Source organism: Peromyscus leucopus, chromosome 20 (assembly GCF_004664715.2).
Source record: "Peromyscus leucopus breed LL Stock chromosome 20, UCI_PerLeu_2.1, whole genome shotgun sequence".
NCBI lineage: Eukaryota > Metazoa > Chordata > Mammalia > Rodentia > Cricetidae > Peromyscus > Peromyscus leucopus.
In genome coordinates this window covers 7715263-7781358 of record NC_051080.1, presented here as the reverse complement: position 1 = coordinate 7781358, position 66096 = coordinate 7715263, and the positions used below count along the sequence as shown (strand labels likewise).

At 40.3% G+C, this 66096-nt stretch overlaps 2 protein-coding genes across 3 annotated transcripts in view; one reads left to right on the top strand and one right to left on the bottom strand.

Moving 5' to 3' along the window:
* The window catches only part of Arid2 (AT-rich interaction domain 2), a 145559-nt gene extending 145497 nt beyond the window's left edge, over nucleotides 1–62 (top strand). Inside the window, exon 21 of the mRNA XM_028869302.2 lies at nucleotides 1–62. This exon is cut by the window's left edge and continues 3004 nt beyond it. The gene's annotated coding sequence lies outside the window, so the exon portion shown is untranslated.
* Nucleotides 63–6484: 6422 nt separating this feature from the next.
* Scaf11 (SR-related CTD associated factor 11) lies at nucleotides 6485–57720 on the bottom strand. Of its 2 annotated transcripts, none has more exons than XM_028869303.2 (15): nucleotides 57638–57720; nucleotides 43105–43186; nucleotides 40797–40954; nucleotides 31268–31345; nucleotides 28479–28579; nucleotides 27651–27715; nucleotides 20135–20193; nucleotides 19899–20005; nucleotides 18864–18965; nucleotides 16655–16761; nucleotides 12822–15476; nucleotides 11598–11938; nucleotides 10141–10359; nucleotides 9688–9807; nucleotides 6485–9475 (listed from the first exon to the last, which is right to left on the bottom strand). In XM_028869303.2, the coding sequence occupies exons 2-15, from the start codon at nucleotides 43163–43165 to the stop codon at nucleotides 9329–9331; spliced, it is 4320 nt and encodes a 1439-aa protein (XP_028725136.1). In that variant the 5' UTR covers nucleotides 43166–43186; nucleotides 57638–57720; the 3' UTR covers nucleotides 6485–9328. The 2 variants fall into 2 exon arrangements, with proteins under 2 accessions (XP_028725136.1, XP_028725137.1); XM_028869304.2 differs by having other exon boundaries at nucleotides 10189–10359.
* Nucleotides 57721–66096: the final 8376 nt, after the last annotated feature.

The following is a 66096-nucleotide window of genomic DNA, read 5'->3' as shown; positions in this document are numbered from 1 at the left end:
ATAGCCATGCCATGTTATGTTTTTTAAACCATAAAATGACAATAAAATGATTTTTGAAATGAGTGATTTGGATAAGTGACTTCTGTCCTGATCTCACACATTATTAAAGTGCTGATGGCCAAAGAAAACAGGAGGCTCTCCCAAGGGAACAGCTGCTCAGAAGAGTGGAGCTTCAGATCGGCCACACAGGGCACCTCACACTTCGTCCTTGGTTCAGTCTTACAATGCAGCAAACGAAAAGAGACGGTGGCATTTACCTCCAGCTGATGTTAGTTAGTCACTCTCATACTGTACAACTCTTGTCTGAACAACGGGCTTCCAAGGCCAAGAACAGAGGGGACATCATCACTGGCTGGTACCATTACAGCCAGTGAACTTTCTAGCAAAGATCCCTTGACCCATCCCCTGCACTGCTTTGAAAAAAAAAAAAAAAAAAAACCGCTGAGGGACAGTACTGTGTAAGTGGTGAGATAGCTCAGTCTGAAAATGTAACACAAGCACAAAGATCTGAATTAGATGCCCAGGACTAACAAACACCCAAGACTTTACACACACACAAAATTAAATAAGTATGGGTTTATAGCTAAAATCAATACTTTAATTGAACTAGGGCACAAACACCATAAAACGCAGTGCCACTATTTTACAGCACACCTTAATCCAAGCAAGAGGGCACGAAACTGGATTGGGTCCTCCGCAGAGGCACTGAACAGCAGCCTGCCTGCCGTCTACAGAAGCAGCAACACACCTGCTAGCTGGGACATACATTTAACCAAGTTCTCATCTCGAGAATTATCTGGGTGTAGACACCCCACCCCCATCCCACTAAGCACTTAAAAATGCTGGTGAAAAGATGGTGGCAAACTTTTTGCAGGGATTTGAACAATTGGTGCAAATGAACTGCTGTAGAAACCCAGTTAGGGTTTGTATACTAACTGAAATTTTTGTTTGTATAAAGGAGTTTTACCTTCTAAAATCATTGCAATGTTGTTGCTTTTAAAATTATACCCAGAACACTTTTTCTTCCTTACACATCAAGGCATGTGTCCCAGGTGGACCTGGAGTTTGATATGCAGCTGAGGATGGCCTTGAATTTCTGATTGCTCTGCTTCCACCTCCTGAGTGCGGGACTCCAGGCCTTTGACCCACCCCGCACTCCAGTGTACTGACATCTTTAATAGCCACAGCTCCTTAGCTCTCAGGTAGTTCTACTGGTCACAGCAGCAATGTGTGTCACAGAGTGCTCACTGCCTCTATGCTGAGAAGTATCCTTGTAATCTCCATCTCCCTAAGCTCCCTGAAGAGGTTCCACTTCCTAACATCACAGGAGTGAAAACCTGCAGGAGGTTCCTTCCCAGTCACATGCAGCCAGACCCCACAGCCTCAAAGCACACAGCTGTCACTGGTTTAGCCAGTGAGATTGCCTTGGGTTGTGAAGCAGGGCATTCACAAGGTTCCCTTGACTTACTGTTTTTGTCCTCCCCAGAGCAAGTGGAATGCCCATTACTTAACTAGTCAGAGTCCTCAGGCTGCTGCCCGACTAGTCTGCTAAAGCTGTCATTTGGTTCTATTACTGTTGCGTCCTGAGACACCAGGGCCTGCCTACCCTCCTTTTTTTGACATGGGATCTATATGTAGTCGTGGCTGTCCTGGAACTCACTCTGTAGACCAGGTTAGCCTCAAACTCAAGAAATCCGCCTGCCTCTGCCTCCTGAGTGCTGGGATCAAAGGTGTGTGCCACCACACCTGACTGACTCCAGTGCCATTACAAGCTTCCCAATGGAACTTTAACATTTTAACTATGAAATGGGTCTGCTCAGGAACTTTATATTTTTAACTATGAAATGGGTCTGCTCAGGAGAGGAAGGAGTGTTCTACCATTAGCTATTGTAACCCTAGAAGCCAATTTGGACTCTTGATTTGTAAATTATCAGAAACTGATCCTGGCGGTAATTGACTAGACAATAACCACAAACCCAGTCCTAAGTAACTACACAACAGAAACATGCCCCAAGGCACCAGGAAAGTGTTCACAGGATCATTTATAATAGGCAAATTCTTACTAGTGTAGGTGAACTATTCATCTGTATAAATATTACTTCAGCAGTAGTGGTGAGTCACACTACTGTCTTTAAACTCAAAAATTAATCAAGAAAACCATAGTATTTAGAGATGAATACTTCATTGCCAAGTGATTGCCTCAGGGCAATTCTTTCTGATGGGTTGGTGGTACTCAGGCAATGATGGGATCCAAAGCCCTTTTTGCTCCTTGGCTGCACCCTGGGTTTGGGTCTGGGGAAGCTATAACATCCCACCCCACAGGCAGACTGGTCTGGTGTGGGCTTAAGAACTGCATTCTTTAAAATAATCTCTAAATGACCCTAAATATGTACCTAGATTGCAAACCACTGGACAAGTTACACTTCCATGTTTGTGCAAAGAAGGTGAAAACTAGCAGTGATTACACAGGCTGGAGTTTTCCAAGGAAATTTTAAGACAGAGCACTCGATCCTGACAGCAACTCTGTACATCAGGTAGGCGGCTCAGAGACAACACACTGCACTCACTGGACCTTAGCTTCTGAGTTCTAAAGCCAAGACTCCCCATGTGCCTTCACTTACAGATCGTCTTCTCTAATACTCATAGGGCTGAGAATAAACTCAACTGTTTATGACTTGGGACCACTACTTGACTACTAACAGGTTTCTCAGCCACAAACCTATTGAGAGTCACAACCATCAGCTGCCAGGTCCACCAGCAAGTCATAGGCACTTAAGGGAAGGAGCTGAAGGCCAAGTTGGGGTGGGGGTGGGGGTGTCCTGAGTGCCTCAGTCCCTTCTCACCTGCCAAAGTACAATATAGCTTGTACTTTGGGAGGGGGGATTATATTTTGATCATACTTTTTATTCCCACTATGGTAAAAAAAAAAAAAAAAAGAAAAAGAAAAAGAAAAAAAAGAAGAAAAAGAAAAAGCATACAGGGTACAATCAAATGGTACCCCAGAAGCAAGTTCTATTTATGGTTTGTAACGGGGAGTCTTTTAGGTAGTTTACACCTCTAATCTAAGATGTGAGACTAAGGCAGGAAGATTGTAAAAGCCAGCCTGAGAGACAGCAGTCCTGTCTCAAGCAAGAGTATTGTATATGATTTGTACCCTTTCTCCAGTGAATGTTACAAAAGCACCAATTTCTGCCTTTTCTGCACACATTTAAAACAGTCCCAAAATAGCTTAATACAAATAATCATCGTTTATCTTTGTCCTAACCCCCAATTTCCCACTAGCTAGAAAGGGATAACATGTAGACGAGGATATTTTAATCACGGAAAGAATCCACCACCTCTGTAAGGCTTGTATTTTCTGATTGCCCTTCAGGACACTGTACAGCCCTACACCCCACCATGGTTATGGTGCTGTTGCTAGAATTAAACCAAGCTGGATAAAATTTAAGTATTGCCTTGGAAAGTTGAACACTTTGACTTAACCACTTTTACTGAGCTAAGAGACAATTATTTGTGGTGCTTTAACCCGACCCTCAGTGCTGGGAACCAAACCCAGGATGCCTTCATGAATGCAGGGAACACCCTACCAAGGAGCTAAACCTCAGGCCTACTGACTTTGTGTGCTTACCCTCAAAAGGAAGATCTACTGCTTAGCTTTAAAATCTCTATCAATCTCCAGTGCAGCCATCCTAGGCTTGGTTTTTATGCTAATTTTGGCTAGAAACACTGCATCTGCTACTCCGGCTCCTTCATTCTCACAGCTTCACTGTCTATTGGTTAGCTGAAGTGCCATCACGTGCAGGGACTTGCCCTGTCTTGTCCACTCTTAGGTCTATTAACCCATCAGGTCCTTGGAGCCCCTCACATTAATATGCACGCACGCACGCACGCACGCACCAGTTATAGACTATGTATCTAATTCCCTCCCAACACACCATCTAGCTTCTTGCTCAGTCTCCTCCACGGTTTAATAAACACACAAACAACTATTCCAGTTGCCTAAGATGAACTGACTATTCCAGTGCCTAAGATGAACTGGATCATCAAAAGGCAACACATAGAAATACCATGTATGTAATGATTCTGGAAATTAAAGGGGCAGGGTTGATACAGAAGAAAAGACAGCTACTTTGAGAGAACTCAAACACTTCAATCACTTAAACCAAGAGGCCACTCCACAGTCAAGGCCTGCACTGCCTGTGACCAAGAAACTGGCCCTTACGTAGAGGGATTTCCACAGCAGCCATGGAAAGTGGCTGAGCAGATGCAAACAAAGCAATCTTGCCCTGGGTCAAGCCTAAGGGGAAAGTGGCTTTAGGAATCTGGAGGAAGAGGCACAAAGGACACCTCAGCCACAAAGAAAGAAGTTTCTGTAGTTCTGTCCCTGTCTTTCTTTCCTTTGAACTGGTCAGTAACAGAGGCTTAGAGGGTTACAAGGCAGCCCACAGTAATGGAGTCCTCTTGGAGTCAAATTCCATTCTGCTGACTGCAGGGAAGCAGCTTGTTAGTTTTGACTCATAGTCATATAAAGTTGCCTTAAAAATACACTTCATTTTTAATTATGTGTTTCTGAGGTGGGTATGTGCACATGACTGCAGATACCCTGAGACCAGAGGTGTTGGATCCCCTGGAGCATGAGTTACAAGCTGTGAACTACATGATGTGCGTGCTGGGATCTGAACTCAGGTCGTATGGAAGAACAGTTAAGAGTGCCCATCTATCTTACCTGCTGGAGCCATCCCTCATATAAACTTTTTAAGGAAATGATACAGCTTTTTAAAACAACAACAAACCCATGGCTGTAAGATTGAATGTTTCATGTTTCCAAAAGATTTAAAAAGTTAAAAAAATAAAGAAAAGAAAAAAGGCCTGGATGTGGCTTGTTGGTAAAGGACAACCTAGCACATATGTTCAAAGCTCTGGACTAAAGGGAAGGGGCAGTTAGACATGACAGGAGCACTCGACACTCACCTGTGCAGAGCTGTGTCCTCCTCTACCACATTCCTGGCTTCACCTCAGCTAGTCCTCCTGTCCCTTACATTCTCAGTCAGGCAGACTTCGATGTCTACAAATCTGAGCTCTAGCACTAAGTGACCATGAAATTACATAATGGCTCATCTTTATACACCTCAATTCTCATCAAAAGACCAGAATTGGCTTTATAAGTTAAATGAGGTACATAAATGTTGCAGGCTGACATAGTATAAGTCAATAAATATGCTGTTACTCTTTCAGAACGTGCCAAGATCAAATCTGACAACAAGCGAAGCAGCAAGGGAATCCTGACACATGGGAGGTGGCTGTGCGGTGATGATCAGGACTGGAGAGACAGCTCAGCAGTTAGGAGCACTGGCTCCCTTCAGAGGACCTGAGTTGGGTTCCCAGCACCCATCATCTGTAATTCCAGTTGGGGGGGGGGGTCTGATTGACCTCTTCTGGTCTCCACTGAGCATCAGGCATACACATGGTAAACAAAAAGAAAAGAACGTAAATACGGACACAGGTTAAATAAACTAAACTCCTCTCAGAGGATGTATTATCCAAATTTAAGATTGGAATATCCCGAAAGTCAATGCACCTGAGAACACAAGAACAGAAGGGCCAGTGGTCAGTCACAGCTGCTCCCTAGACAGTTGGAAACCAACCCTGTAAAACCTCCCCTGCTTTAACAGAGAGTACACTGGATGCACATACTGACTGAGGGATACATCTCTGCCCTGTGAGGAGGCAGACACGGAGCAATTCAGCTCACACCAGGGGAGAGACATGAGACGTACTTTGCCTTACAAAACTAGTTTGACAATGGGAAGAAGTATTTTTTTCTGGTGGCTCTCTACAGACAGAACAATCACTTTTAAGTGAACAAGTTTGACATACTAGTGGTAATTAAATTTTCAAAAGTTATACAAATTTATAATTTTTGAATCTTTAGCAAAAATGACTGAATACTAATCTTTAAGAAATTATTCATATGTAACGATGCCAAGATTTCGGTGTAAATATTTATTTATAAAAACATTTTTTTATTAACATCTTTGGGGTTTCTGTGTCTTACATGCTTTTGAGAGTGTCTTGTCACCCAGGCTAGCCTCAAACTCAGCTGCTGATCTTGAGTTCCTAATCATCCTTCCTCTGCCTCCCAAATTCTAGAATCAAAGCTACATGCCCTACACCTGGATAAAAACATCTTTCAGTTAGTTAAACTTTGCACTCCACTAATTTACTTCTCTATACTTGTAAAAAAAACAACTTAAGCTGGGCACACTAGCACACACCTTTAATCCTAGAACTCAGGAGGAAGAGGCAGGACCTGTCCGTGTGAGGCCAGCCTGATCTACAGAAGTGAGTTCAAGGCTAGCCAGGACTACATGCTGAAACCCTGTCTCAAAAAGCAAAACAGAACATCAAGCAAACAAATATACAATAGTAAGGGACTGTTTTAAGAGTACATCTGTGTAATAGAATACTATACAGTCACCAAAAATCATGCTGTCAAATTAATTTTTATTAAAATGGAATATTCTCAATACATGAATTGAAAAGAATGGGTTATAACATAGCAATGTGCATTGTAGCCAGCCTTGAAAGAAATTAACTTTGGCAGAATTACAGATGATTTTTTCCTTTGTTTCCCAATCTCTTCTATCTTTAGAAATTATTAAATGTTTTAAATTTCCTAAAGTGGTTATATAATTAGGAAACTACTATTAAAATATATGCTTATAGCTAACTCTGACTTTATTGCCTGGATATTAATGTAATCATGATACTCATTACTTTGGTAAAAATCCAAGAAATAATTCAACACATTTGGAAATGGTTTAAATGATATAAAAGTCATCATTTCCCAGAAAACTTAATAAAATTTTAAAGACACTACTTTGTTTAGCAAAAGAATGTATTAGGATCTATTGCAGACCACAACCTGGCTGGTTAGTGTTGTCCCAGCAGACAGTTCTGCAGCTCACCCCGCCCGTCTCCAGACTCAGCGCCCCACTGTGCTGATGCCTGTGAACAGTCTGACTGGGTGAACAGTCTGACTGGGTCAACAGTCAGCAGTGCACACCATGGCCATGTAAAGGCAGATTGTGGAGATGTGGTGGTCGTTACCAGAAGAGCAACAAACAAATACAAAACTTTTGGAATGTTAAAATAACGAGTAACGACTACTGGGCCTTTCTACAGCCCGAAACATGGATCAATGTGAACAGCAAGTTGAAGGGCCCGAGGCTCCAAAGGTCAAGTCAATACTGAGTCATGATCAAGAGGAACCCGCAACTCCATAAACTGTGTTAAATTCATATACATGCAAAACTAATGTGAATTTAAGAAAAAAAAGAAAAGAAAAAACAAGAATGTAAAAACAATGCTATTTCTTAACGCAAAGCATGCATTTTCTAACTCATTCTTTAAAAGTTTATATTTTAATCCAGTTAGAATATATTCTAGTATTAGAATATATTAGAATAGTTAACATTCATTAACTATTCTGAAGCACTCTAATCAGTGCCCTACCAGATATGAAACACACCCATCTGCTAATTTCAAGAATAGTGGAGTTCTCCCAAAGACATAAGACACCTACTTTTTCTTCTAAATTTTAAAACTTGTTTGTGGGAGCTAAACTGTATAAAACAAATTTTAAATGTCATTTACTTTCCAGGTGTCAGTGAAAACAATGCAGGGAAAGGACAGGATGCATTAACTCATCAGCACAGGAAGCAATCTGCCACAGAATGTCAGAGGAGCAGAATTTCACACCACTGTTCGTGGATCCTCAACTGAAATGAATCTGGTGTGCTACTGGTATTTGAAACGATCTCCAAAGCTCCTCTGCCATCAAAGTCTAACACAAGCTTTAATTAAAAATACCTATAAAATATTGCATCAGAAATGTAGAACTGAAGATCAAAACTGTCTGGAAATATTTTAGGACGGTAATCATAACCTAACAAAGCTTAGTACCTCCCTAGTGCAATCACTAGGGGACCAAGCTCTCAGTACTCTCCTGCCCATCAAAACTCTGCAGAACTGAGAGCCAGGGAGCCTGCACTCACAGGGTGCCACCCCCGTTAGTGGGAGGGAGTGGGAGGACTCACCTGGATCATCACCACGCTACTGGACATCTTTTCAGCTATTTCATGTCCTGAAAACTCTAACTGGAATCAAAGTTTAAAATGGAATTCATGTTTCCTTCTAGATGCCAATGAAAATAGCAGTGCCAGAAGCACTCTGAACTTCCCTTTCATAAACACTAACATCCCAATGCTCTAAAAACAAAAAACAAAAAAACCTCTAGTCCCTGATAACCTAAGCAAAAATATCCTTACTTAAGCTTTCTCTCCTCAGTCAGACACAAGTTATAATTCTGCAGCATGGCTACTGATCACCAAATTAACACTTCCTTCACTGTAAGCATTAGGGAAATTCTGAAGTGTGAGAAGAACTTCATTATGACTGGACAATTGACAACTTGAAGCCAGAGAAGTAGGTCATGTATTCTTAATCCCAGAAAAGAAAGGTCACTACCTAGCAGCAATTCTCCAGCTGACATCAATAATTGACCATCACAGATAGACAGAAGGTATATGAAGAAACATGGTTTTTAAAAAGCTAGCTTTCTCCCAAATTGGTCTTCTAAACTCAACAAAGCTTTGATCTGGCAAAGCTGTAATCTAGCAAATCCAACTGCTATTGTTTTTCTAGGTGGGGAGAGAAGAGGGCAAAAGCCACACACAGTGGCCAGCTCTGGTGACAGCAGGCGAGGGGCACCTGCAGGCTTGCGGCTAAGTCTCACTTGTGATGATCTGCTTTCTATCTAAGCAATGGACTCAGACATGTGCTTCAAAAATACATTAGGGACCTGTAATTGGTATGTTAATCTATTCATATCAGAAATATTAGTGGCAATACATTGTTTAAATTTCTACAGTTAGATGGGGTCATAAAGATCAGACTTCACTTTTCAGCTTGACAGAATAAATGTATTATACATAGATATATAGATATGTCTTCCCAAACCAGCGCCTCTACAAGTTTCTGATGCACGTACTCCACTTAAAAAGCTGTACATCTTTCAGTATCCACATTAGAACACATTCCTGATAAAAACGCACATTCCATTACACCCTTGATTTTCCCTTGAATTTGTTTTATTGGGGTTGGGGGTTAGATATAGAAGTTGCAGTGCACAGCTATATTTAGAACAAAACATTATATCCTACAATAAAAAAAATAATTTTATCAAAACCAGATTTCGATCACAGTTGCGTACACGTTGAATTGCACTTGGCAGATATCGACAGTGTCCTTTACAGCGCTCTCCATGTCAGCCTATGTTTTTCTCGGTAGACATGGGTTCTTCCAGAGCTTTCTTCTGGCTCCCCTTCCGTGAGTATTTGTACTTGTCTACATAGGCTTTAACCAGATTTGCCACTTTAGTAGAATTGACTTCTCCACTCTTACTATGGCAAACCTAAAAGAAAGGGGAAATTTTCACACTCAATCCAAATGGACAGCACTGTGAGAACACACGAGAGAGCACCCTGTCTCCATGTGCACACCCATGTGACCCTTCAAAGGGAAGGAGCCAAGGAGAACTCTCGGGCTCCAGCATTTATTAACTAGACCTGAGCGTTCTTTACTACAGCAGGAGGTTAACACAGTCCACGCTGCAGCCGCACTTACTTTGTCCACGGCTTTCCGCACGATCTCCTTGTACTCTTCCTTGGTGATGTCTTTATTTTGGTAAAACGGCTTAATAGCCAATTTCACCTCCTGTGCCGCTTTCTCTTGAATTTGCAATTTCTGATGAGAAGAAAATGTGTAATTATTACCTGCCAACTTACTCTGAAAAACTGTCTAGAAATTTATGAAATTGAAAACAGTACATACACTTTAACATTGTAACTTTTCAAATGTAAGTATGACATAAAATACATATTTACTAACATATATGAAACATCTCTAAAAATGATTATGCAGTTATTACCAGTAATTCACCAAGCATCAACATCATCTAGACAGATCCTTCAGATAATATAAGAATTTGTAACTCCCAATATAAATCCCCTCCCTCTCATGAAATCATCTTTATTATACACAGAATCGCATACAGGTTGCTCTCAACCTTGAACTTGCCTTGTCTGTCTTCGAGCTATCTGCGCTGGCTTCCACTGGAACACTTACTTTGCTTTCTGCCAATTTTACAGCAGCATTAGAGGCTTGGACGTGACTTGATGACGAAGTATTACCAGAACTTGGTCCCTGAACTGATCCTGTGTTTCCTGGGGCTGCTGATGGAGCAGGCAAGACTTGTGTAGCCATGTTATTACTTACATGAGAAGCACTGGGTAGGCCCTGTTTTAAAGAGTTAGCATCTGTCAATGGAGTACTGTACTCAAAAGAAATATTTATGCCACGTATCAGGAACATTAAAAAACAAAGTAGCTAGGCCTAGTGGCACCCCCCACCCCTCCAATCCCAGCACTCGGGAGGCAGAGGGATCTCTGTGAGTTCAAGGCCAGTCTGGTCTACAGAGTGAGTTCCAAGACAGCCAGAGCTATACAAAGAAACCTTGTCTCGAAGAAACAAAAGCAAAACCTGACAAAGTGATTCAACCTTATTCTTTTTTTTTTTGGTTTTTCAAGACAGGGCTTCTCTGTGGAGCTTTGCGCTTTTCCTGGATCTCTCTCTGTAGACCAGGCTGGCCTCAAACTCACAGAGATCTGCCTGCCTCTGCCTCCCGAGTGCTGGGATTAAAGGCAAGCGCCACCACCGCCCAGCTCAACCTTATTCTTAAGAGAAGTACTTATTTTAGGAAATGTATACATAAAGGGCCAGCTGAAGAAAGTGAATATATTCTTAGACAGAGCTTTTATTTAAGCATGTCAAATGTCTTTTAAATGATGTCCATAGAGATGGCTCAGCGAGTGACGGTGCTTGCCACCCAAGTCTGATGACCAGAGTCCAACCCCGGGAGCCCTGGAACAGGATCCTGACACCCACAGACTGCGCTGGCAGGATCCTACCTACACTCACACACACAACAGTAAGATAGAGTCAGTAAGAACAGGGGCGACAAGCACCACAATGTCTGCATGGATCTGCGCCTTTGTCTCTTAGGGCGGTAACCTCAAAATCAAAGGGAAGCACATAGTAACAGATAACGTCTTGGTCCAAGGTTTACCCAGCAGGACGGCAAGCACAAGCCTTACCAAAAGTGTTCACTAGGTCCCAACTACCTTGCTCCCAAAAGTCTTTAAAATTTTAGGGGATTTTTTTTAAGTGAATTCAAACCTGATCCTAATTTGAATTCACTAATTTGACCAAGCCAAACAACAAAAAGAAATGTTTGGATGTAAATAATGGCATGCATATAGCTTGCACTTTATAATGTATGTTCCTGGCCAAGTTTACCGTCTGGGAATAGGAATGGGAATTAACAAAGGATATTGAAAAGAAATTAGGATGAATAATTAAAAAATAAATTAAAAATATAACCAAATATAGCACTGTTCCTAACTGCCAGGAAGCCTTTCTTACCCAATTTGCTAAGTGTTTGAATGTTGATTTAACTCAAGCTACTAAGAACATACCTGTACTTGTTTTCCATCTGGTTGTGAAGCCACATAGCTGACCTGCTGGGATGGTGGAGGAGGGGGTGGTGGTGGCAGTCCCTGAGGTACACTGGCAGGGGCAGCTACCTGCATGAGAGGCACTCCTGTGTGGAGATGCAGGGGCAGCTGAGGGTGCATGGTGAATGGATTACGCTGCATATTCATTAAAGGGGCATGAACACCCACTGGGTACGGGAAGATATTCATAGGCTGATGCTGTGCATTCACTGGGGGTGGAATTACGTTCATGTGTGGCTGCATCATATTTACAGGTAGCTGAGAACCATCAACTTGGTTTGTTTGGTCTTTTAAGTTAGCATCTGTCAAAAGAAAAAAGGCTTTGTAAAAAAAAAATGTTACACTTATAAACACAGAAGCAAACAGCAATAGGCTCGGTACAACAAAACTACAAGGTACGTAATTTATCCTGTCATTTTAAATAATATACGATCACTTTCTAACAAAAGAAAATGCTCACAATTACTAGTGAAAATTCACATAACATGTATCAAAGTTAGTAAAGAAAGCCAGGGGTGGTAGCTCACACTTTTCAATGTCAGCATGCAAGCTCTCTGAGTTTTGAGATCACCCTGTGATACTTACCAAATTTCAGCCAGGGATACATAATAAGACACTATCTTTAAAAAAAGGAATAACTAATTCAAACAACTAGTTTAAAAAAAAAAATCACATAAATTATAGAAGTTACAACAACTGAATATCTACTTTTTATTTTTGGAAATAAATGAAATACCAGTTAAATTTTGTATAGTAACATTCCAAACTCCTCTAATGTAGCCAACAACACATAAAACATTTCAAAAAATAAATAAATAAAATATTTCAGCCTTTAGTGAAATTTGGTGCTAAAGAAATACTGATTTAGCCAGGCATGGTGGCACATGGCTTTAATTCCAGCACAGGAGGCAGAGGCAGGTGGATCTCTGTGAGACCAGCCTGATCTCTTACAGTCAGTTCCAGGTCAGCCAAGGCTACACAGTGAAACCCTGTCTTTAAAAATAATAATAAAATAAAAAATGTTGATTTGCTATGTATTTATATAATTAAAAGTAACTTATAATAACTTTGGCTTAACAGTATAATTTTAGTATCTACTGCGTTAAGGATCATTTCAACTCAAGCTATTATTCTCATAGCCTCTTTCTTCAAGTTAAACATTAAGAACAAGCAGAGACTGTTTACCCGGTTCAGGCGTTTCCTCCTCTTGTCTCATCCACCCAGACTGTGGACCTGCAGAATTCCTCCCACGCCGAGAGTAATAGTTCTGTACATCTGCTGGCAGAGTCTTTCTTACTGCCCAACTGGACGCAGACGTCCACCCCGACCTGTCTGCAGGCGTACCAAAAGAGACATCTTGCTCACTTTTCCGCTTAGATGGCTGCTGCTCCACAGACTTGAAGGAGTCACTCCCTGAGAGGGGTGTACGGCTTTGCCACCTGTTCTCGTTCTGGTCACTATAGGCAAAATTACCTCTGTAGGTACCTTTCCCTCGGCCACCTCGACCACGGCTGGACATCCAGCCTGGGCCAAAGTTTTTACTCCAAGAATTCCCTGAATTTTCGTTCCTATTTTCTTCCCAGTGGGAATCTTTTAACTTTTCAGGATTTCTGGTCCTTGGATCTGGCCCAGAGTTTATTTTTTCCGTTACCCAACTGGGACAGTCATTTCTATGCTTATCTGTGGAATTTGGATCATTAGCATCTGCAATGATGTCATTTTTTTCTTTTCTTGTATTTTCATTCTGTTTCTCTGAGTCATTCCTTCGGTAGCGGTCATTTCCTCGAGGACACCTCCAACCATCATTTGTCCATCTTTCCTTCCACCGAGGAGAGTAACTGTCTCTTTCATTTCTTCCAAATGATGAACTCTTACTTTTTGTTCTCAATCTTGATGGTGATCGAGAGCGAGATCTGGACCTTGACCATCTTCTGGCTCTCCTCTCTCTATCTCGATCTCTCCTCTGCCCATCTCTATCACTTTCTCTTTCTCTGCTCCGGGACCTAGATTTTTCTCTTGAGGAAGAATCTTTTGCTCTGGATTGGGATCTCTGGTTCTCTCTAGGAGCATCTCTTCTCGGGGACACTGACTCCGATCTTTTGGCTTCCCGAGCACTCTCTCTCTTTGGAGACCGAGACTGCCCCCGCTCTCTTGTCACATCCTTTTTTGGTGAGAGAGAACGAGATTTTCTCCGTCCTCTAGCAGACTCTCTCTTGGGTGATGGTGACTGAGAAGTCTTGCTTTCTACTGCAGTCTCTCTTTTTGGAGATGGAGACTGAGCCCGCCTCTTTTCTTGTGCAGTGTCTTTGTTAGGAGACCAAGTTGTAGATGGAGAATGAAATCTAGATCTCCGAGTACGAGGCTTTGGGGCTGTATCCACTAGGCTTTCAGGTGGTTGAGCTACGGTTTCAACCTTCTCAACTGTAGGATCAGAAGACAGCTTATTTTCAGAACTGGGGGTCACAGAATTTTCATTCAATTGTTTAGAATCAGTATTTACAGTTGATTCCATTTCAGACTCATTCTGGTCACTACAAAATGAATCGCACTCCATAGGTACTGTTTCATTATTATCTTCACTAAAATGTTTCTCACTCTGTTCAACTTCTGTGTTAGGTAACTCTATAGGTAGGGGATGTTCAATCAGAGATTCTGTCTTTTCCTCTAAAGATTTGTCCAATTGGGTGTCATCAAGATTATGCTTCAATAAATTATCTTCACAATCTTGAATAGCACCGGAACTTTCATTTTCTGAACTGTCACGTATTGGAATTATTTCTGTATTTTCAGTTTGAACATGCTCAGGCAATTCGGTGTCTGAGCTGGCAACACAGTGTCTGTCCAGTGTGTGCGCAATTTCACCCTCAGAAGATTCCAATTTGGGGCTCTCTACAGACGCTTCTATGTTTACTGAAGGATCTTTCAAATCGTTGCTTTCTACTAGAAGACTCTTCTCTATTTTTTCATCATTAACCACTGACTCTGAATTTTCAGATACTTCACCCAGAGGACTGGACACTGGCTGAGGTCCTTCAATGTCAGAGGCTGGACACGTACAAACACCATCAGGAGGACTCTCTGTACACACAGGTGCCAGGACCTCTGACTCTGAACTTCCAGGCGCCTGCTCTTGATGTTCTATCGGATCACTTCCTTTTACAGGAGTATCTGTAGCAATCTCATGGTCTACACACAACTCCTTAGCCTCTACACCTGTATCCTCTCCAACAAGCACAGGAGGATCCTGACTGCAAGATTCAGAACATAAAAATTCTACTTCTTCCTCTAGCTCATGATTCGTGGTTTGTTCATTTTCTTCTGTTTCTTCACTGCAGCTTTTCAAGCAATTAACCAAATGATTCTCCCCATCTGTCAGAACAGAAGAAATGCTACTACTTTCTACTCCTGATTGCTGCTCTTTCTCCACCATGGGCGGTGTGTCCGAGTCCACTGTTTCTTCCTCTACGGAATCACTAGATGTTGTTTTTTCAGGGGGAGGGACAGACTTCCGAAGTTTCTTTTTCAATGAAGGTGGCCTTCGTCCTCTCCTTATGGCCTTCCGTTTTGGAGCCTGTCTTGTTTGCTTTTCTGATTCAGCTGGAGGGGAAATACTTAGAGAGGAATTACTGTTCCCGGGGGCATCCCACTCAGAATTATTTGACACTGGGGACTTCTGGGGCTGGCTGACTGTCTCTGCTCTTGTGTTTCGTGTGGACCTCCTTGTAGGAACAGATGTTGCAGGTTTTCGTCTTGATGCTCTGGTAGTGGATGTGCCCGAAGTTTGCTTCTTTTCTCCTCCTCCTTGGGTGTGTGCTAATGCACATCCCTTATGAGAAGTACCTGACAACGTGGAAAAATAAGAGGATTTTAATGTGTTTCAAGAAAGAATTTGACAATAGTTTCAGATAATAATAATAAGTGCCTGTAATACAATAAAATAGTATATCTGTGAATCAAACTGTTCAGTGTATCTCTACTAACAAATGAGTAATAGTTGGTTTCATCAGTATTGGGTGAATAGGAGACTAAGACCGTCTCTTGTATCCCAGGTTAGCCTTAAACTCACTATGTAGTCAAGGATTACCCTGAACTCCTGAATCCTCCAACCTCTAACTCCCAAGAGCTGGCATGTGCCACATCACATCCAGCTGGTCATCAGTACTTTCGTAATGCTACTAAAATAAGGGTACAGCCAGATTTGAGGTAGAAAACTTTATAGAGGAAAGGAAGGTGTGCTCTAGGTACAAACCATTTATGAACTGACTTTCTAGGCAAGGAAATGCTACCCATGAATGAATATGAAGACTACTTGTTCATAATGAATTCACAGATGTTATTTCTAAAGAGCCATGATTTAGACACTAGAACCCTAAACAAAGAGTTTCTCCATGTCTTAAAAATGTAGGACAGATTTTCTAGTTCAAAAATTAAATTAATTCATGTAGCTGTATGTATTTGCCAGTACATGATAAAGTACGTACTGTGAAATGATAAAATCCAGCTAATTAACATAACACACCATCCCCATAGTTATCTTTGTGTGTGTAGTGTGGACATTTCACATTCACTCAGCATTTTCCAAGCTGATACTATAATCACTGTTTACACACTAGACCCATTGCCCTTATTCCTTATTCAAATTTTATATTCTTTGACCACTCCCAATCCCACTCTCAACCTCAAGCCACCCCACTTCATGTTAATCTCAATTGCACAGGAGTATCATTACGTCTACTGTCGTTTTGTGCCTGGATTCGATCACTCAGCATAATGCCCTCCAGCAGGTTTACCCACTGCACTAGATGGGATTCCTTCCTTCTGAATGGCTGCATGACAATCCGTTGTCCACTTCCACTCTCGTAATGATTTCAAACCAGACACTGCCCAAATATTTATCAAAATAGCCAAGAATTACTCTAATCAACTAATTATTCTAAATCATGAACCCTCACATGTTTGTGGAGGCAAAAGCAGCTAATAATTACTTTTAAAACAAAAAATAAATTCACAAACTTTACCAAAATTTTCTAATGACATGGTACTTGCTGAAAAAATAGTCCTTGGCAACACAGAGGCAATCAATGGAAGGACTTCTGTCTCAGGACTCCAAGGTACAAAACCAACTCTGAAAATTTAAGCAAAGACTTCTTTAGTTATGTGGTCTAAACACTGAGTGAGGAATTAAAAACTACTACATTCTTGCCGGGCGGTGGTGGCACACGCCTTTAATCCCAGCACTCGGGAGGCAGAGGCAGGCGGACCTCTGTGAGTTCGAGGCCACAGAGACTTTGGTCTACAAAGTGAGTTCCAGGAAAGGCGCAAAGCTACACAAAGAAACCCTGTCTCGAAAAACCAAAAAAAAAAAAAAAAAAAAAAAACCAAACTACTACATTCTCCAAATTAGATTAGTAATATTAAATGCAGTGCTTATGGTTTTGCCCAAATAACTAAACATATAAACATTATTCACTACCCAAATATGGTCACAATTTGCAAAGGAAACACAACAAAAAATCCAATTTTTAAGGGCATATTTTTGTGTTAAAATAAAAACAAACGGCTGGGCATTGGTGGCACACGCCTTTAATCCCAGCACTCAGGAGGCAAAGCCAGGAGGATCTCTGTGAGTTCGAGGCCAGCCTGGACTACCAAGTGAGTCCCAGGAAAGGCGCAAAGCTACACAGAGAAACCCTGTCTCAAAAAAAAACAAAATAATTAATAAATAAATAAATAAATAAATAAATAAATAAATAAATAAATAAATAAAAGATGAAGGTAATGTAGAATACAGTTGTTTCCTCTTTTAAGTGATGGGACATTTTATCAAGATGCTGCTTGGGGGTGTGGAGCAATGGCTTAATGGCTAAGAGCACTTGCTGCTCATTCAGGACTCTCATGCATGCTTCGTGGCTCACAAAATAACCTGTGACTCCAGCTCCAGGAGATCCAATCCCTCCCGACCTCCAAAGGCACCCACACAAGTACTCACTCGCTCATGGACACACACACACATACACACACACACACACACACACATACATACAGAGACAAAATAATACATCTTCAAAAAGCAAAAGAATTTGGTCTTTAAAAAATATTTTAACTTTTATTCTCTTCTACTACTATAAAAAATACCAACTATAAGGTGAACTCACATAAAATGTAAGCTCCTTTAAGTATATAAGCTGATGACTTTTAGCCAATATGTATGTTCATACATGAAAAGAACATTTCTATCTTCTCAATAAGCTCCTCCCACTCTTCTGAACCTTTCTCCCTCCCTCAGGTCACCTACTAAAGAAATTTTTATGCTACATTTACATTTTAAAATTCTAAAACTGAGAGTAATATCTTTTCAAAGTTCTCAGGAATGGTATAGACCAGTTAAGAGTCCCCAAGAATTTCTGCATTCAAGCCCAATCCACTTCTCAAACATTTTCTAAATAAATTTAAGTCTCCTAACAAAAGACCATTTCAGTCAGTATCAGGTGAGATTCTCGAGAAATACATTGGGAAAAGAATATACAACTTGTTTAACTGTAAGGAAATTGTTCGAACTGTAAGTATCTGCACTTCATAATTTTATTTTTATTTATTTCCTATAATTTCTAGACAAGGCATTAGATACAGAACTTTATCACAAATAAAATCTTATTACATGAATGTAGGTAGCAGCTTGAGTCAGTAGTGTGTATTTGGCACTGCACCAGCCTTAAGACTATTAAAAAGGACTGGATTATAGAAAGTCGGAAGGCCAGGACACAAGAGGCACTTGATAAAAACCATTATTTAGAAGAGTATGTTTGAAAATGAAAACACAGAAACAATGCTTCAGCAGCTAGCACGTACATAATCTTCATTAGGCATTTCTAACACCAAGGTTTAATTCATACTTTTTATTTTATATACTTTTAATTTATACAAATTTATACCTGTATAAGAAACATCTTAAGAAGATACCTATCGGCCGGGCGGTGGTGGCGCACGCCTTTAATCCCAGCACTTGGGAGGCAGAGGCAGGCGGATCTCTGTGAGTTCGAGGCCAGCCTGGGCTACCAAGCGAGTTCCAGGAAAGGCGCAAAGTTACACAGAGAAACCCTGTCTTGAAAAGAAAAAAGGAAAAAAAAAAAAAAGAAGATACCTATCAAATATGGAACGTAATACTTAAGAATTTAATGACACTTTTGTATTTATATTAGCATATAAATTTTAGTGAATAATTTTTACCTTCCAATTCCAGGTAATGTATTAGGAAACCATGACAACTCCAATTCCTGTCGTTTTTGCCTAATCAATGCACTGATTTCACTGACTTCTACAGATTCTGTACTAAAAAAAAAAAATTAAACTTTCAATAGAATTCCAACAATTAACAAGTGTAGAGTAAAAACTGAGTTATGAAATAGCAGTATTTTCTACACCCAGCATTATAAACACTTTCAAAATAAGCATCTCCCTACAATAAGCAGACTTTTTACATTACAAAACAAAATTGTATTTAATGCTTATTACAAAGAATGATTAGAATTCTGTATTAAGTGGCAAGATGTTGTCTGCCTTGTAAAATGGTCTCAAACTTTCTACATAGCCCAAGGTGACCTGCTGCCCTGCCAGACTACATCAGTGCTCCATTGTGGATAGTTGATCAAAGAGGTATTCAGATAACTTTCTATTCAGTCATTAACTCCAACTGGTGAGAGAAATTCTTACTCAAAACAATCATATCGGACTTTAGTACAAAATAAGAAAATAAGAAGGGGTGTGGTTATCTTAACCAAAATTAGATTTAGCTTAGCTTTTCTTGAGTACTCTGTCAAGCCCTAAAATATCACCATTCTGTTCTACTTTGTTGGTTCAGTTAAGTCTGTATGATTTTAAAACCTCAATATGTAAATCACACAAGTATACAGTCAACATCTATCTGTAAATCACTATGTGTCCAAAGAGGAAAGAATCAGTTCTAAAATAGGTCTATTTTAATAGGTACTACTCTTACAATTTCACAAATACCTTGTTTCTCCGGCATATATTAAAATTATACTCAGCAATTTACTAGTGATACAAAGCTCACTGCCATAGGCAGGCATTGTAGACCACAGACTGACTCACCAAATAACAAGTTTTCTCTTTGCTGAAACTCGTTTGTTTTCCAACAGAAACAACAACAAAAATTAGTTCTCATCACTAGAATCTCACCAGTAGAAATTTCTACCAAAAGTTTAATTATGATTAAAACACAAGTTTAAGGCTGAAAATACTAACCAGTAAGCTCTATAGGTTTGAGGTCCCACATTATGGCTGCCGCATGAAAACAAACTGGACACGAAATGTCCGATACAAGGATCTGTACATTGATTTGATCTTCGAACCTAAAAATATAAAAAGTTGTTAGTGAAAGCAGAAACAAAACTGCTTTCAAGTATGGGTTTGCACTTCAAGCACTAAATAACTAAAAATGTTATTATCTAAGAAAAAGGTATTTCTTTATTTCAACAAACCTTATTTGTCTTTACTGTAGCGTTTTTCTTCTCATCCATTTTATTGTTTGAAAAGATTCCTATAAAATAAGCAAACAAACAAAACAGAACCTGGTTACTTGCCTCGAATTTTATTTCTGAAGTCTATACACCTTTGACATTGATAGAATGTCAGTGTTGCATTTCTAATACTATTTGCATTAAAAAAAAAAAACTTCCCAAATGTTAACTGCATCTTGTCTTACTAAACACAGATAAAGGACAATACATAAGGTGACAACAGACAGGACTGTCATGCTCAGAGCCTTCCAGATGAGATTCTAATCAACATTTTCTATCCCCTTATGCAAATGTTTAACTTGAAAAAAAAATGTTACAATCAAGTCTTTAAGCTTTAGGTACAATTTACACATTTAGGGTTTCTTATCCAGCTATGACTGGATAGTTACAAGCACATGTCAAGTAGAAGCTGCCCAAGGGAAAGTGAGACCCTGAGCCACCGACCCTTCGGATCCAGGCCCCATTCTTGCTCACAGCTCAGCAGACATGGAGTGCTGAATGGCACTGCTTCAGCTGCAGCAATGCTGCCGCCATGCACTTACCACTTTCTCTTTCCTGTTCTGTCTCACCTAGAAATTATTTCTGTGTGATTTCAAATAGGCAGTTTAAAGCACATATACTTGTTTACAGACTTGATTTAATATTTTTAAACACATATGAGTGATGTGTCTGTGTATCAGCATGCACATGTAAGTGCTGGTGCCGAGTCCAGAGATGAATTACAGGCAGTTGTGAACTGAGTGCTGGGAACCAAACCTGGGTCCTCCACAAGAAGAGTACATGATCTTAACTGCTAAGCCACCTCTTCAGCCCCTTACAATGGATAAACTCCCCTAGAAGAATAAATTCCATTAACACGCTTACTATTCCTAGTTTTCCTTCACTATTAAGCCTCATGTGTGCAAGTGCATGCGTGCATGTGCGTGTGTATGTGTGCACGCACACGTGGCGCAGAGACACTCCCTTGAGACTTGATTTCTCACCGAACCTGAAGCTCCCCCTCAGCTACGCTGAGTGGCGGTAACTTCCTAGGACCTGCCTATCTCCACCTGACAAAGCCAGGATACCAGCATGCTGCCCCGCCAGGCTCTACCTGAGTGCTGGGGATCCACTCAGGTTCCCACATTGGCACAGTAAGTACTCTGACCCACTGAGCTCTCTCTCCAGTGCATAAGGCCTACAATATATTTATGGTTGACCATAAACTGTTGCTGATACAATCAGAGGTATTTCCTCAGAGTTCTAGAAAACATCTGCACTGTAAATGGCAACTATAGTTTCAGCTTTGCTTGCTTCACAAAAGGTCTACTGATCACCCCATCACCAAAACACAACAAAGCCCACAGAGAAAGTAGGAGACCTCTTTCCTGCTACTCAAAACCATACTTCCTCAGTTTTCTTCTGTTAATACTGATGGTTAAAGCGTATTTTCTACTTAATTTTACAATAATTTCCTTCCTCATTATCATTCATCCTTCACCAACATGCCATATATACTGCTAGTATTACAAATGTAATATGGATATGGGGGCCAAGGGGTTCAGGTTCAGGAACTTAATTGCCTTTTTTTTTTGAACAGGGTTTCTCTGTGTAGCCCTGGCTGTCCTGGAACTGGTTCTGTAGACCAGGCTGGCCTTGAACTCAGAGATCCACCTGCTTCTCCCTTCTGAATGCTGGGATTAAAGGTGTGCACCACCACCACTAGGCTGAGACAAAGATTTTGAAGTCCTTTAAAAGCCAACAGTAAAAATACTTAGTGGGTATCCAGCCGCAGCTTACAAATAACCATTTTTGTTCAACCAGATACAGAATTGCTGTTCCGTAGTTACACTGTATCTTTTATGGCCTAAAGGTGCTAAGTTGTTTTGGTTCATTACTGCCTAGTGAATATATACAGAATGCCGTTCTCTTGGAAGCCCCTTTGGGAAGCCAGCATCAGACAGCGGTCTGTGGAAAGAACTGTTGGTTCTCTGCCGTTGCTGAGTACTGAGAGCTCCAGTGACAAACCCTCACTAGAGGACGTGGCACTGACTCATCAGCACTGACTCATTTCTCTAAATTGGAGCTAGAAGAGATGGACCAGTGGTTAAAAACACGAGTTGCTCTTGCAGATGAACCAGGTTTGGTTCTCAGCACCCACACGACAGTTCACAACCATCTAAAACTTAAGGTTCGGGGATCCAAGGCCCTCTTCCGATTGAACTTTGAGAGCACCAGCCAAAACACATAATACACATAAAATAAAAATAAATCTAAAAAAATCTCTAAATTGTGATTTTCTAGAAATAATTTCACACATCTGCTATGGATGTCTTTCTGTATGCTGTGAATATGTTGCTCTGATTGGTTGATAAATACAGCTGTTTGGCCAGGGGCAAGGCAGCTTAAAGGCAGACGGGAAATCCAGGAGAGAGACAGGAAGAAGAAAGGCACAGGTGGAGGAGACGCCATCCCGCTGTCCAGGGAGGAGCATGTAACGGCACACAGGTAAAGCCAGAGAACACATGGCGACATATAGAGTAACAGAAATGGGCTGCGTTCAGCTATAAGAGCTAGCTAGCAGCCGGGCGGTGGTGGCGCACGCCTTTAATCCCAGCACTCGGGAGGCAGAGCCAGGAGGATCTCTGTGAGTTCGAGGCCAGCCTGGGCTATCAAGTGAGTTCCAGGAAAGGCGCAAAGCTACACAGAGAAACCCTGTCTCGAAAAACCAAAAAAAAAAGAGCTAGCTAGCGAAAACTAAGCCATAGGCCATGGCCATGCAATCTGTAATTGACATAAGCCTTTTCGTATTTGCCTGGGTCTGAGCAGCTGCAGGACTGGCGGGACACAGGAAAACTTCCAGCTACACACATCCCCTCATCTTTCTAGAATGTACATACTTTAAGAAGACAAACAGCACCATCTACTCTTGATTTCTGCTTACCAAAAGCATTCATCAAACCCTATGGTGTTTCTTGAAATGTTTATTATTTTATTTTATGTTGAGACAAAATCTCACACTATATCCCAGGCTGACCCTGAATATAAAGTGTAGTTAGTTCATGATAGCCTAGAATTTGTAGCAATACTCCTGTGTTTTCGTCTCCCAAGTCCTGGGATTACAGATGTGAACCACCTCATCCAGCTTTGCCTCTCTATGTCTAAACATCTCTCTCGATCTCTCTCGATCTCTCTCTTGGTTTCTTTGGTTTCTGATGTTTTTAACCACGTAAGACATATGGATCTTGATTCCTCATGCCCTCGCCCACCCATCTACTACTATGCTGCCTGTCTTACCTAACAGATCAACACTTGACACTGCGGTACAAGTATAAAAGCTACAGCCAAGTCAGGAGCTGACTACAATTCGTTACAGAAGCTCTTTGCTTAAGGATGACAATCTTCTTTCTCCTAGTGAAGTACACACATCCTTCAAGAGAACTGAGAAAACAGTGTGTCGAAATTAATGTCTAAGTCCTTTACATATTTGCTATGTCTTTATTTTTATTCCTGCCCAAGAAAGCACTGACAGTTTAACAGAACATAATAAGATTTGCTAGATTACTAAACATTTTCCTCAACAGTTTTCAAGGTATAATTCCATCACTTATTACGGATACCCTGACCCTTAACCTTTTATATGTGACCTGCTTTGCCTTGTTCTCCTTACTCAGACATCTAAGATATTATAAAACACTTGGTGTACACAAGTTCTTTCCAAATCCTAAATGTAGGTAGGGTGTGTGTGTGTGTGTGTGTGTGTGTGTGTGTGTGTGTGTGTGTGTGTGTGTGTGTGTCTTTGTAAGAAATTTCCTTTTGAATAACTTTTAAAAATAACTTTCTGGCCGGGCGGTGGTGGCGCACGCCTTTAATCCCAGCACTCGGGAGGCAGAACCAGGCAGATCTCTGTGAGTTCGAGGCCAGCCTGGTCTACCAAGTGAGTTCCAGGAAAGACGCAAAGCTACACAGAGAAACCCTGTCTTGAAAAACCAAAAAAAAATAAAATAAAATAAAAATAACTTTCTGGGAGGCTAGAGAGATAGCTCAGTGGTTAAGAGCACTGGCTGTTCTTCCAGAGGTCCTGAGTTCGATTCCCAGTACCCACATGGTGTCTGACAACCATCTAGAGTGAGATTTGATTCCCTCTCCTGGAATAAGGGTGTATAGGCAGGTAAAGCATTCATATACATAAAATAAATAAATGAAATCTTTTTAAACAGTAATCTTCTGCCTTTCACTTCTCCAGAGTTCCTCTCTAGAGCTTTACCTAGTGTTTAACCGCCTACATAAATGTCACCTCTTTGACAGCTGGTCCTATTTTTTTTTTTAAGTAGTGTCTTCTGTTGAAATCTCAAATTTCTATAAAATTTTTAATTTCTAAAATACAAAAGATTTTTAAAAAACTTTTTTCTTAGGGTTGGGGATTTAAGTCAATGGTAGTTTGCTTACCTTGCAGGTACAAGACCCTGGCTTTGGTCTCTACCTCTGGAAATCAGAAAAGCAAAAACAAAATTCTTTTTTCTTATAACACTGATGGCTTCATCTCTCAGAATAATAATCTCTAAAGTTGTACCATCTCCCAATATTGAGTCTGTCTGACTATGTCTGTTCTGTGTATAGTTATTTCTCTTAAATATCTTGTAATCCTCAACTGTTTGTGAGACATTAAAATAAGATGAAAAATAGTGGTTAGGGCACAGGGGCCTAGGGACGACGAGTGTGTTCCATACAATGAAGAAGAGATTTCATTAGTAGACTCCCAAATATCATCAACTCTAAGTCATAAGGGTCAAACTGTGTCAGTGGAAGCTTCCTATCTCCTATTTAAGGTAATATAACACAAGTGTCAACACTTTTGAAAATGATCATAAGGAGAAGACCTGATACCTCACCATTTGATTTAATTTTGCTCTTTACTACTGTTTCCTCTGTCCTCTTTTGACTAGAATGTCACAGAACTTAATCTCCACTCCAGAGAAATTCTCCAGTCCGAATGGATAATCCTTTTCCTCCACTCTGTTCCGATAAGAATCTACAGGTTGAACTGTACCTTTAAAAACTGTTATTTAACCAAGGCATGGTGGCACGTACCACTGACTCCAACACTTGGGAAGCAGAGGCAACTAAGTCTCTGTGAGCCTCAGACCAGACAGTTCTATAAAAGTGAGCTCAGAACAGCGAGCGCTACCCAGTGAGACCATCTTCAAAAATATTTAAGAAGAAAAATGTGGTGGTATTGTGTTCCCCAAAATATTGTGTACCTTAATAAACTTATCTGGGTTCAGAGAACAGAAAAGCCACTAGTTAGGCAGTGATAGCACACGCCTTTAATCCCAGCATTCCAGAGATAGAAATCCCTCTGGATCTCTGTGAGTTCAAGGCCACATTGGAAAAAGCCAAGCATGGTGACACACCTTTAATCCCAGAAAGCCAGCCTTTAATCCCAGAGAGTGGTGGTAGAAAGCAGAAAGATATATAAGGCGGAAGGACCAGAAACTAGAAGCATTTGGCTGGTTAAGCATGTGGCTGGTTAAGCTTCAGGCATTCGAGCAACTGTTCAGCTGAGACCCATTCCGGATGAGGACTCAGAGGCCTCCAGTCTGAGGAGACAAGACCAGCTGAGGATCCAGCGAGGTGAGATAGCTGTGGCTTGTTCTGTCTCTCTGACCTTCCAGTATTCACCCCAATAACTGGCCTCGGGTTTGATTTTATCAATAAGAACTTTTAAGATTCCTGCTACAGAAAAATGTTAAACAACTGTTTCTTGTTAGCACCCCTCATCTATGTCTTTAGATGTAACAGAAGCCTCCTGGCCTGTGAACTGTCTCAATTGTTAACTTCACTCTCCCTGTGAAAGGGCACATTTCCTGCTAAGACACTTTGCCATCCCTTAGAAAACCACTTTCACACTTCTGGTTTCAAGGTCATCTCTTCTGTGCTTCCTCTCTCTAGTTCTCCATGTGGCTTAAACAGGTGTTCAATCTGCTATGCTAAACTGGTAGCCTAGATTATCTTGAATTTGGTATCTCCCAAACACACTTCAGTAAACACCAATCCTAAAGACATTTTATGAAAACATCCTTCTGTGGGATTTGGTGGTAAAGTTCTACCCAGACTATAGAATTTTCCCAAGCACTTCAGGTAGAGTCTAGAAAAACATCTGTTTGTACAGTATTAACTAAAATAATACAAGACTCTGAGACTAAAGCTCAGTGCTAACTAAGCAGGCATTCAAAGACTAATTGATTCCAAACTTAACAAGAATGTCCTGAAGAAATGCCTGAAAGGAGCTGGGGAGACGGTTCAGGTAGTAAAATGTTTGCTGTGCAAGCATGGAGACCTGAGTTTGGATCCCTGGAAGCCACATAACAAATGACTATGGGAGTAGATACCTGTAATCCCAGCGCTGAGTAGTAGAGACAGGAGGATCCCAAGGGATTAATGGCCAGTCAGTCTAACTGAATTGATGATCCAGCTACAGATCTATTCAGAGACTTAGTCTCAAAAACTAAGATTGAGTGGTGGTGGTGGACGCCTTTAATCCCAGCACTTGGGAGGCAGAGGCAGGCGGATCTCTGTGAGTTCGAGGCCAGCCTGGGCTACCACATGAGTTCCAGGAAAGGCGCAAAGCTACACAGGGAAACCCTATCTCGAAAAACAAAAAACAAACAAACAAACAAACAAAAAAACCTAAGATTGAGACTGATTAAAGAGGATAACCAACATCAACCTCTAGCTTCCAAATGCAAGGACACATACACGTATACGTACAGGCATACCATACATGCGCATACATGTGCACACAACACACCATATACATACACACACACCCAAAAAAAGGAAAAGGGAACTGCCTGAGAGGCTTTTTCTGTAAGCTGAATTTACTATAAATGATGAACACAAATCAAACCTAATGTTCACCTCAAGGGACAAAATATAGGTAGAATATCCGTAAGGTAATGCTCAGCCAATCTACGCAAACACTTGAAAACCCCAAATGTCTAAGATCCATAAACATTTACCAGCCCCTGAAAATGTGGAGTAAGACTGCAATACAGGCTACTAAACACTAAGTAATCAGGAAACTTTTTCTCTTGACATACACTTCCTTTCCTTCCTTCTCCCTCCAACCTAAACAAAAAGAACAAAAAAGAATAGGGAACAGCATAAATGAACTCCATGAAAGCAAAGCAGCATGGAGCAATTGTGGAGAGAACTAAGAAGTTCTATTATCAACTCTTTTCAAGTTCAAAATATTACTAAGAAATCTGGGGCCAGGCAGAGGTAGCACACGCCTTTAATCCTAGCACTAGGGAGGCAGAGGCAGGAGGATCTCTGTGAGTTTGAGGCCAGCCTGGTCTACAGAGCGAGTTCCTGACAGCCAGGGATGTTACACAGAGAAACCCTGTCTTGAGGGGGTAAAAAAGAGAGAAAGAAATCTGGCACAAACACTAAGTTATAACACAAATAAAAAGAACACTTAAACAGAGTTACTTACTATTCAACACCTTCAAATCATGAAATCTCTCACATAATACATCTTCTCCAATGGTGTTTCTTTTTCTGTAGATATGAAAGTTTAAAAGGATTTTAAAAAACCTAAAATTTTGTTCTTCTTATTTTTTTTTTTTTTAATGGATTTTCAAGACAGTGCTTTTCTATGTAGCCTTGGCTGTCCTGGAACTCATTCTTAGACCAGGCTGACCTGGAACTCAGAGATCCGCCTGCCTCTGCCACCCCAGTGCTGGGATTAAAAGTGTGTGCCACCACCAACTAGCTTATTCATTTATTTTTAATTCACTACCCCAAATCTATTATGCATAAATTTTATAATAATCCTGGAAGCCAGTAAATAGTTAAATAGTCTCATAAACTCAGATCAAATAGCAATAGGCTAAACTAAATTTTAATATACAATGAGTTGTATTATGTTAGTATTAAAACAGTAATCTTATCGACTTATCATAACTGGCTACTGAGCCATGCAGAATAGAGGCATGAGAGGTTATTAGTTTTTTAAAGGAGCAATTGGAAACATCTAGCAAAAAAAATTTAAAAATAAAAAAGCATGTGCTCTCCCCTGAGGGGGGGGGGAAGCATGCATGAGTGGCACTTACCATTCATTTAAGATTCTCTCCTCTAACAACTTTAACTGGGCTTTATATAGGCAAAAATATTGCTTTACTTAGCAGATGTGGGGATGAATAATAGAAATGAAGGTGAACCTCATCACATTATACTATACATCTGTATGAAGTGCGCAAGTTATTTTTTACTCAATTACTTATGATCATACTGAATCCCACTTGTAAAGTTAATCACTAACCTTTTATCGCTTTTGGAACTTTCATGATAAAAGAGTTGTTTCTTAAAAGACCTTTCGTTTTCCTTGTCTTTTATTTCTCTCAATTGTCTTTTTACTTGAATCTATAAGAAAAGCACAACTATTAGCATACCACACTGCAAACAGATTTTCAATTCTCCCTTATCGTTACAAAGTTCAAGAAACAAAACTGTCTCACTGAAAAGTACAGTCACAGACAGACACTAGTGCACACCATTAATCCCAGCGCTCAGGAGACTCAAGACAAAGCAAGAATTCAAGACCAGTCTGGGCAACATACACATCTCTTTAGCAACGTAATTTCATAAAAATGGTGGAAAATAGTTTGTCTTCCAGAGACTCTATTTTGACTTTTATTATATTTATTATATACATAAAATTATTAAATAATATATATTTAATACATTTATTATATTAACGCTTTTCTCCAAGACATATATGATAATTTGCGTATTTGGTAAACAGATAAGCAAGTGTAACAAGCAGATCCTTCTGTTTTGTGTATACGTTTATTTCCAAGTATGAGTAAACTTGAGGAGGCTAAAGGAAAGCTTCAGGTATTTTTCCTCAGGCATCACTCACATTTTTGTTTCCAAAGCCAGGTCTCTAGTAGGCCTGGAACTAGTTTCTAAGTAAGCTATACTGCTGGCCAGCGAGACCCAGGGCAAGAATCACAGCACACACTAATGAATCTTCAAAGTTCTTATTAATAAAATCAAACCTGAGCCAGGTATTGGGGTGAACACTGGAAGATCAGAGAGACAGAACAGGCCAAGGCACCTCACCTTGCCAATTCCTCAGCTAATCCTGTTTCCTCAGACTGGAAGCCTCTGAGTCCTCATCCAGAATGAATCTCAGCTGAACTGCTGCTCCAAAGCCTGAAACCTTAACCAGCCAAAAGCTTAACCAGCCAAATGCTTCTAGTTTCTGGTCTTCACGCCTTATATATCTTTCCTTTCTACCATCACTCCCTGGGATTAAAGGCTTGCTTTCTGGGATTAAAGGCATGAGTCACCATGCTTGGCTGTATCCTTGAACAGATGGATTTCTGTCTCTGGAATGCTAGGATTAAAGGTGTGAGTGCCACCATTTTCTAGCCTCTGTATCTAGTGCCTGTTCCATGTTCTGACCCCAGATAAGTTTATTAGGGTGCACAATGTTTTGGGGAACACATACCACACTCAAGTACATGTGCTCCTATGGCAAGCACGTGACTGGCTGAGCCCCCTCTCCAGCACACAGATCCTTTCTTTACAAGCACGTGACTGGCTGAGCCCCCTCTCCAGCACACAAATCCTTTCTTTACAAGCACGTGACTGGCTGAGCCCCCTCTCCAGCACACAGATCCTTTCTTCAACAGGTTTTATACTTGCATTGCAATACTGTTTGCACTTTATATCAAGACGCACGAATAAAAATATACCAAAACAAGTTAAAAAATACCTACACCGAAAACTAACGCTAAAATAGTTGTTTTTCTATGCCCTCCCCTCCAGTAACCAAGCTGTCATGGAGAGCAGTTTTTCCCTTAGAGGTATCATATACATTGTGGTTTTTTTCTTAAGCTATTTATCATTTATTTTCATATATTTATTATGTTTCTCATACATCTTACTTACTCACCACTGTCCTGTCCTATCTTCCTCTTTTCCTCATGAACTCAGGAATGTTTCTATTTATTTTCTTCTTTTTACAAGCCAAAAATCAACAATAAATATATTACTCATGTGTAAGAAGAGCCAGAGGAACAGGCTGCTGTGAGACTGAGAGTCCTAGAGATGTCCGAGAGGCTATACCCATTATGTCCCATCAACAAGGATGGTACCAACAGGTATACTAACATGGAGGTGGGAGACCTCAGAGGGCTTCAACCCTAGACACAGAACTACAGCAGCCTAAGGGGTGCTGAGACAGAGGAAATGGCCTTCCCCAGGAAACAGTCCCTAGTTGGCTATCCAATACCAAGTGATCAGGCCTGAAATCATATACATACAAGGAACACTTTACAGACTGAGTAGATTGTTTTTATATATTTAGGGATATATAGATATACATATACACAAACATATATATGTAACAACAATTAAAGAAAAAGAGGCCAGAGGCCCTAAAATATGAGAGCTATCAAGGCAGGAGGAGTATGTGGGAGGAATCGAAGGGAGGAAAGGGTAAAAAGACATAATTATATTTTAATTTAAAAAACTAAAAAAAAAAATTTAATATAATGATTCATACTAATAGCATCAATGGCATTTTAAGAACAAAGATGTTAATTTGTGTTTAATTTTATTTAGCTAGTCTCCAAATTATGTTTTTCATAATGGTTTTTAGATATTTGGAGCTTAAGTTTTATGGAAGCTTATCTTTGAATCCAATACTCGAATTAAAATTTTTTGATGAAATAACATATTTAAAGTGCTGTCCAATTAAAAACTGTTTCAAAATACAGGAACCAATCATGCTGATGATATTTTGGAAATATAAGTATTCTGTAATTAAATACAAAACCTCTTTTAAAGCATCTAATCTACCACATCTGTACAATATAAGGTGACCACTGTGGTATGCCCACTCTAGAAGGCAAAGGAAAAAAAGTCCAGTATTTCAGTAACCAGCACTGAAAGCTGTGAGCTTGCCAAGCTAAAGAGAAATACATATTAAACTTAAAGATGAACAATTTTTAGAAAAACATTAACTAGAAATCTATCAAAGCAAAGTAACTCCAGTTAACACTATGAATTTTCTAAACTCAAAATGAAATCTAAGCTTACCTTAGCACAATCTTCAAATACACTGAGTTCAAAAACGGCCTGAAAAGGTTTCCGGTCAATTGGACAAGAAGCCAGTATCTGAGAAGTGATAAAAAAAATTACATATTTACAAATGGGTCTTTAGAAGAAATCACAATTAGACTACACAAAATAGTTATAATTTTCCACTATCACAGAAATATACTTTTCCAATTTCAAAATGTAGAGAAAATACTCCAACTATACCATACCACAAAACCACAAGAATCAGCTAAAATTTGCTTCACTCATTCAAATGTTTACTGAACGATACTAACTGGAGTAAAGTGGACATGAGAAGTAAAACACCCACTAAGACACCATTAGGACGTGCTGCTCCAGCGAAAACTACTGGTAAAAATCAAGGCTGTATTTCAAATCTACTGCTCTGCCTTGTAAAGCTGGCTATAATGCTAAGCTTGTGTAATTCTAAATCAGCTATAAAAAGAATGCCTTAAGGAAGCCATTTATATTAATAGCCTATAATTTAACATTTCTGCCAAATTATTTTGACTAAATAGTTACATTAGCAATCAGAACATGACTAAAATATGGAAGAATGAAGCTTCCCCTGGTCTCCTTGGACCTAAATAATCCCTCCAAAAGTAAGTTCTTATGTACTTTTGCAGTTACCCAATATTCACAAATCTTTTTAATGTTACAATTCATATGAGAAATTGCAATTTTTTCTTCTAAATTAGTGATCATACATTGGTTCACAGTAATTTTTCTTAACAGTATGGTGTGTCACAAACTTTGGGATTTTTTAAAGACATATAAAGCTGAGTATTATTTCTAATTTTTAAGAGCATATTCAAATGTTTCTTTAAATAAAAAAACTATCCATACTCTTTACCTAATTTTCAAATTAGGTTTCTAAGTCTTCTAATTTTTAATTATGTGTTCTTTATTTTGTAAGGATATTTGTCTTTCAACTATTTTATAATTAGAAATCAACCTAATTTTGATATATATTCCTGTGCTTTAAAAAATTTGTATGTATCAACTATAATTCTCTATTATTAAATGTATATAGAAGAATGTATTTATATTATGAAAGTAATTTAAGATGGACTGTTTTGTACTAGGACAGGAGGAAAAACTACAGTCTAATGATGACATTACTAATACCTATAGTTACACAAGTGAAAAAGAATCCTAGCAATTTAATACAATCATCTAAAAGATCAAAGAGAGCTGTGGAATTGAGGTAATTCACTTTATACTATTCTTTACAGAAAAATGTAATTTTTGTTTATATCTAGATAAATGTACATGAGTACAAGTAGAACAAAGAACGTGTGGCCCCTGATCATATAATAACACATTTCCACAAAACTCATGGAGTGATTTAAAAGCGGCTAAAACATAAACTGAGTTACTTTCAATAAAATGTGACTTTTCTATTACTAGTAAGCAGGCTCCAACATGACAATGTTTCACCACCCGGAAAGAGAAAATGTGGCCTTACTACAACAAACCAGTTCTGACAAGAGACCTTAAGGCACTTCAAATTCTCAGAATTTAGGATGTTACTAATTTGCTACCAAAAAAATGTATTTTAAAAGTAGCAACAAAGTACTCTGCATCTTACTAACAATGCATTTCAAATACAGTTTCAATTCAATGAACTGATGTCCTAAGAACAGAACTGCTTGTCAGTCAGCATTACCTATGAAATTTTTAGAGGTTACATTCTTAACATTTATATTGAAACTATATAAAGTACAATCTATGCAGTGCTTTTCATTTTTCTAAAGTTTCCAAGTATTTTTATTTACATTTTAAAGATAATTTTGAAAGATTAAACAGTTAATAAATGAAAATATTTGTTTCATTTAAATAAAACACGCTTCTTTCAGTGTTTGTTGAAAATTAAGCTGCATAGAAGCTTTGTATTTACTTCCTTTCCTATTTTCTCTTTTGTTCAAACTTGGGCCCTGTTACATAGATTGTTTGTGCTTCAACTACCTAACTTGTGAAAATGGGAATAAAGAAACTTTAAGCTTTCTATGGTAATTGTTTGCAATTCTTAAGAGAAATGTGTGGTATACACTAGTTCCTATATAAGATCCAGTTTGACTACATTAACAAAAATCTAGGATAACTAACAAAAGGAAAATCTGCAATGTGATACATATAAAAATGATAAACGAGTTCTTAAATGATTTATTTTGTTGGTCTACCTGCAATAAATTTATGACCCAATCAGTCAGTGGCTGAAATTGTACCGTCTCATTGTTCTCCTTGTTAAATTTCCTCTCCACATCAGCTAGCCACCATTCTTTCCCACTCTGCTTTGACCTGTTCCAAATGTGGAGGTTCTGGGCAGGATCTCCATCCTTTTTTCCCACTATGACTAGCTGCTTTGGGTCTGACTGGACTCATCTGAATAAGGATCTCCACTGCTATACAAAAACACACACCAAAGGAAAACAGGGAAAAGCAGCAGTAATGAGAAACAACAACTATGTGTTACAATCTGAACACACTTAACTTTCCTAAAGCTGATTTAATTAACACTAGAATCTTAAAATTGCATTATCTTCTCCAGGTAGGAAAAGTTTAAGTAAAGAAATAAGACCAGAAAAGTAGATAAAAATGCTTTTGCTGGAAAACAATACTGCCCATGTCATCCGTAAAAATATATATTGTAGAAGAACATTTGAAGAAGGAAACAGAAATCTAGTATTTATTCTCCATTCAATAAAATAATTACAGAAGTCAATGGAAAAATCAAAACGTTTAAAAAAATGACTATTTTTCTTAATGTACCCTTTACACATCAAAGTTCATTATATGTACAAGTATCACATCAGACATCATGTGATAATTGCACAGCTTTAATAGAAAAAATTTACATCAGGGTTTATTTTGTTTTTAAATGGCTTAGAGTGGCTACTTTAAGGCATTCCCAAGGGATTCTCATCCCTACATTTGTGAGAAAATCCCAAGACACTTTGGTCATCAAAGTATAGTTTTCAAAGTAGTTTGTTTGGCTAGAAATACTAACTGAATTTTTAAGCTTCAAAGTTTTAAAAGCCCCTATTTAAAACTAATATGGATAAAAATTAATGTTTTAAATGTTTAACTTTAAAGACTATTAAACTTTTTATATGCAAAATTTTTATGTTCACCATTTTGATTCCTCATCATACAACAAAAATACCATTATTTACCTATTTAATATGTGACTTTAAGTAATTTTCAAAGTATCTAATTAGTCCCATAATCAAAGTATCTAAGAACACCAATCAACTTTATGATACAACTACAAAGTTAATAGAACTTGCTCACTGTTTTACAGTGTAATGTATATTAAAAACAGAGCACATATCTTACAGCAAATGCTCTGTACTGTTATATAAGGAGGCAATTTTGATAGAAAAAAAATTATCTTTCCTAATGATTTCAGTATAACATACCCTAGTATTCTGAAGCGTTGTAAATTCCCAGCTCAGACAAACCCATATTTAAATGTAAGAACAGGAAGCCTTCCTTATTTGGGAATTCAGGGTTGTTGGTTTCTAATATTTCTTGCTTCCTGATGCTGCTCTATCCTCAATCACATAGGCTGCCTATAGATAGCCCTCCTAGAGAGAGAGAAGCAAGTGTTAAGGAAGTGTTGAAAGACTAAGTCTCAACACCTGTGCTTACAGGTAGGTTTTCCTATTCACGGTATCTACAACACCTATGTCTGCCACTAAGAAATAAAGCATGTTATGTACAAAATTACAGTTCAAAATCAAAGATGATTTAGGGATGCATACCATTAGAGAGGTTAGTGCTTATTTTAGAACTGTTGACCATCACCCCTTCCTCAGTGACAGTTCCAACATAGCTAAAGTGCTCACCTATAGTCCCTATCATATCTAAACATTCATTCAAAACAGCTTCTGCCAATGTGCATTTGGCTATTTGTTTTGGGTTTGTTTGTTTGTTTGTTTGTTTTTTGAGACAGCGTTTCCTCTGTGTAGCCCTGGCTGTCCTGGAACTTGCTCTGTAGACCAGGCTGGCCTTGAACTCAGAGATCCACCTACCTCTCTGCCTTCTGAGTGCTGGGATTAAAGGCCTGCACCAGGACCTCCAGCACACATCCGGTTCTTTACACCAGCTTTCAGAAACACATTCATAAAATTAATGGCTGTCAGTGATAAAATTAACACTAAGAATGCATTCAGTATACCCATTGAAAAGGAATGTTTGCACATTCACCAAGATACACTGTTAACACTAGGGTAGTATTTATTATACTTTCTCTATTGTTGTCTGACATCTAATGATTAAGGTTCTTTTCCTAGTATACAAACAGAAAATTCAGTCAATTGCCTGTACAGATCATTTTAAATATTCTGACATTTACAACTAGCCTATATAGAAATATATATCTACATATTGATTTACTTGGCTGATGAAAGACTATTAGATGAAGATTCTCACACATATTCTTTTTTTTTTTTTTTTTTTTTTTTTTTGGTTTTTCGAGACAGGGTTTCTCTGTGTAGCTTTGCGCCTTTCCTGGAGCTCACTTGGTAGCCCAGGCTGGCCTCGAACTCACAGAGATCCGCCTGCCTCTGCCTCCCGAGTGCTGGGATTAAAGGCGTGCGCCACCACCGCCCGGCAACATATTCTTATATTGTTTAGGTAACAAGTGTCAGCTGCTCTCAGATCTTGACCTTTGCTGTGTAATCCATCTGAACACACACTTACACCTGTCTGTACTCAACACTGCCCTTTAGGAGCTCTGTGTCACCTTGAGAGTATCTTCATTTCTATTCTCAAGACTGCCTTTGCTAACTGTCCAGTTTGACTTCATTAACCTTTCATTCTCAGACAAAAGCTGTTAGCATTCCACAGGAATAGAGGACTGAGTTAAATAAGTTCAACAATTTACCTGTGTAGGGAAACTAATTACATTTTTTTTTTTTTTTGGTTTTTCGAGACAGGGTTTCTCTGTGTAGCTTTGCGCCTTTCCTGGAACTCACTTGGTAGCCCAGGCTGGCCTCGAACTCACAGAGATCCGCCTAGCTCTGCCTCCCGAGTGCTGGGATTAAAGGCGTGTGCCACCACCGCCCGGCTACTAATTACATTTTTTAAATCCTTAAAAAAAATACATAAAAAGAAAAGAACCTCAGTAGTTATCAAGACTATACTAGTCACACACACATTATAAATACATATCCTTGTAATGCAGTACATCTAGATCAGTACAGAACATGTGCTTAGCATGCTCAACATTGAGTTCTCAGATCAGTACTCAGCACCAAAAATAAATATAGTATGAAGCATTAAACCTGTAAATATGCACTGCCTCTAAGTTCTCAAGCCTTAACTCTCCAAATACCCAAACCCAGAGTAAAAACCAATCTCCTTATTCAGTACATGTAGGCAAGCACATATCTGGTCTGTAGAGGATGGCAATTACCACAGCTGCCACTACTCCCATCGATGCTTCAGGCTTTTCTAGCCCTCCCCTTTGTATTTTAAATGTGCAAGCTCAGATCGTTGAAATTCATGTGATGATGTATGGTATTCTGCTTGTGTTCTGACAAACAAAGCTTGCCTGGAGAAATGTCGACAGGAGCCTACATTTCAGTCTGAGGATTTGTAGAGACAGGATGGATGGCCCTATTAGGTCTGAGATTTCGTAGAAGTAAGAAGTCTAGTGGCTGCTGCTCTGCTTCTCTGATCTCCAGGCAAGCTTTGTTTGTCAGAACACAAACAAAATATCATACAACATCGTGTGGGGGGGGGGGGGTGTGCGCGCGCACATGCACCTGAAGAGTATGTGTGTGCACTATGTGAATGTAAAAACCCACAGAAGCCAGACAATGGGGTAAAATCCCCTGTAACTGGAGTTAGAGACTATTGTAAGCCACCACGTGGGTGCTGAGAATTGAACCAGGTCCTCTGAAACAATGGCCAATGCTCATAATTGCTGATGAGAAATGCAGTGTGTGAGAATAAGAAACCTTTTAGGTGGAAGGGTAAACTTTAGCACACTGGCTCTAGCATACATATCAGTACAAAGGCCTTTTCTAAATTTGGGGATTCTTAGCTCCAATAGTGATGGTTTACTAAAACTGTCAACAGGGCATTTCTGCCAGTTACATTTCTGTTAAATATTCCGTTTCTCTTTCTTCTACTCCCCCTTCCTCTTATTTAAGACAGAGTCTTGCTGTACAGCCCTAGCTGGCCTGGTACTTGCTATGCATCTCAAGCTGCCTGTCCTCTTAACTTGTGACAATCCTCCTGCCTCAGCTTCACAAGTACTGGGATTGCACGTGTACAGCACCATACTGGCTTTTCAGAACTCTATGCACCCTGGTTACACTTTTAAGCTAAGAGGCTTGCCATCTAACAAGTCTCTTAACTAAACAAAGTTCTAAGAGGTTCGATCTGTTCTAGTGTACCTACAGCAGGCCACTAGGTTCGGGGGCCCTCAACACTGGCATAGTGGAATTAAGCTGAAGCTTTTTTCCTAAGTAAAGTAAATTCCATGATAATATGCAGAGATCACAGACAATTACTTTACCACTTCAATTTTGTTAGTTTCTTTAATTACAGAAACAAGACTTTAGAACACAGAGAAATTCAAACTATTTTTTTTTTTTTTTTTTTTTTTTGGTTTTTCGAGACAGGGTTTCTCTGTGTAGCTTTGCGCCTTTCCTGGATCTCGCTTTGGAGACCAGGCTGGCCTCGAACTCACAGAGATCCGCCTGGCTCTGCCTCCCGAGTGCTGGGATTAAAGGCGTGCGCCACCGCCGCCCGGCATATTCAAACTAATTTTTATTTGAGGAATATTTGAAGTACTTTAGGGATATGATAAATTTCAGGAGTGTATACAAAATAAAAAAATACTACACTAAAATACATTCAAACTTTTCCAACCAGTTTCTTATGATAAGAATTTCGTCAATGCTTAAAATAAGGTGGAAAGGGGAGGGTGTGCTTGATTTTCTTTCTTTCTTTCTTTCTTTCTTTCTTTCTTTCTTTCTTTCTTTAAGATTTCTTTCTTTAAGATTTCTTTATTTATTATGTATACAGCATGTATGACTACAGGCCAGAAGAGGGCACCAGATCTCATTACAGATGGTTGTGAGCTACCATGTGGTTGCTGGGAATTGAACTCAGGACCTCTGGAAGAGTAACCAGTGTTCTTAACTTCTGAGCCATCTCTCCAGCCCTTGATATTCTTTCTTAATCATACTTCAGTGAACCTCGACTACAAACTGCCGCATAGCTGAATCTCTGAGAAACACAAAAATCTAGAAAAATGATCCAGAATGCATTCTATGCTGTTTCTTAATATACATATTTCCAAGTTGCACAATTTTACTTTGATATCTATATCTCTCTTAGAAATGGACATTAGTAAAAATTTAGATTCTTGAAAATTATTTTAACTTTAGGCTCCTCTTGAGATGTCTGCAAATTACTGCTGGAGTCTAGAGCCTAGACTTTGTACTTAAAATAGTGAATTGTCATAACAATAAAAGACTGAATGAAAACTTAGAAGCCTAAGTCAGTCTGTAAACATGCATTATTTGTGATTTATAATGAACAATATTTTAATATGATTGTCCTATTGTTACTGGTCAATTTATTGGCTTACTGATGGCTGTTATCTCCACTAGGGACAATGAAATAGTTCAGAATGTTCTCTCTTCTCTCCTTCCAAGGTTACTTACTTTGTTAAACAGTACTACAACTCCACACTACCCTGTAATCACAACTTAAGACAGCAGTACAATAGTACACATTTTGAAAAAGCAATTTCACTGTTTATTTTCAAAAGAATATTAGGGCTGGAGAGATGGCTAAGTAATTAGGAACATGTATTGCTCTCTTGTAGAAGACTCTTCCAGCACCCATGCTGGCAAGTTCACAATTAGCTTTAACTCTAACTCCAAGGGCTCAGATATCCTCTTCTGGCCTTTGTAGGCGCACACAGCACACACACACTAAATTTTTTACAAAGTAACAAAAAGCAAGGAATATATTATATGTAAAAAAAGGCATTGACCTTTACATATATTGCCAAGTATTTTCAAGTTTAAAATATATGAATTAAAATATAGTCAAGTTTACCACTGTTTAGTGCCATTAAATACGTGCAGTCTACTACCTAGCCATTACGACTTCTCAATACGTACCCCAGAGAAACCTGTAACATGTACACCATGATAAAGCTTATGTTGAAAGATGCACTTGAGGTGGGAAAGGAAGGAGAATCATGTACACATTCTAATTGTCTTAAAGAAAAACACATTTTTGAAGTTCATAATTATGTAGCCACTGAACACAATCAGGAAAAAGACTGAAACCTTCAACTCAACTCATGCAGTAACAGGGTTTCTCAACTCCCACCCAGTCAGATTCATATACATCACAGATGCACTAAATCCAATAAAATTTACATCTGTAGTTGAGTGGTAGAGAAAAAGCATTATTTCAGTAATCAGTACTGCAGTTACATATAGACATTTAACAACAATATTCTCCCAAAACTCTATTATTTTTCCCAAAACTATATTTTCACCTATCTGTAGTCTCTTCTTGTCAAAGACTAGTTAGGTTTTTAATCTAAATTAAAAGTTTCTTCATATATTCATTAATTCAACTAGTATAACGAACCTCTTGCAGAGGTAAGCAGAAAGACAGCATTCTCATACATGAAGTTAGTTTTTCAATGAGATTAAGGAACATCCAAGTACAAGAAAAAACAATTTTGAGATACACCTTTTACTAATTTACTAATTTTTATACACTCACAAAATATAAATCAGAAAGCATGATATAAAAAGTGAATTTAAATTTATAAATTGTTATAAATTTATAATTTATAACAGGGCTTAAGATTAACATATACTTCAATTTATTTGGCCCAAACTGATTTAATATATTCAAAGTCCAAAATATCTTGTTTCTTAATTATTTTTTAAAAGATTCTAAAGTAAAATCTGTAACTCAGACTCTGAAATTAATTTATAATAAATTAAAAATAACAACTATAAAATATAATTCTGAATTGACAATACCCTCCCAAGCTGTGAGATCTAGGCCAAATTACAGAACATAATAAGCAAGATCCGTAAGCTTTAAAGTGAAAAGACACCATAACATCTATTCCAGTTATTCCATCCGTTAATATAAAGAACTCAAATAAACCTCTAAAAATTCTCTGAAAAACATTTAAAAAAAAAAAAAAAAAACAGGGATGTTATTAGTAGCCAGCAGGTAATAGCCTCAAAGAGTCAGAAAGATGTTTGGCCTGCTCTTTCTGTAAGGTTTTCTTCAAAGTATAAATTAAAATCCTTTAATTATAAAAGAAAAAAAAGGAAATATGCAGACAGAATGTGAGCAAACAGGGAAATATGCCTAAAGTAGTGGGGAAATTATCTTAACACCAAATAATTTATGAAAGGCAGTAGCAATTCTTTAAGCGAACTAAAATTGTATGGGAAATTAAATGCAGTAATTTCTTCCCTACACTTACTCTCAGACTCACCTCTGCCCATTTAAGAATACAGGTCATACAGAAGACATGATTGCAACTTTCTGGAAAACCAACTTCCTTTCCTAAGAGGCAACTAAGACATATTGGACATCTGTCTGCTTCACTGTACAATAGGCCAGAGGTACCAGCATTATTTCTGTTTTCTTCACCTGTAAAAAAAAAAAAAGAAAACAGTCATGTTTTCAAAAGCCCACAAACCAAAGACTTACGCTCATAAGCAATATCCTCGAGCCACACCTCCTACTCTGCAATTAGATCTTAGATAAATGACAAACATACTCTTTAAGTTCAATAACAACAACGCTTACTTGTGTATAGTGTGTGTGTGTGTGTGTGTGTGTGTGTGTGTGTGTGTGTGTGTGTGTGTGTGTGTTTATGGAAAGAATAGGAAGATTCTAGGAAATTTAACTCAGACCTTGTATATGCTCAGCACATGCCCTACCTACCACTTAGCTACATTCTCAATCAACTTTCATATTTCAGTGGGGGAATGGGGACATAAATGAACCATAATTTAATTTTAAAGTATTATTTACCTGGTTCAAATGTTGTAACTAAAAATAACTATAGTGACAAACCTACTCATACACTCAACCACTTCCACCAAATCCAACAATAGCTCTTAAGTTTTTTTTGTTACTCCAATATTTTTTTTAATGCACAGAAAACAATTCCATCCTCACCCTCCCTCAGTTAAAAGCATGGTTTCTCAGTCAGGCAGTGGTAGCACATGCCTTTAATCCCAGTACTCCGGAGATAAAGGCTTGCAGATTTCTGAGTTCAAAGCCAGCCTGGCTCTACAGAGCACATTCCAGGACAGCCAGGACTACAAAGAGAAACCTTGCCTCAAAAAAAAAAAAAATTTTTTTTTAGAAAAGTGTTTCTAAATAGGTAGGCTGGCTCCAAACTCAAGATATTCCTCTCTCAGGCTCCCAGGCACTAGGATCACAGGGGTGAGGCAACAAACCAGGGTTAACCCTAATATACACTATTCCATATTTCTTTTCTCTCTTCACACAAACACCAGAATACTATACATACTAATGTGCTTTTTCAACATAATTTATTAGTGGACATTTCATTTGTTTTCAACCACTGGCTATGACAAACAATGTCGATTATGGAACCCAGAACTCTACGCATTAGGCAAGTACTCTACTAAAGAGCTTACATCGTAACGCAATCATCTCACATTTCAAAAAGTGTATCTATAGATCAATTCTTAAAAAATGGAATTACTGGATCAACATGTACATTTATAATACAGGAATAGATGTCCAAATCTGTCTCTGTGAGACCTGTACCAATTTAAACTCCTAACAGTAATCAACTTACACAAAAGCATGTATACTGGGTCATAAGCAAGCAACAGAAACTGTACAGTTCAATACAACCTGGAGCCTTCCCAGACAGGGGAACACACTAATCTGAAAGATAGATCAGAATTAAGCCAAGACAATCAAATGGAGCTCACATGGTTCCAGTATGAGTCTAGGATAAAGGAAATTCAAATTCTATAAAGAATATCTGAACTGGGCATTTAGGATTTCAGATCAAGCTTATCAAATAAAAACTCTATTAGGCACACACATAATTAACAGACATACAACACAGACAAAATACCCATACACTTAAAGTAAACAAACAAGCAAAAAGATTAACTATACAGGATAAGAAAATATTAATGCTAACTATTAAAACTTTAAAAATAAAGACTGGTCAGATAGCTCAGTGAGTAACATGCTTGCCAATTCCCAGAAAACACATTTTAAAAGCTGGCCAGTAACACATGCTTATAATTCCAGTGTTAAGGAGGCAGAGTCAGGCCAATTGCTGGGGCTTGCTGGCCAACCAACTTGAAAAGTCCCAGGCCAATGAGAGACCCTGTCTCCAAAAGAAAAGAGAGAAAATGGTACCTGAGGAACACCACTCCAAACCCCCAAGATTGTCCTCTGGCCTCCACACACACGTACATGTACACATGTACAGGAACGAACACACACACACACACACACACACACACACACACACACACACACACGCACACACGCACACACCCTAACTCAGAAACTCCTAAACCAGTAGAGAGAAGAGGAAGAGGAGGGGGAGGAGGAGGAAGAGGAGGAGGAGACCAGCAGTTTAACTAAAAATGCTCAATCAATGAAAACACGAGAAGGAAAAGTGTGCAATTCTTGAGACTATAAAAATGACAGGCAGTAAAACTTCAGAAATCCTAATTTTAAAGTCTAGTGACACTGTTTGACTTTCAACACACGGGCTTTATAAAAAACAAAGTTACCTTCCATATCTTCACACTCCTGATCACCCACATTCTGATTATACACAGATTTCTTCTTCATTTCTCCTTGTGAAGGAGTTTCCTATAGGATAAATCATGAGAATGTTTGTTTGCCATTTACCAACCATAAAAATCTTAAAAATTTCTGAACTGAAAGAAATCACTTTACACATAGAAAGAACAAACCCAATCAGTCTGTGGACAACCCAGTGCTCTTATTAAAATGATTTATCTATTGTTACTGGGGGAACGGGGTGCGTCATGTCACAGTGCACGTGGGGACGTCTGAGGATAACTGCGCAGAGCTGCTGTCCTCTACCGTCTACCTGTGAAGTGGGTTCTCGGGACTGAACTCAGATTGACAGGTTGTGCTGCAAGTGCCGTTACTCAATTAAGCCATCTCACCTACTCAAAAACCCAGTATCTTTCCACAGTACTTAGATCAAGAAACAAAGAGTTGCTTAATTGACAGGATCTAGAATCACCTTGGAAACAAATCTCTAGACATGACTAGGTTAAAATGGGAAGATCACCCTAAATAACTGTGAATGAAGCATGCCCCAGATACATAAAAAGGAGAAAGCTGGCTAACAAGCAGAATGCACTAATCTCTGCTTCCCGCTCAGACTGGACAATCTGGTCAATGTGACCAGCTAGCATCCTGCTCTTTCCACTTAACCTTCCCCCACCAAGTTGGTATTTATCCCCTTGAATTCTAAGACAAAATAAAACCTTTCTTCAATTATTTCTAGTGAGGTATTTTGTCACAAAAACTAGAAAAGCAAGTAACTAACCTAAGTTTTATATAACTATTAATTAGCAAGGGTTAAATGATAAATTTCATTACACAGACATAAGTATAACCCAAACCTAAGGAAAAAGTGATCAACTTAAAATAGGATTATCTGGTAAACTGAGGTTTTATGTGGAACTTATGATATTCAAGCAACAACAGAATATGGAGAGATAAAACAGGTTCACAGAAAATCTATACAAAAAATCTCATACAACTTCCCCTACTATTCACACCCCACACCAGAGTACGTTATTTGTTAAAAATCAATGAACCTTATGAGATACAGTATTATCACTCAAAATACAGTTTCTACTAGAGTATTACACTCTTGGTGTTGTACACCCTATAGGTTTTGACAAGTGTAAGACATCTATTAACCATTCACAGCTGTGGTGTCTAAACAGGTTCACTGCCAAACAATTCATCTATGTTCTGCCTATTTACTCCTTCCTACTCCAAATCCCTGACTACTACTGATCTTTCTAACTGTCCCCATAGTTCTGCCTTGTTAGAATATTATCTGGTTAGAATCATAGCTTATATCCTTTTCAAACTGTTTCTCTTAGTAATATGCATTGAGGTTCCCTCTTTATTTTTCTCAGCATATATTAATTGCATGAAACAATGAGTGCCATTGTGGAATTTTCCCATCTATGCCTATTTCATACCATGATCATGACCATATTCATCCCTCTCCATTCTGCCCCTTTTCTTCCCACTAATCCTTCCCTCTTCCCTAATAGTTCCTTCTGGTTTTATATCTCCCCTCACCTTTTCTAAATCCCCACGACTGAAAACATGTGATACCTGCCTGAATCTGGCTTTTCTCACATAATTTCCAGTTCCATTGTTTTTCCTGAAAATGCTGTAATTTCATTTTTCTTATAATTACTAACTTAAATGACAAAAATCAAACCTAAAGCCCTTAAGGTTTTTTTAATCACTAATTCCGTAATGCATGTTATGTCTCCTGAAGAGAAACACTGTATGTATAGAAAAGAATTTACATTTAGTAATGAAACTCATGTCTATTAGAGAAAAAAAAAGATCATTGAGATATTTCAGACTTATTTTATAACCAAACATTACCACAAAACTATAGGAGCACTCACCAAGAGCAGTATACCCTTACACCTGGCAAGCAAAAGAACCAAGAGAGGAAGGTACTGTGGGTGGCAGGATAGAAAGGGAAGATTTGGCGACTTTTGTTGTTAAATCCTTCTCTTCTAACCAAAACAGAACAATGGTCAACTAAATGGTAATTCCTCCCAATTTACCAACCTTGAGAGAGAGAGAGAGAGAGAGAGGGAGAGAGAGAGAGAGAGAGAGAGAGAGAGAGAACACAGATAACTACACAGGGCACAGAAAGTAAGTCTGTCTTATTTCATTTGTGCTGCAAAATACTTAACATTGTGTTCTCCATAAATAACTGGAACTTATTTCTCACAGTGCTGTACTGTCAGATTTGTATTTAGTAAAGGACCAGTTCCTGCTTCCAAGATGGTGCCTTGCTGTAGTGGCCTCACATGGCATAACGGACAGATGGGCAAAATGGCCAGGCTGGTCACCTCTCCAGCCCTTGAAGAAGTGACTAATTCCGTCCCAGAGGGCACAGCACACATGGCCTAACCACCCCTCAAAGCTCCACCTGTTCACACTACTACTACTCTAGGAATTAAAGATTCAACATGAAAATCGAAGAGGATACACATGCTCAAACTATGACAAAACTCCAAGAGTTCAAGATTAAAATAAATCAAAACAAATGATCAAATAGACTGATTATTATAAGGAATGAGAACAGACTCTTCAACTACAATAAGGGGGAAATGAAAATGTTCAAAATGTTGTTTGTGAATTGATAGTACTTTATTTCTTTTTAATCAAAACTTTTAAATCTTTATGAGTTTTAACTCCAGAACTAGTCTCTCATTTTAAAGAAATACTTTAATCTTTTAAAGGTTTCTTGACACATGATCACCTTATTTGTAGCAATCCGTTACATATTGATATACATTGCTACAATGAATAAACTCTAGAAAAAGTTATTATACATTGTAAATAACACTTCCACCTCTTTATTCTAGTAGTGCTTACTATGTAAATTCCTTAAACTCCTCTTCCTAGTTATCAAAAAATAAATGTATTTTATTATGTTCATTAAATAAATGTATCCTTAAATCAGTATTTCACATTTCTTAAATAAGCATTTGACAACTGTACTCCTATGAAATACAATTAGTCTAACCCAGATATTCATTATATCACATACTACATAAACTTAAAAAAAAAAAAAACACTTAATACATTATCAGATACTGAATTTTTCTACTCAGTCTATTCTTCTAAAAGAAAGTTACACTTAAGTGTCTGTGATCTGGATTTCTATATACAATTTTCCGATTACTTTTAGCTCCTACTTTCTTTTTTTTTTTTTTGGTTTTTCGAGACAGGGTTTCTCTGTGTAGCTTTGCGCCTTTCCTGGAACTCACTTGGTAGCCCAGGCTGGCCTCGGAACTCACAGAGATCCGCCTGCCTCTGCCTCCCGAGTGCTGGGATTAAAGGCATGCGCCACCACCGCCCGGCAGCTCCTACTTTCTAACAAGTGATAAACTATCTCACTGACCTCCCTCAGTACCCTGTCAAGAAGGCAGCTCCATTTGACATGACAGAAGCAACTAGCAGAGCAGAGCACATGCTGGTCCCACATCTCTGAACATCCAGAGCTGTGGGCTAAATACATTTCTTGTGATAGTTAAGTACCCAACTCAGGTTTTTCATTATAGTAGCAGAAAACAAACTAATCAACATCTAACAATTCAGAATAACAGCTTCTATAGCATTTAAGTAGCTGTATTAAACCAGTATTTTGCATAAGTACTTTATATTAATAAAATGATGATAATAGCTAACTGTCTCTTGTCCCATTCCCTTAGTTTTGTTGTTCACTTTCAAACCCTTTTAGTACAAAAATACTTTGAAAATACAGTAATGGAATCAAAATATTCCTGTTCCACCAAATTCCAGCATACCACAATTCTTTTCTTTTCTTTTCTTTCTTTTTTTTTTTTCTTTTCTTTTCCGAGACAGGGTTTCTCTGTGTAGTTTTTCACTTTTCCTGGAACTCACTCTGTAGACCAGGCTGGCCTCGAACTCCCGAGTGCTGGGATTAAAGGCGTGCGCCACCACCGCCCAGCCACAATTATTTTCATTCCTCAACACACAAGAGGAAGAACTGGTCAGATACCAGCTCCTGGGCTAGTATATAGCTAGGGGTAAGAGTACTTGCTTAGCATGGGGAGAAAGCAAGAGGGAGGAAAATGAGAAAGAAAACAGTTTGAAGTATCTTTGATGTAGAAAAAAGTTTTAATTTAAAGAAGCCAAGTTTGGTGAACATGTCTATAATCCCAGCACTGGGGGCTGAACTGGGAGGGCACCAGTTCAAGGCCAATGAAGACTGGAGAAGGAGGGAAGGATGGTAATGGGGTTGTCTTATGTTCTGATTTGGGAGGCGTGCTGTGGGTCTAATGTGGTCTGGCATGCATTAAGTCTCTCCCCTAGTCCTGGCTCAAGGATTTATAAATTAACAGGATGAATAAATAGTTAAAGAACATATACTGGACTAAGGATACAGCTCTGTCAGTAGCGTGCTTGCCTAGCATGCATGAAGCCCTGGGTTCCATTCCCAGAACAACATAAACCAAGCACAGTAGTACATGCCTGTAATCTTAGCACTTGGGAGGTGAAGGCAGGAAGATCTAAGTTCCAGGTCATCCTCAGTTACATAGCAAGTTCAAGACCAACCTGGGTAAACCTGTCTTAGGAAAAAAAAAATGATTTTTTGAAAAGACCAACATAGATCATAAAGTTTTTAGAAATCAAGAAATATTGAGATTCTCTACCAAATATAATCTTACTATCAATCTTACAAATTGTGAAGTGGTTTCTCAAATGAAATCTCTAACTGGTCAGTCTTTCTGCTGTGTTATGACTTTGATAGCCTTCAGTAAAAACTGACATGGCTTATTTAACATAAAGTATATCAATAAAATACATTAATAGCAAAGGGAACAAGAGAGGATAGTGAAAGCTCAATGGATTCATTCCTAAAACAAAATATTCTAAATGAAGGGATAATTCAGACAACACTCTACAAATCTATATCAAAGTGATAACCCACATATTAATTCAAGTTCCTTAAAGGTGTATCAAAGCAAGCCCTAAACAACAGCCCCTTAAAGCTCAGAAATCCACCCCCACCAAAGTATCATTCTTTCTTTTTTATTTGTTTTGAGATTGGGGCCCTGCTGTGTAGAAAAGATACCCTTTTCAACAAGTGAAACTGAAAAAAACTAGACTTCCAAATATAAAAGAAATTAGATCCATCTTTTATCCTGCACAAATCATCTCAAATGGATCAAAGAATCAAAGCAGATCTTAATGTGAGATTTCAAAGTGCTAGAGAAGTGGTTCTCAACCTTCCTAATGCTGCAACCCTTTAATACAGTTCTTCATGCTGTGGTGACCTCCAACCATGAAATTACTTTTGTAGCTACTTCACAATGGTAATTTTGCTACTGTTATGAACTGTAATGTAAATATCTGATATGCAGGATATCTGATATGTGACCCCTGTGAAAGGGTCATTTGACAATGCCAAGGGGGTCACAACCCACAGGCTGAGAATCACTGTGCTAGAAGAAAACACAGGCAAAACCCTTCAAGACATAGGCCTGTTCAAGACAAGGACTGTTCTGAAAGGACCTCCAAAGTACCTGGTAAAATCCCAAAATGTGATAAACAGGATCACACGAAAATAGGAAGTGTCTGCACAGCAAAGGAAACAATCCCTGAAATGAAAGCACCTCCAGAATGTGGGGAGGGGATCCATGCCAACTACATGGTGGATTATATCCAGGATACATTAAGAACTACAAAGTTTAGCCGGGCGGTGGTGGCGCACGCCTTTAATCCCAGCACTTGGGAGGCAGAGTCAGGCGGATCTCTGTGAGTTCGAGGCCAGCCTGGGCTACCAAGTGAGCTCCAGGAAAGGCGCAAAGCTACGCAGAGAAACCCTGTCTCGAAAAACCAAAAAAAAAAAAAAAGAACTACAAAGTTTAAACACCAAATCAAATTATCTAAGGAACTACTGACCTAAATAGACAGTTCTGGAAAAAAAAAAAAAAAAAAAAAAGAACAAGTGACCAACAAATGCTTGAGAAAAAGTATTTGCAATTCTTGACAATCAAGAAAATGTCATTCAGGAAACAAGGGCAACAAACACTAGCCAAGGTTTAGAAAAAGCGAAACTCTTATTTATTGATGCTACATGTGGACCTCTATATGGAGAACCATCAAAAATAAAACCACCCACCCAAAAAAAATTATTGAAAAGATCAGAGCTACCACTACTCCCTACCCCATTAATACCACCCTCAAGTACACACCCAAAGAACTCCTAGTCAACATGCAAAGAAGCACTTCCTGATCCATGTTACAGCTCCACTAGTCTCATGAGTGAAGACGGGACAAGCACTGATGTCCATCAACAAGACGACTGAAGAAATAGAGTACATATACACAGTGGAATGTTACGGAGCCAGTCAGTAAGAAAAATGAAATGACATTTGAAGGAAAATGGATGCAACTGAAAATCATTACATTAAGTGATATAAATTAGTCTTAGACAAATAGCATGTTTTCTCCCATATATGGAACATAAATTTGAGTGTGCGTGCGTGTGGTGTCATCAAACTAGAAAGAGAATCAAGAGATGGAAAGAAGAGATCTCAAGGAAGCAGAAAATAAGGTACTGGAATAGATGAAATGAGAAAACGAGAACAAGAAGGAAACCATCGGAAGGAAAGATAAATGGGGAGGTAGTGAGGAAGAGGAACGAGTGGAAAGACAACACACTACAATAAAACTTCACATTCTGTATGCAACCTTAAAAAACAAAAAAATTTCCAAGCCCAATAATACATAAAATAAAAGGGAATATACTAATTAACTTTAAAAACATTCTATCATCCTAAAGAGGAACTACTCCCTCTCAAGATATACTTTAGCTCAACAGGTTCCCTGTGTCTTCTTTCCTAGCCACATCCACCGAAGATGTCAGCACTGTGTTTCTTTCTCATCTCCCCACTCGCCCATCTGTCTAAACAAGGGAACAGGCGAGAACCAAATCTGAGATTGTCTTCTAACCTCTATATGCAACTGCAGCATATATACAACCATCACTCTCACACTCACTCTCACACACTCACTCACTCACTCACACACACACACACACACACACACACACACACACACACACACACACACACAGGGGGGGGGGGCAGCAACAGACACAAGCAGAGACAGAAACAGAATTGAAACCTACCTCCCTAAGAAACTCACTTTATGTGCAAAGACATAGAAAGCATAAGCATCTTTTTCCATAAAATAGGGGAAAACATGCCACACAAACAATAATTAAGAAAGCTGAAGTAGTATGTTAATATGAAATGCATTTTAAAACTTATTTTTAAAACTTAATTACATTGGCTTCCCAATGCTTTAATTTTATTACTTCTGTGGCAGTTTTAAGATTTTTTTTTTTTAATGTGTATGGGCATTCTGTGTCTGTGTATTACTCATGTGCCTGGTACCCACAAAGACCAAAAGGCAGCACCCCTGGAACTGGAGTTAGAGCTGGTTGTGAGCCACCATGTGGGTGCTGGGGAGTAAACCCAAGTCCTCTGAAAAAGCAAGCTATCTGAAGTTCCTGCCCTCTGTTATTAGTTTTGAAGCAATAAAGACAACTACTGTTTCATGTATCTCATTCATATTACTTATGTTATATCTAAGTAACTGTTCCTATAGAAATATAGTGCATTGCACTGAAGTCGCCCTACATGAAAAGTTCTTTCACAATAAGGGTTCAAGTGAATGATAGCTTAAAATTTTTCATGAAGTTATTAACATTTATACTCCACTAGAACACAAGCTTTATAGAGACATCTTACAGACTATCAGCCATATGTAACAGTGCGACAATAAAATACCACACATGACTTGTAAATGTCATTGCTCTGGGAATTTTCAAAACATGTTGTCTTGATTACTTTTTTCTTTTAATTATTTTCTCCTACAATACATGAGAATACAAGGATAATGTAGATTAAGATACTGTACCCTCTCCTGACATGGGAGTTAAGAGAAACAGAACACAAAAACAAAGAACAAAGCTGCACATACAAACACCCTTTCCTATATTGTCAGTCCTTACATTTTGTTTGCTCACAGCTGAAAGTTCAGAACATATACAACAAAGCACTTTCTAGATAAACGACAATAAAGTCCAACCTCGCTGTTGGAAGGAAAAAAAAAACAAGTATGGAGCCAGTTCCTGGTATGCAAGATCCCACCTTCCCTTCCAAGCTCACTCACACCCACCTGTGACCCCTCAACATACAGCAACTGTAAAGAAAGGCCGACAGGAACTGCACTGAAGGAATTTTACTGACCAAATCTGGACAACTGCAGTCAAAGTCTGATAACAAACAGCCTTTAGACTCAGAACCCCTTCCTACAAAGTATCTATTAGTTACTAAAAAGAGTTGAAGATCTTTCTAGGTTAAGAGTCTAAAGAGAGCCAGGCAGTGGTGGTGCACACTTTTAATCCCAGCATTTGGGAGGTACAGGCAGGTGGATCTCTGTGAGTTGGAAGCCAGCCTGGTCTACAGAGTGAGTGAGTTCCAGGATAGCAGGAACTACACACAGAAACCCTGTCTGGAAAAATCAAAGGAAAAAGAAACTCTAAAGAGACATTAGAATGAAATGCAAACCAGAATGCTGAACACAATTCTTTTGTTACAAAATAAATAAGGAAACTGGCAAAACTGAATGCAGTCTGAGGTTGGATGGCAGCAATATATCAAGATTAATTATTTGACCTGTATGTTTACACTATAATTACATAACAGAACTGGATGCCTTTTAATCCCAGCACTCAGGAGGCAGAGGCAGAGGGATCTCTGTAAATTGGAGGCCAGCCTGGTCTATACAGTGAGTTCCAGTATAGCCAGAGCTACATAGCAAGACTCTGTCTCCAAACAATAATAACAACAACAACAACAACAACAGAACAGAAAGTCCTTGTTCTTGTATTCATTTGAATGATTAATAAAATGCATCTGCAACTGACTCTCAAGTGGTTCAGAGGGGGGAAAAATGCTTAAACTAGACTTACAACTCTTCTGAAAGTTTGCATTTTAATTTACTTAACTTTATTTTGTGTGCATTGGTGTGAAGGTCCCCCAGAACTGGAGTTACAGACAGTTTTGAGCTGCCACGTAGGTGCTGAGAATTGAACCCGGGTCCTCTGAAGAACAGTCAGTGCTATTAACCACTGAGCCATCTCTCCAACCCCAAAAGTTTTCAATTTTTAAGTAACCTACAAAACTTACAGCATCTAAAAGTCTTATGTAATCAAAGTAGTACTTTTGAACAATGTTTCTCAAACTGGGGGTCATGACCCCTTTGGGAGGTAGAACAACCCTTTCACAGGGTCGAATATCAGATATCCTGCCTATCAGATATTTTCATTACAATTCGTAACAGTAGCAAAATTACAGTTTTATGTTGGGGGTCACCACAACATGAGGAACTGTATTAAAGGGTTGTAGCATTAGAAAGTTTGAGAACCACTGCTTCAGAGTGCACATTTTCACTTATTTTTTCTTCTGGCAATAGAGATAAAACCCTTATACCTGTTAAGCAAGTGCTCTACCATGGAACTAAATCACCAACCCTATTCTTGATGACCTCTAATCTCTAACTGCCATGGTTACCTTACCAATTACACTGGCCAGATTTCTTGTTGCTACCAGCTACTACAGTAGGCAATGGAGACACATGGTATTTACATCACAGAAATGTCTACTGGACAGCAATGATCTACAGGTGGGAAGGACAACTGATAATAATGACTATCTATAAGCCAACAGTAGATGATATACGTATAGATATGAAGCAGATACTCCAATACATTTAATCTTTCTAGAAACTCAAAAGTAAAATAGACTAATACATCTAATATTAGAAAGCTACTGAATGGAATTTATATAATATCTACAACTAAAAGGTAAAATATCTGCAGCAGATTGGCTAACAGTAATTATTTGATTAACACTAGATGTCTTCTATATTGTGGGTAAATAATTTCTTAAACTGATTTCAATACTGTTAGTCAAGCAAAATACACAAACACCAATTTGAAAATAAACTTAAAGTCCTACTTGCTCAATAAGCCATTGAGTTTTGTACTGTTATTTCCAACAAAAAATGTGATTCTTATCCAACTCCCATGCACATTTGACCCTACTGACTACACTCCCCCTTGAGATACTCTCTGTGGCTTCTGTCACAACACAATGTCTCCTGCTTCTCTGACCTTCAGTGTTTTTGGGAGATCACATCCTTCCAGCAAACTTGTTAAGGCCACTGTGTTTCCATCCTAGGGCATCTCTCTTTTCTTCCAAGTTATATTCCCTCCCCTGGGCGATTTCACCCATATCTACTGTTTCAAATATCTACTCAGGTTTTTTCATTTCCCCAGACTACTGCTAAAAGCCTCCAGATTTATCTTCTCACTTCCACTACTGCTGCCTCTCCTTCCTTTCAGGACATATCACCAGCACGCCAGTTCTACCTATTCTACTGAACTACCAAAAATACAGCCAACACAGCTTCTAAAGGAACATTTTATTTTTAAATAAAAAGACAGTTACAACACTTTGCTTTTAGCTAAATACTCAAGGGTTTCTATATTGACAAATGACAGATTCAAGGTCACAAACTGCCACTTTTAAAAGGACTCCTGGGCTAGAAAGATAGCTTCAGCAGCAAAAAACAGTTGTTGTTCAATAATGAGGACCAGAGTTCGGATCCCAGCACCTACGTTAAGTGGCTCACAAGCACCTGTAACCGGAGTTCTGGGCTATGCAGGCACCCACGTGAACAGACACTCAAGAGACAAATATATGTGGGCACACATAAAAAAAAAATAACAAAAACATGGACTCTTCATCTGAACATGGTTTACATGCACAAATGTAAATAACTTGACAAATTATTCAAATGGGACTTACTAACCTTTAAAAATCATATTACTAGCTTTAACAGCTACAACAGAAAGCGTAGGAATCCACTAAATATCATTTACCTACTATAATGCTAGGCACTGTTCAAATTTTTAGGAGTACAACAGTAACAAAATGACAACCCCTGGCCAGTGAGATGACTCAGCAGGTGAAGGCACTTGATGTAAAGCCTGGTGATCTGAGTTTGAACCTTAAGGTCCAAGATAAGAGAGAACCCAAGTTGTCCTCTGAACTCCATTCATGAGCTGTGTGTGCACATGTGCACACACATGCAATACGAAAAAGATTAAGACAAAGTCTGTTCTTGTGGAAGTTGCATTAGACTGAAAAAAACACAAGTCTTGTTAGTCAATTAACAGCATGTGAGAAAGAGATAAAACGCCACGGGGGAATGACATAAGATAGAATGGGAACCATGGAGAAGGGCATGCTGTTTCATTTGGAGGAGTCAGAACACCTCAGCAGCACTGGAGACGTGGTTGGAGAAAAGGTAACCAGACGAAGTCAGACAAGAGACTCGAGGAACTTCAGAGTTATGTAAAGGCCACAGTGAGAACTAAGAAGGAAAGCCATTCGAGAAGCTACCTAACACAATCTAATACAAAAGGCTCATCTGGCTGCTGAGTACTAAAGACTGTGGGCTAACAAACCTAAGTGGTGCTGTTGTCATTTTAGGAAATTATTTTCCAAGAGATGATGGTGCTTTTAAATTCTTATACTGAAATTTTATTGTGCCATAACTTAAAAAAAAAAAAAAAGACACAATCCAAAGGTAATTCTTAGGAATAAAATTCAGATGATACTGGATTTATTTTTTATTTATTACTATAGTGTTGGGGGAGAGGCACAACACAACACACATCCTGACACCAGAGAACAACTTCATGGCTATTTTAACTCTCAGCTCTAGGGCTTACTACATTCACCTCTGTTCAGATTCCAAATAAAGTTCAAGGCCAGAAAGAGAATATTAAGAATTTGGGTTTGGGGGCTAGAAAGATGGCTCAGTAGTTAAGTTGCTGTTCTTCCAGGGGACCAGAATTCTGTTCCCATACCCACATCTAGTGGTTCACAACTGACTTTAGCTCCAGGAGATCCCACAACTTCTTCTGGCTTCCATGGATATACATAAACAAACAATGAAGTAAATGCTTTTTTTTTTAAATAATCTAGGTTTTAAAGCTAGTAAAACTGTAATTTCAGCACCTGGGAGGCAGAGGCAGGAAGATCAGGAGTTCAAGGCCAGCATGGGCTATAGATAAACCTTTATCTGATTTTCAGTAGGCAAGGTAAGGCAAGATGCAACTTACATTACTGACAGACGGGAGCAGATGCTGGGGTGTACAGTATACATGGTTTTATAACTTTAACACACATTACCCCCTAGAATTGTGCTTTTACAGCTCTCTTGCTCTAAATACCCAAAAAGTACAGTACACCAGGCTGATGGGTGGTCACCACTGTACTTCGTTACTAAAGGTATTATGCTGAATCAGCAGGAGCACATTAGGTGTGCTTTACCTCATTTCCCTGGTTAACAGAACAAGGTTCATGAAAACTGCCTGTGAACCGATTAGTGCTCCAAGGATGAGGGGGGAAACTGAGTACCTGATAGGAGACCCAATAACCACAGGAAGGAATTCCGGGAAGAACATTCTTAAAATTTTCTCTATAACACATTTTTAAGTAACATAATAATTTGACATTTTCTTCTTTTGTATTTTTCTCCTTTGCCATATTGAAGAACGTCTTTTCAGCATGAGTATATTTACAGAAGGGCAGCATTCAAGTTTTACTCAAATGAAAACTTAAAATGTACTTCAAGTTGAAAGGCAAAGTCCACTATAGTGAAACTGAATGGTTGCTTACTTATTTACAAGCACCCACAAACAAAACAAAAAAACTATGGCTAAAGTGGAGCTACATTTAAGAACTGCTAATCTGCGGGGCGGGGGCGGGGTGCACACCTTTAATCCCAGCACTTGGGAGGCAGAGCCAGGCGGATCTCTGTGAGTTCAAAGCCAGCCTGGTCTACAGAGTGAGATCCAGGACAGGCACCAAAACTATACAGAGAAACCCTGCCTTGAAAAAACCAAACCAAAACAAAAAAACAAACAGACCAAAAAAAAAAAAAAAAAGGACTGCTATCTTTGAAAACTTGACTGCATAAACAAAAGGCAAATTAGTTCAAATTGTCTTTAACGAGCTAATATACAACAAATACTGAGATATTTTCAAAATTTTGCTTCTCCTAGTTAGGTGAAACAATAACAAAAGGCCTACCAACTTTTTCCTTCAGGTTTTAAATAACAGCAAAACAGTAAAATGGTTAAGCCAAGTGCCAAAGCAGGAAAGAATAGGCATGGTCTGGAGAGACAGGATTACACATTAACATCTGACTAAAATTACCACCGGTAAAATACAAAGGCCAAGAATCTACTGCCTTCAATGTTCTGCTGATGTGGCATATAGTCAGTCATTCATGTGTATCTTTTCCTTGAAAATGAGAAAATACATGTATTAATATGCTTTTCCCAAAATCCAGAGAAAACTGCCCCAAGTGGGGGAAATTTAGTATTAGTCAAGGCACCCTAAAAACTTCATCAGGTTTGCCTACATATCGTAGTACACTGCTAATATAAGGACGGTTATCCAAATGTAATCTAAAATCAATGAAAAAAAAGCTGTGATCGGGCATTACAAGATGGCATTCTTACATAGTACAACTAGTGTGTAAAACTTACATTATGCGTTGTTTACTATATCACACATGAAGAGGGCTAACTATATACTAATGTAACACGGTATTTATTATACATGTTGATACCCTGGGCATTTTAACTTGCCATTTTCAATCTGGCAATGTTTTCATCAACCACAACCAGGTGTCTTTTAAATCCATTTTTCAAGATACGTGCGGGCGGCAGGACGAACATGTTATCTCTAAAGCCACCTCTGAAACGGCAACAAAATCCCTAAGTCTGAAGCGGGCTGGGTGATCACTTCACTTTCGATCTCTCGGCCGGTTAAGGCGGTCCGCAGCCCAGGCAGCAGGTTTTAAAATAAAAATAAAATAAAATAAAATGAGGCGGGGGTGGGGAAGGCGGCAGCTGAGGGCAAGGCCGGGCCGGCTCTTCCTCATCCAGGCGCCGGAGAGGGAGAGGTCACGGCGCAGTGAAGTTTGGTTTCACTAGCGGGCTGGGAGGCTCGGCGATCGACGCGAACTCCGGGGGAAAGCGGCCAGCCTGGGAGCGCCCGGAAGCCCGGCCGACACGTTTCCACTGGGGGTGGGGGAGCGGCTGCGGCCCTGGCCTGGAGCCCCTTCCTGCCTCCGCCGCCCCGCCGGCCCGCGCCGGCCCCGCGCCTAGGCCCCGGTGCAGACCCGGGACCTCCAACCCCCGCGCGGCCGCCCGCGCTGCCCGGGGCCGCGGCTCCAACTTTGCTCGCAGCGCAAGACGCCGCCCGCGCCGAGCCGCGCCGCGCGCGCGAGCCCCAAACTTTGCCCGGCCTCCCGCCGCCCCGCGCCCGCACCGCCTGCGCCCCGCCGCCGCCGCCGCCGAGCTTCTTCCCCGGGCCGGCCCGTGTTTACCTCAGGCGAGGTCCAGGCGTCGCTCCGGCGGCCGCGCCAGCGCAGGAGGCCAGGTCTTTCCCCCCTCCCACGTCAGTCCGCCGCCAAGTTCCGCACCATGGACTCCTCCTCCGGCCGCTCGGGAAGCGCGCGGGGGCCCCCGCGGGCTCGGCCGACCCGCTCGCTCTCTCGGTCGGTCGGGAGCACGCAGCCACGCAGCCGTGGACCCGGGCAGCGCTGCTCCGCGCGGCTTGCGCCACCGCCGCTCCCCTCCCCCGCCGTGTCGGGCGGCCTTCCCCCCCACCCCCCGCCCGCCAGTCTCCCTCCCTCCCTCCGCCCGCCGGGCTCAGCCGCGCCGCCACAGGTCGGCGCGCGGTGGTGACGACGCGGGCGGCCGCCGGACCTCGCCGCACGCTGGCTTTGCTCGCGGGCGCCGCAGCGCTCGCCCGGACCTCCAGGGGGCGCCGGTGTCTGGGAAGGCGGCGGCGGCCCGGCGTGGTGGGCGGGGCGCGCCGCGCGGCCCGAAGAGAGCGGGAGGCTCTTCGGGCCGCGCGGCGAGTGGCCGAGGCTTCTGGGAAATGCTCGCCTCGCCCCGCCCCTCCGGGCCGCGCGGAGCGCCGGGCGCATGCGCCGCCCGGGGAGCCGCCTTCTCGGCCGCGCTCTGTCTCTGTCTCTCTGTCTCTCTCTCTCTCCTGGCGGGGTCCGGTCGTGGGGACAATAAAGATGTTTTTTTGAGCCCACGGCGGTCCTGGCGGCGGTCGTAGAGCCCGGGGAGAGTGGTGCGCGCGCGCGCGCGCGCTCACGCGTTGTTGTTGGCGCGGAGGCAGCATTCGGCCAGCTGCCGGGCGCACCTGCCGAGCACGTGCGCGGTGGTGGCGGCGGCGGCGGCGGCGGCCCGCCAGCCCGGGGCATCCTCCCTCCCACGTCCCTAGCTGGCGTCACCGAGGCTGGGCGAGCATGGCTTGGCTTTGAGCGCCTCCGCTCTAGGGTGGTGGCTTTCAGTCCCTGGGCGACGTCCTGCCCTGCCCGGCGCTTCTCGGATCTTTTGTTTGACCTCGCAGGTTTTGTTTGTTTTGTTTTTTACAGCCTTTTCGTCCGTCGCTGGTGCTTTCACCCCCCCCCAACCCCTGCCCCACGCTCTGGCCTGTCCCCGTTGGCTCCTGCTGTCCACGCGCGCTGCTCTCTCTCTCTCTCTCTCTCTCTCTCTCTCTCTCTCTCTCTCTCTCTCTGTCTCTCTCTCTCTCTGTCTCTCTCTCTCTCTCTCTCTCTCTCTCTCTCTCTCTCTCTCTCTCTCTCTCTCTGTCTCTCTCTCTCTCTCTCTCTCTCTCTCCAGGCCACCCCCGGGCGGAGTGGGGTGGCCCGCCCCTCTTCGAGCCTGCGTTCTCCCGGACTGCTGCTGGCTGCCACGTCCCCCTGCTCTCTCTGATCTTGTCGCTTCCCTGGCACCGTCATCCTGTGCTGCTTGGCTGCTCAGTGCCTAGGAATGGTGTCTCTCCAGGCTCTTGACAGAGCCGAGCACCTACCAGGGACTGGGTAAAGAACCGCTTCGGGAATGCATGGATGGCAACCTGGTCCCTCCCCGAAGAAGTCTGCCGCTTTGCAATGCCTTGTCTTCACAGGAGGGCTGGGGATTTGATGCTGTTGCTGTATGGCAGTATTTGAGGGAGCAATGCTCTCTAGGGGTGTTAGAATACTTTATTCTGATAAAACAAAACCTTCCTGGAGCACCTTGCCCCTGTAATGAAGAGAAGGCTGGTGATGAGGAGAACCTGAAAGTCTGTTGAAAAGGTTATGTGATGAAATCAAATCAAAGGCACTGTTCACCATCCAACAGATGCAGTTTAGCTTTCCTGTGGGCAGGCCGTTCCGGAATTCACTCTAGAGAATCTAAGCGGTAGATTAGCTCCTGGTGAAGATGTGCAATGCACTATTCTCTTGTGTGTATCTTATATTTATGAGTTTTTTTTTACAGCAGACTCTCACTATGCAAGCAATTCTACTACCCTCAAACCCCTGCTCTCCTGCTTGTACTCCATTGTTGTGCATATGTCCTAAGAACATTTAAAATCCATCCTATAACCACCGTGTTGTATAACAGCACCAAAAACAAAAAAACAATTCCTCCTCCCTAACTAAAACTGTATCCTTTGCCCACCTTCTCCCCATCCACCTCCTTCCTGTCCACGAAATACACTGTAAGAGGCAGCCTCTTGCTCCCCAGGAGAGAGACCATGTCCCATTCTATATATGATATTCCCTTTACTGTGTTTACATGATAAATATGTATTGTTTTTTACATTTATAATAAAGAGGGTCAGAGTTTTAAATAACGGATGAACTGTAAGGTGGACGAATAAAGTAGATGTAGTTTGGCATACTTGTTAATATTTTAGATTTAATTGTAACCGTAAGAAATGAAGGCTGAGGAGATGGCTCCCTAAGCAGAGCACTTACCACACAAGAGTGAGAACCTGAATCCCCAGAACCCATGGAAAGCCGGACACCATGGCAGGGGTTGGCAGTCCCAGTGCTCCCACAGTGAGATGAGGGCCACAGGAGAGCCCTCAGACACTGGCATGTTAACCAGTCTGTTCCCAATGGCACCCACATGTGCACTGTGGGACACGTACCTCCACTCACACACAGATATGTATACATACACAAACACAATAAGTTTGTGTCTGGGTGTTGTGCCTGCGTGTATGTCTACACACCACATTCTTGTAGTGCCCATGGAGGCCAAGAGAGGGTGTCAGATACCCTGTGGCTAGAGTTGCTGATGGTTATGAGCCACTGTGTGGGTGCTGGGACTCAAACCCAGGTCCTCGGGAAGAGCAATGCTAATAATTGGCCTGAGCCATATCTGCAGCTCCTAAAAAAGAAATGTACTAAAAAACTACAAAATGGTGCACATAAAAATACCTTCATCAAAATGCACAATTGTTGTATTGCACTTTCCAGGCAACTCACTTTCCACAGCATAACAAAAACCCATACTGGCATCTTTGAAAATGAAGGATGGTAATGGATAGATCTTGACAGTTTTACCAGAAATAATTGCTCTAATTTGTCTTTTATAAACAGACTGCTCTTCCAGAGGACCTGAGTTCAGTTCCCAGCACCTACATGACAGCTCATAACTGTCTGTAACTCCATTCCCAGGGGATCTGACACCTTCACACCAATACACATAAAACAAATTTAAAATAAATTATTAAAATAGAATACAAAATAAAATTCGCATTAAGAGACAAAACTCACAGCATAAGTCAGAAGAAACACAATTCTAATACCTGTCACTTAACACCTTTACAATTTTGAACAAATAACCTCATGTTTTTCCTCTTGAGTTTTTATATCACAGAGGAAGTTTTAAATTTAATCTTTATAGCATGTTTATATCAGTAAAATTTATAAATTCAAAAGGTATGCAGTTAAGATTCATGAACAAAAAGTGGTCAAATAGGTAATGTCCATATCAGGAATGAAACATAGATGCTACAAGGAAAAGTTATTTTATAAGAATTGTCACAAATAAGGCCGGGCAGTGGTGGCACACGCCTTTAATCCCAGCACTCGGGAGGCAGAGCCAGGCGGATCTCTGTGAGTTCGAGGCCAGCCTGGGCTACCAAGTGAGTCCCAGGAAAGGCACAAAGCTACACCGAGAAACCCTGTCTTGAAAAACCAAAAAAAAAAAAAAAGAATTGTCACAAAATAATACAACTTTATTAAAACCAATCTTCCACTCAAGAAAGATGAACCACAAATACAGTCTCCTATACTGATCAACATAGCTAAATACAGATGGAGTCGGTGGTGTCTCCCATTAGCATTCTGCCTTGTAGGTCAATAAAACAAGCCCTCCTAGCTCCAGCCCTGGCCACTGGTGTATACACTGTGTGATACCCTAGCTGTGAACTTTGAATCATGTGGTAAATTGCCATAGAGGTTACACTCCAATCCTGCAGCCCTAGCACCCAAAATCCATGGTGTTCGCTCCTGGCATCAGCTCCCTGAACACAACTGAGTGACTATTACGGCCAGGCATGCTAGTAGTAAAGAGCAAACCCATGTCACTTTGCCTGTGTTTTCTTTCATCCAAAATGCTTCACCTGCCAGAAAACTGCACTCTCTTTGATGACCTACACTTGGGCAGAGGCCAACAATGACTGGGTTCTGTGTGCATTAGTCCATGATGTGAAGGTAATGATTGTCAGTGCGGCAAAGACATCTTCAAAGGCAAGCAAGGCCAGTTTGCTCTGCCAAGTGCCTTGATTGCCCTGAGAATGGAACAACCAAAGCCCCACTGGTATTGACCAACTACTGAACTACAGACAACGTATTTGCCATCAGAATGAAATCTTGGCTGCCGTCAGGTCCTTCTGTCCTCAGAGGCAATGTCTTCCAGCACTGGTAGTTGATTTCTTTCTTAACTGAACAAACTGTAATCATATTTTCCACACTTCAGGAGCTATATTCACCAGCTGTGCAAGAGAGACTTGACAACACCCCAACCAAACTGCCTTGGTCACCCAGTCCACGTGCAAGGTTCGCATAGTCACTCACCTAGATAACCAGTGGATCACTGGAACTCATGTTAAACACCGCCTCCTGTCCCCGTGTGTCCCTGGAAGTGCGGGGTCCTTCCCAAAACTCCGTTCTCTGCAGGTCACAGTGTCGTCCAAGGTCGCCTAACATAAGCTTCTGCTCATGGGATTTCACAGCCTTTCAAGTGTGGGTCTAGATGCCAAAAAGAAGCTCCCCTGTGCTTACATCTCAGGGTCTTGTAGACAAGTCACCTGACCCTCTACAGAGAAGTCTACCTTCCTATCAAAGTGTCTCCTCTGTCCTTGGGTCCAGTTAATGATAAGATCTCAAGGGCTTCATATGCTCCAGTCACTTCATTCTCAACATAGCCTTCAGACAAACCTCTTCCAGTGCAGAATGTCCTGAACAAAATCTTCTGGCATCAGAATTTCTACATGCCGTCCGCCACACCCCCAGTACAGACACTCATCACCAACTTCCATTGCTTGGAGACAAGGCAGCTTGTGAGTGTAATCTGAGGACCAAGAAATTTTAACAACTGAAACTGAACCCTGGGGAAAGGAGTCCGAGGGGGTCCCATTTGAGAAGAGTATCTGTGCTGCTGGAGAGATGACTGCACTGATTGACACCTCTCAGCGAAGTCAGGTGATGCAGAGTTCACTGCATCAGATGCAGATTTTACTGCAAATCTACTTGGGAAAGAATGCAACAGAAACAACATCAAGTCATGGCGCAAAGTCCTTTATTTCCATAGCTTCTGAAAATATAAGTGACTTAACTGTGAGTTCGAGGCCAGCCTGGTCTACAGAGCGAGATCCAGGGCAGGCACCAAAACTACACAGAGAAATCCTGTCTCAAAAAAAACCAAAAAAAAAAAAAAAAACCAAAAAAAAGAAGAAGAAGAAGAAGAAGAAGAAGAAGAAGAAGAAGAAGAAGAAGAAGAAGAAGAAGAAGAAGAAGAAGAAGAAAAGAAAATGTAAGTGACTTACTTCACTCCTGGTCATAACATCTGGACCTGCAGACACAACTCCTGGTCCACAGCCTCACAGGAACAACAGGGATGTTTGTTTGCATGTGTGTGTGTGTGTGTGTGTGTGTGTGTATGATTTTTTAAATTTATTCAACAGTTTCATACATGTATATAATACATCCTGGTCACACTGGTCATTCTCACACCCACCATCTGCTGCCAAGCCCCTATCCCACTTTCAGGCCTTTTTGTTCTGTTTTTATTTACTTATTTATTTATTTATTTATTTATTTATTTATTTATTTATTTATACTTTGTGACCCACTGGGTTTAACCAGAGCCATTTGCACGGGCATGGGTTTAATGCTATCCACTGGAGCATGGGTATCTCACTAGTGGTTCCATCACCAAAGACAACGACTTCCTCTTCTCCAGCAGCCCGCCACTGCCATTAGCTGCCCGGGGCTCAGTCTAGTGCAGGAACTATGCAAGCAACCATAGCTGTTGAGAATTCACGCACGTCACAGCCACAACGTGCACATAAGTGAGCATTTCACAGCTGGCTCTTACATGCTTTCTGCCCCTGCATCCACAATGTTCACTAAGCCATGGAGAGGGTGATATGAGCATCCTGTTTAAAGCTGAGCACTAGACAGCCACTTGTTCTCAGTACCATGACCACCCGTGTGTCACTGCTGTAGAGGCGGTAGGACCTAGGAGAATGGAGCCTATAAACGAGGCAGACTAAAGTCTCATGCACTAGCCAACTTTATTGAGAGCATCAGACAATTTATATTCTGATGTTTAACCAAGGCCACATGAGCAAAGTTCCCATGAGTTCAAGCTGTATACAATCACAAGGACAGGCCTTGCCTGGGTTATCTGGTTAACAATAGTAAGATAACGGGTAACCTGCAATAAACCCACTCCTGTTTACTACACCTGAGAGGGGCTCAAAGCACATTCCAAGAACAAACCCGGGTTTAGAAGGAACAGAGGTCACAAGACTCTTGTCCTCTTTTTTCTTGGAGTTTTCTCACAAGCACTCAAAATTCTCCTCACGCAGTTTCACTTATGGACCATGTTCCAACACCCACGAGTCTGTGTTAACTGTAATTTGCTACAAAGAGAAGTTTCTTGGGTCAACTCGGAAAACTGCACTAGACTGTAGGTATACACATAAATATTTAGGAGGCAGTTTGATGACATGTCCAGGTAGCAAAATAAAAGTGATAAGTTCGTTCCTAGTTCCCATGACCTCCCCAGTCAATTAATAGGTCTTTGATCAGGTCCACAGAACGAGGTTCAAACTCCACCCAACTGAGTGGGCCTCTGATCCCTTGGGTTACACCCATAATAGTCCTGCCACCATTAACCAGTAACTGCCTTTTGCCTAGCAAGCTGGTGCTAGCAAGGTCGAAAGCTGGGAAAGACCATTGCTGACTTTTCTCCCCTGGTTGCCTGGATAGCAACCTCCAGTAAGGTGAAAGCTAGCCAGCATTCTTGCTTTGTTCCAGCATGGTCTCTGTATTCTGCCACCAAGGTGTGCACTGTCTTCAGCCACAGGGTCTTACCATCCAGTTACAGCAGACAAATAAAGCCAACGACTGTAACCTGTATAGATTTGGGGGAGGGGGGGTGTCTCTGGGATTTCCTGACCAACAACACGTGAGAGGTATACCACACCCAGCACTAGGATTTTCAATTAATAACCCATAGGTTCTGAGATTGACATTATCCAGCCATGCACAGTACCTTTGTTCAAAGTAATTTTAAAATTGTTTTTAGATTCGTTTTATAAAGTAATGTGTTTGCATATGACTTATTTGTACACCCTTAGTTTGGGTTAACACTCTCCTTGTATCCCATCTCCTCCCCTTCCCTACCCTATCTCTGTTTAGAGTTTGCCAACCCCAGTATTCCCTCCCTCTATTTTGATGGTACATGTTCTACTACTGTTCCACTCCTCTTTAAGACCTCTCCTCCCTCTTCCATTGCCTTTTTGTTATTTCCAGGTTTCTATAGACATTCCAACTTAAATCAAAGGCCCAAAGTTGTGATACACAAGAAAACATGCAGTCTTTGACTTTTTGGCCTTGATTACTTCATTAAATATTTTTATAGCTCCCTCCATTTTTCTGCAAATTTCCTAATTTTTTCTTCACAGCTGAAGAAAATCTCATTATGTGCATGTACCATATTCTCCTTGTCCACTCATCACTTGATGGACATCTAAGCTCATTCCATTCCTAGCTAGTGTGAACAGAGCAGCAATGAACATGGTTGTGCAAATATTTCTGTGGTAGGATAGAGTCTTTCGGATATGCGCCAAAGGGGGATTTATTACCATGACTTACAGCGTGGTCTGGCTATTCCAACAATGACTGTTTTCTGATGGAAAGAACAAGAATGCAGCGGTTGTTCAATCTACAAGGCTGGATGTCTCAGGTGTTCTTCAGTCTTTGCTGGAATCCTGAAGAATTAGGTTCTAACAACAGCAAAGTAGTGCCTCAGCAACATGGTAGATAAACTTGCCAGTAAGAGTGAAAGTAAGCAGGCAAATAGCAAAAGCTTCCTTCTTCCATCTCCTTTTAAGTAAGCCACCAGAAGATACGATCAGATTTATGGTGGCTCTTTCCACCTTAAATGAGCCAATCAAGAAAAATCCCTCACATACGTGCCCAGCTATTGGGTTTCAGTTGACTCTAGACATAGTCACATTGACAACCAAGATTAGCCATCACAGGAAGCTATTGATCTTCATCGTCTAGGGTTTTTATAGGGCTGTGGCAGAAGTTGGACAAAGCTGAGGTCATTGCTTTGAGACTGGTCAATTCTCTTGGCTCACGGGGAAAGCCAATAGAGGGACCACACCTTTTGTGTGTTCTCCAGGCCCAAGCAAGGAGATGATCATGCCTTGTTCATGTGTTGCTCACCCAGTTAGGGTTGGTTGAGGCCCCCT

Bases quoted from the DNA above. Each gene is read 5' to 3' on its own strand.
- Scaf11 (XM_028869303.2), bottom strand. From the start codon at position 43,165: ATGAAGAAGAAATCTGTGTATAATCAGAATGTGGGTGATCAGGAGTGT. The intron at 40,955-43,104 runs GTAACTTTGTTT...TTTTTTTTACAG, and splicing joins GGAGTGTGAAGATATGGAAG to GTGAAGAAAACAGAAATAAT. The intron at 10,360-11,597 runs GTATGTTCTTAG...TCTTTAAAACAG, and splicing joins CAGATGGAAAACAAGTACAG to GGCCTACCCAGTGCTTCTCA.